The sequence below is a fragment of the Mirounga leonina genome, unplaced genomic scaffold (assembly GCF_011800145.1).
Source record: "Mirounga leonina isolate KUSES-001 unplaced genomic scaffold, KU_Mleo_1.0 Mir_129, whole genome shotgun sequence".
In the NCBI taxonomy this organism is placed as follows: Eukaryota; Metazoa; Chordata; class Mammalia; order Carnivora; family Phocidae; genus Mirounga; species Mirounga leonina.
In genome coordinates this window covers 73,631,547-73,692,252 of record NW_023270323.1, presented here as the reverse complement: position 1 = coordinate 73,692,252, position 60,706 = coordinate 73,631,547, and the positions used below count along the sequence as shown (strand labels likewise).

At 42.0% G+C, this 60,706-nt stretch overlaps 1 long non-coding RNA gene across 1 annotated transcript; it reads right to left on the bottom strand.

Moving 5' to 3' along the window:
* Window positions 1–11,292: 11,292 nt before the first annotated feature.
* On the bottom strand, window positions 11,293–32,146 carry LOC118010289. Its single transcript, XR_004679166.1, has 3 exons — window positions 31,902–32,146; window positions 27,894–28,010; window positions 11,293–13,325 (listed from the first exon to the last, which is right to left on the bottom strand). It is a non-coding gene; the product is annotated as an uncharacterized LOC118010289 (long non-coding RNA).
* Window positions 32,147–60,706: the final 28,560 nt, after the last annotated feature.

Below are 60,706 nucleotides of genomic sequence, written 5' to 3'. Positions count from 1 at the left end.
ATATATATATATATATATATATATATATATATATATATAATTTTTAAGTCACTTTAAAGCCCCACTTTGAAAAGCCTCAGCATTTAAATTTATATTAGCTTTAAAAGGAGTACTCCCCCCCAAATCCTATGAAGCTGTGTAAAATCATGTAGGAGGTTGTGCAGGTCAAATGGTAGTCTGAGATAAACCCTTGCCAATTACTGGTATCCTTAAGCTCCTACCAGCAGCTAAGCCCTGTGCAGATCATGGGTTCTTCAAAATAGGGAGCAGCTTTGATGTTCTAAGTTGGTATGATTACTTTTCCTTGAGAGTTCAAAGTGCTTCTGTTGCATAGTCTGAATCTCACTACTCATTTGCCAGATGCAAAGGGAGGCTGGTAGTGATTCCATTAGCATGCTGGGAGCCAAGGGCAGGTTAACTGATCTGCTTGGTTCCCTACTACAAGTCCTGAAAAGGAATGAGAACCTTAGGCCCCTAGCCCTGAGTCTCTGCTAGAAACTTCACTTGCAGGAAGCAACTCCAAGTAGGTCTGGCAAGTGATTAAGAATTTGAGGACTGGATTTTTAGTTTCACTCATTTTTTAAAAATTTCAGCCAATGTTCATTGATCACTGATTAGCGTTCTTGTGTTTTTAGATAAGTAAGAGAGTATTATTTGGCTCTTTTGTTCTTAGTTAGCTTTATGTCTCTGCCAAGACATTTGTCATTTCTCTTAAACAGCCTGCTCTGACCTCTTCTGGGCATGAGTTAAGTTTCCTAACCAGGCATTTATATACTACCATAACTCGGTTCTGCTGTAACAACACAGATATTGTATTGAAAATATCAGAGATTTTGCTTACCCATAGATTAGAAATGCTTTGAGTAAGGGGACCATGCTGGGAACCACAGAGAACTCTGTGTTGTCTCCCCAGGACCTTGCATGGTGTCTGAAACATGGTATATTCCCTCAAGGACTGCTGGATTAGGTCAGATGTGTTTCCCTATCAGAGCTGTCAGTGTCAGAATGGAGGCTCACAAGAGACACAGTCGTGGTCCACTCGAAGATGGGCTGCCATTCGTATATGTGTGGCCTAAGACCCTCTTACTCGGTGTCATCAGCTAGAAAATGAAAGGGTTTTAATAGATGATCTGTAAGCTGCTAATATAAGATACCAGAATCTTTGTTGAGCAACTAATATGTGTTCAACACTATGCCAGATACTGAGCAAGAAGTGGACCGCGAAGACACCACCATGGCCCTCTGGGAGCAGAAAATCTTATCTCAAGGGGAAACCAGACTGACCCCCACCACCCAGCTTTACCAAAACTCATTGGCATCAGTTAAGCTGCAAACTATGTTCTGCAGAAGACAGAGGCTGAGGGAATAAAATGGAAACAAAAGCAAATGAGCTATGACTTCAACCAATAATTAGTAATAATACTGGCTGGGATTCATCCAAGGCTTTTGAGCCAGGTACTTGGGCAAGATGAATTACAGAGTGTGTACATTTTGTCCTTGTACCAGGCCTCTTAGAAATTATGATTTCCTCATTTTTTTAAAGATTTTCTTTATTTATTTGAGAGAGAGAGCCCAAGCAGAGAAAGAGGGAGAAGGAAAAGCAGACTCCTCACTGAGCAGGGAGCCCGATGCAGAGCTTGATCCCAGGACCCTGGGATCATGACCTGAGCCGAAGGCAGACGCTTAACCATCTGAGCCACCCGGGCGCCCCTATGATTTCCTCATTTTACGAAAACAAAGGCACAGAAGTTTAAAGTCATGATAGGAGTGAGTGGGAGTAATTAGGGCACCAGGGGTGGAGGTGATTTATCCAAGGCAGCTACCCTTCCAGTAAAAACTAGACTCCTAGTCTAGTGCTCTCTGTAATTAAATGGTTTGCTTATGTTTGCTTTTGTTATTTCTGTTTGCTTTCTTTCCCCCAAATATGTCATGGACTAAGGAGTTTAGAAGAAGGGGAGAGAGAAAAAGAGAGAGTTTGCTTCTCCTGAAGATGTAGGATCCACAGTCCTTCTACCTGCCTGGGCTCAGTGTGATTTTATCTGTAACTCCTGCCTGTGGAGCTACCTATCCTGTAGAGTCTTTCCTCCCATAATGACAGTTTGAAACTTTCAGGTTAATAGCATGAATGTTAAGGAGTCCAGTGGGATTCTTTATAAGGAGAGGAAATTGGGATCAGGTTAAAAATCCAATTTTAATAAACTTTCCAAGTCCTGATTTAGATGGTACTGTAATGGCTCTTACTGCTGAATCACCTGAAAAGTCAGGTATATTTTTAAAAGGTTCTTGGTGTAGGGGGAACTTGATGGGTATTGTCTAATTGTACATTGTGCATTCCTGTCTTTATAGAAAAGATCATGTGTAAAACTGATGAGAAGAGATATGCAATGCTACCATCCAGGGAGCTGGCTGGGCAGAGGTGGGGGGCGGGCATAGGGTTTGAAAGATGATTTTCACTCCTTTGACCAAAACAAAGAGAGCATGATTACACTGTGTGGAAATGGTATCCTCAAATAACTCCAGCTAATTTGATTGCGCTCAGGTCTAGAATTGTTTCCATTTCTTTGGATTTGCTAATTAGCTAGAGCGGCAGGCTTGGGAGAGAGAGAATGAGGGTCATATCCAGAAAACATGTAGGATCAAGGTTCCTTCTGACTCACCTCACCCATCACGTGCCTCCCCCACCAGCCTAACTCCAAACTTTACCAAGGTCCTCAAAAACAATCCACCCATCTATGATTAAGGGATCATTTGATGTTTTTCTGAAAACAGGATGTTTATCCCCTTTATGACACCAGATTTAGTCTCTGCCTGTGTGGTTGCAGGGTTGAGTTATAACTTACTTTGACCTTTGCGGGACCTAGCCTCCAAAATTAATTAATTAATTAAAAATTAAAAATTAAGTTCCATGACTGCACTGGCATAAAGATGAATATGTTATTCCTATGTATTTCCATATTTGTTGAGGCCTGGAAGCTCTCAAAGAAATTAAAATAGGGCGCCTGGGTGGCTCAGTTGGTTGAGCGACTGCCTTCGGCTCAGGTCATGATCCTGGAGTCCCTGGATCGAGTCCCGCATCGGGCTCCCTGCTCGGCAAGGAGCTTGCTTCTCCCTCTGACCCTCCCCCCTCTCATGTGCTCTCTCTCTCTCATTCTCTCTCTCTGAAACAAATAAATAAAATCTTTAAAAAAAAAAACAAAAAACTCTGGAGCTGATGGGGCGCCTGGGTGGCTCAGTCGGTTAAGCGACTGCCTTCGGCTCAGGTCATGATCCTGGAGTCCCTGGATCGAGTCCCGCATCGGGCTCCCTGCTCGGCAGGGAGTCTGCTTCTCCCTCTGACCCTCCTCCCTCTCATGCTCTCTGTCTCTCATTCTCTCTGTCTCAAATAAATAAATAAAATCTTTTTTAAAAAAAGAAATTAAAACATTTTTGAGAGGCTCTGAAAGTACCCTGGGCTCCTGTGACTTCGAAGGAAGAAATGGGCTCTGTACAGAATGAAAGCCCAATTGATTCAGGGAAAATATACATGATGAACGCAGTTTCCCACACATATCTTACAGCCCATTTGTTGTGTCGGATAAACAACCCTAGACGACATAGTGCTTTTATTTCTGATCCCGTGTCAAATTTTGCCCCAAATCACACACATCAGTGCTTCAGAAATTGCAGTATTGCGGGCCTGAAGTGGTCCCCTTGTTCAAATCATTAGGACCTGCGAGTGCGGGAATGCCTTCAGGGCCCTGGGAAATTGTGGCACTCCCTTTGATTTTAGGTTTGTGGGGACCCAAGCTGACCAACGCTTTGATGGGCAGGTCTTGCTGATTTTCTCTTTTAGGCCTTATTCAAGGATGCTGGAACGTTCACCTCTCAAAATCATCATCATCATCATCATCATCATCATCATCATCATCATCATCATCTTTTCCTTTCTCTCCAGCTCGCCAGCCCCATCAGCTGAGTTGAAACCTCTACCGTGTGCTGGCTATGTCCATCCAGTATCGCGGCCCTGTAGTGGGTATATTTATGGAGAGGAATAAAATTTAATCCCTTACCTGAAGGTGCTTACAGACGTGCATGAACAGAAGAATTACAATTCAGTTGGACAATTCTCAGGAGCTCCTGGTTCTCTGAACACTAGGAAGATCCAAGGAACATTTGGACTGTGACTCTCCAACTCTCACATTCTCCCTGCGCTCAGCTTCTAGCAGCACACCTTTCTAACAGCTCTCTCTTCTGGGAGTAACCCCTGAAGTTCTCCAGGGTGACCCTATTGTCCCTGAAAACTGACAGTGTTGCCTTCTCTTTTCTAAGCTTTGTTTTGACTCCAGATTTAAAACAGAGGCAAAGCAAGCATCTCTTGAAAGATGCTGGAGTTCTCTTTCCCCAGATTTTTGGAATACTGTTCCTATAAAAAGGTTTAAATGACATTCATAAGAGCTAGCTATATATATATATATATATTCTTTTTTTCTCCTTTATGGTAGTAGTATTTTGTAGCATGCTTTGGAGCTCAGGCAACTTAACTCTTAAATTAAAAAAAAAACAAAAAAAAACACAACATTTCATATTTTAAATGATCAAGTTAGCATATCTCAATCTATTTGTAGGAATATTTGTTGTAAACTACTGTACAATTGGATAACTTGTAAAAAGTTAGGAAAATCCATCAAACAGTATGGGAAACAAGGAAAAGTGTGTAGAGGTAAATAAAAATCATGACATTTATTGATTAGCTTTATGCTAGGCGATTTGAATGCAGTCTCTTTTTATCCCTGTTTTCCGTATGAGTACAGAGAAGTTAAATAAAATCCTTCCTGAGGGTCACACAGCTAGCAATGCTGGATTTAGAACCAGGTCAGAATCAAGTCCTTCTATGCTTTCTTTCTGTCTCATGATATAATTTTCTCTTTCCTCTTTCCTTCCTGCATGTGTTCACTTTATACAACTAGAAAGAGGTCTCCAGTGTATTTTATATTTTATCTCTCAGTGAAGGAGCAGAGGTCTGGGTTCCTCTTCATGCCTTCAAAAGGTACTTACATTCTAGAAATGTAACTATCCATAGGGTATTTAAGTCCAATATTCATGATATTGTTATAATTGCATTTAGTAAACTAATCGACAAAATGAAATGCCAAGCTCACAAAGCTCAGTTCTCGGTATAATTGTTTTTTCTCTCCCCACATACGATCAGCCCTTAAAAATAAAAGCTGCTATGGAGATGCAACCTCCCAGCAAACTTTATCTCACCTTGGGGCCCTCGATTGCACGTGGTGCCTCAGATCTCAGCACTGCTGTCGCTGCTCATTCATTCCAGCGTCACCAAGTTCTTTAGCTCCTATTCGCTGCCAGCACTGGAGATCAGAAGTGAGCTGGACACAGTCCTCATGCAGTTGGAAACCAGAAAGGTGTCGGGGTATCCTGCGGCAGCTGTAATGCCCTTCCTAGCTCTTGTTCCTTGTGTACCCTCAGCCTACCTTTATGGATTTACCTCTTTCTGGAAGCTGCCATGTTTGGCAGGAAAACTCTGCCTACCTAGGGAGACAGATGGACTAACTTATTGGCAAACTTGGGGAGAAAAACTGTAGATGCTTCATCAGTTCTGCTCTTCTTCCTCTTGGGAGCAAGCTCCTTGCAGGGAACATCCAACTTGCGAGGCTTCACTGCTCCTCTGGGGTCCTCGCTGTGGGAGAGAGGTCAACTCTGGTCTGGGGGTGTCTCTTCCTCCCTGGGGAAGTGTGCCCTGTTCGTTCTGGAGTTGAACCAGTTGGGCCTCCTGGCTCTCACAGGATTACATTCTCCAACCTAGCTTCTATCTGTGAGACCAGACTTCCTCAGCTCTCACCTGTCTTAGTCTTTGTTGCATGGGCAGGGGAGAGGGGGGCCATTTTTGAGGCCAATTTAAAACCCCAAAACTGATTAACTCCCTTGATCCCTTTCTTTCCTGGTTGCTAACTCATTGACCCCTTGCCAACAATCAGAGCTCATTTTGTCCTGTCCTATTCTCTAATTGTTACCATGGCCGTGGTCTTTTCCTGGGGTGGTTGTAAATCTATTGTGTTCATAGTCTGTCTTTTCACCCTATTCAGGCTTAGAAAAAGAACACGAAGTGAACTCCCCCAGAACTGAGTAGATATCACAAATCCCAAGAGGGCAGGTTCCAGAATCAGATTGCTGGGGTGGTGCAGTGTTAGCTCTGTGATTTCACCCTAGCTCCTTAGCTTCCATTTCTTCCTGTATAAAGGGGGGAAATAATGACACCCTTCTCTTGTAAAGCACCTGGCGCATACTGCACACTGAAGACATGTGCACTGTTATTATAAAAGGGTATTAAATCAGGGGCACCTGGGTGGCTCAATCAGTTAAACATTCGCCTTCGGCTCAGGTCATGATCCGAGGGTCCTGGGATTGAGCCCTTGCATTAGGCTCCCTGCTCAGTGAGGAGCCTGCTTCTCCTTCTCCCTCTGCCTGCAGCTCTGCCTCTCTCTCTCTCCGTCAAATAAATAAATAAAATCTTTCAAAACAAGGGAATTAAATCAGATGGTCCTTGCTTTCTTAGCAAGAAACAGTGCAACAAAACCCATCTACTTTCCTAATAAGCACCTGAATGACCTCTGGAGTACAGACCCTTTAAGGGAACAGTTCTTCTTGTGAACAGACAACATCTGCCTAGAAGTCATTGTTGCTTGAAAAATCACAGAGGAGAAAAGAAGGCAAGTTCTGAAGAGTTGGGCTCAGACAAAGCTGAGTGTGAATCTCTGCCATTCCAGTCCATTTGCATATCCGCTCCGAGCTCATTTTTCCTTTAGAAAACAAACAGATGTGGGGCGCCTGGGTGGCTCAGTCAGTTAAGTGTCTGACTCTTGGTTTCAACTCAGGTCATGATCTCAGGGTTCTGGGATCCAGCCAAGCCTGGGCTCTGCACTCAGTGGGAAGTCAGCTTGAGGATTCTCTCTCTCCCTCTCCCCCTCCACCCCATCCCCCCTTGTGTTCTCTCACACACTCTTTCTCTCTCTCTCTCTCAAATAAATAAATAAATCTTTAAAAAAATAAAATAAAACAAACGAATGCAATGGTACTTATGCAGAATGCGGTACTTTGAGATTGAGGTAAGATGACACAGCTGCTATGTGGCACATAGCAGGTCAATATATATCGAGTGGCTGAATACGGAAAATACTCATTCTGTGCCTGATTTTAAATAGTGCCATTGACCAGAGTGTTGATGTTGCCTGAGCTGACTTACACTCACCTGAAAAGCAAGTGACGCTGAAGGAGCACAATGGAGCAAGAGGAAGAGGGCCCCACGGAAAATCAAGCAACTAGCTTCTCTCCTTTGGAATAATTGAGAATCCGAGCTGTTTCTTGTGGAGAGCACATCACTCTACCTTTGATTTGGCCAGTGTTAGTTTCCCTCACAGGTGGGATATGCCATTCATGCTGGGGCATGCAGGAAATTTTCCATGCTTTTTCATCCATCATGCATCCAAATGGAGGCAGAATAATGACCTCCAAAGATGTCTGTATCCTAATATCTAGAAGGTGAATATGTTACCTTGCATTGTGTTATGAGTTGACGGGTGTCCATGCCAAAATTCAAGTGGTAAAGTCCTAAGTCCCAGGACTTCAGAATGTGACTGCATTTCAAATTGGAGACTTTACAGAGGTAATTAAGTGAAAATGAGGTCACTAGTATGGGCCTAATCCAAGGACTGGTGTCTTTATAAGAAGAGGAAATTAGAGTGCAGACATGCACAGGGAAATAGCCATATGAAGTCACACGGAGAAGGAGGTCATCTACAAGCTAAGGAGAGAAGCCCTCGGGAAATCCACCCTACCCTCTGACTTTGATCGCAGACTTCTAAGTTCCAGAATAATGAGGACATACGTTTCTGTCGTTTAGGCTACCCAGTCTGTAGGACCATGTTAGGGTAGCCCTAGACAAATAATGTAGTCTCATAAAGTACTTGGTTGTTGCTCTGTAAGAGAATGTAGAACTCTGGGTCACTCCTACAAATAAGGACGTTGTCTCCCTAAAGTCATATTACCCCAATGCTCTGTTTCTGTTTCTTTTGCATATATGTTACTCTTTATTCCAAGTGCTAATTCTTAGTGCGTTTTTTTCAAGACATTTAAAAACAATCATATTTACCACATGTACATCAAATAATGCTAATATCTCAATGGAAGTGACAGCAAGTGGGTGTATTAATTATACACTGATGCATAACTAATTGCCCCCAAAGTTCATGCCTTAACACAACACACATTTATTATCTCATGGTGCCTGTGGGTCAAGAATCCAGTCACGGCTGACCTGGGTCCTCTGGCTCAGAGTAGCTCAGGTTCTAGGCAAGGTGTGTGTGTGTGTCAGTGCTGTTTTTACGTGGAGGCTCAGTGAGGGAGGATCACTCACTTATTCAGCTGTTGGCAGGATCTGGTTCCTTGCAGGCTGTTAGACTGAGGGCCAGTCCTCCCTGGCCATTCCAGGGACCTCCTTCAGTTCCTTGGCTACATGGCGTCTCCGTAGGGATGCTCATAACATAGCAGTCAGCTTCCTCCTACTGAACAACTGAGACAACATAAGAAGGCACTCGAAATGGAAGGCATTATCTTTCTATAACCTAATCTCAGAAGCGACATCCTGCCACATTTGTCATATTCTATTTGCTGGAAGAAAGTCAGTAAGTCCAGCCCACACTGAAGGGGTTGAATTCACCGGAAAGATAAACTTCAGGAGGCAGAGATCATGGAGCCCAGTCCATCCATGAGCAGGCAATCAGGGTCATGACAGAAGCATGGCCAACAATAACAGTCAGATGCCATCCATCGTGAGATAATCCAATTCCATAAATATAAAATGTAAAAAGGAAAAGAAAATCTTAAAGTCAATGAAATACAATGTGTTATTTCTTAAGATCCTGGGAACATCACTTTTAAGTCATGTTTGATAACACTTTTTTTCCTATAACTTCCACATGACCTTTCTAATTACATGTTATAATAGAGAATAAAGAAAGTAAAAAACACAGAATCAAATTTTGAGGCATCTATTGATTGGTAAGTCATCCCATCAGTCAAGAGATGGATACTGCTATGTCCTAGGAATGTGTACCAACCTTCAAAATGTTTGATGTGTTCAGAGAAAGAAGATCATTTTAACTTGACCATTAGGGACTTTCAGCTTCCAGCTGGCTGGTCAGGGAAGGAAAACCTCACAAAGAGGTGGGACCTGGGCAGGAGTCCCAGAATCAGGGGCTTGGTTTCAGCAGAGGAGTTTGAAATGGCAAAATTCTCTACTAAGTTTATTGCAAAAGTGAGGAGAAAAAGAAGCATTTGCAGACAGAGAGTGAGTCACTAGAGAGGACCGTGTTACATTTATACATCCACCTCTCTCTACTCAGGAGTTAAGCTACATTTTAAAGTACACTTTTCACTTGTTTTATCAAAAGTAATATTTGTTCATTATAGCTAATTTGGAAAATCACAGAAAACGAGAAAGGAGGAAAAAACAAACAAGACAATAATTCCACTAGCCACCCAAAGGCAATTCCTGGATTAAGACTGGGTAAATGATAAGGGAAATAAAAAATGAAATTGAAACTGCCAGTTTGTTGTACTTAGAGTTCTAAGTTTAACTTTATTAAACATAACATTTCTTGTACATTTAGATGCCCAGTTTCTTAGAAACAGGTGCAAGTAGGGGCAAGGAGTCTGATTTTAAAAATCCAATTACTGTATAATACTTCAGTATTTTCTTAGTGAAGGAAAAAAAAAAAATCTTGTCTGATTGTGCATGGAATTCTGAAGAAGGTCAAGTAGACCTGTAACCCAATTATTATTTGTTTTTTTTTGGCGGGGGAGGAGGAGGGACAGAGGAAGAGGGAGAAAGAGACTCTTAAGCAGGTTCCTTGCCTAGTGCAGAGCCTGAGGCAGGGCTCAATCTCACAACCCTGAGATCATGACCTGAGCTGAAATCAGGAGTCAGATGCTTAACTGACTGAGCCACCCAGGCACCCCTAACCTAATTCTTGAACCAGAAATAAAGAAGTGGTTCAAGGCACATGGAGAGGTTTTCTTTTACCACTCAGGTCAAGGCAAAGAACACTGAGGTCATTCCTCAAGACGCCAGTGCCTGTCCTCATCATTACTCTTTCTGTCCTCCCCAAGGTCATGACTCTCCTGACTTTTAAAACTGGGGACTAATTTTGCAAACTTTGGAACTTTATTTAAGTGCAATAATACAGTATTCTTCTGTGTTTCAATCTTTTATTCAATGATGTTTATGAGATTCATCCATGCTGTTTCATGGAGCTGAAATTCATTGTTACTGTTAAAAAGTATTATATTGTATGCGAATACTGAATGTTCTTAGTCATCCTACTGTCGATGGTATTTGGGTTGTTTCCTGTTAAGGATTTTTCAGATCATGCTTCTATGAACACTCTAGTGCCTGATTTTGTTGGTGCACATTGCTCTATACTTGGGAGTGGAATTGCTGTATCAAAGGACTTGCAAATGTAGGACTTGAGTGGTCAATATCAAACTGTTTTCCAGAGAGGCTGGGCCAACTCCTTCCCCACAGGAGTGTGTGAGTTTCCATTGCTCTGCTTCTTCTCAAGCACTTTGTGCCATCAGTCTATTTAATTGTAGGCACTCAGTCAAGTATGCAGTGGTGTGTCATTCTGGTTTTAATTTGGATTTTTGTGATGACCAGTGAGGTCAGTCACATTTTCCTGCATTTAAGGACTATTTGGATATCCCCTTTTATGAAGTGCCAATTCATATTTTTGCTCATTTTTTCCCCCTATTGGGTTATCTTTTTGTTATCAACTTATAGAAGATCTTTACATATTTGGGACAAGTTATTGGGCCTCAGTTTTCTCATCTAGAAAATGGGAAAGAAAAGAATATCTATCTCACGGGGCGCCTGGGTGGCTCAGTTGGTTAAGCGACTGCCTTCGGCTCAGGTCATGATCCTGGAGTCCTGGGATCGAGTCCCGCATCAGGCTCCCTGCTCGGCAGGGAGTCTGCTTCTCCCTCTGACCCTCCCCCCTCTCATGTACTCGCTCTCTCTCATTCTCTCTCTCTCAAATAAATAAATAAAATCTTTAAAAAAAAAAAAGAATATCTATCTCACATGATATTGTCACCAGGATTATATGAGTGAATCCACGTAAAAGTTTAGAACCATATGTGGCACTCAGCGTGTGTAATAAATGCTTTATTCTTATTAGCCGAGACCACTGCTAGCAGGTTGTGGACACAGAACTCCAAAGAGGCCTTCCTCTTTCTGTGAGAGTTGAAATAAAATAGAGTTACTTATGTCAAGGTGTTTACGATGGAGCCAGGAAATCATTAAGGAGGTGGGCCTTATGCATGTTCTCACTGGATAGAACCATGAACTTTTGAACTGGGCCAAATGGCAAGTAATCCAAGGACTCTGCACAAAAACTTGCAAGTTGCCACAGTAATAGCCTTTTCCTTAGTGAATGAAAGCCTTAGCAACCAATTACAGGTAGCCAAGATTAGTTTTCTGCCATCAACATCAATCCACATTCTTTGTAAACAATCTATACAAGCATTCCTTTTTGTCTTTAACAACCCTTGACTTTTGTTCCCTAGTGGACACGACTTGGGTTTCTACCCAAATCTCTGCTCCCCAAATTGCGATTCTGAGAAATCCAAATAAATGCTTTTGTCTTACTTCAGATCTGCCTCTTTTCTTGGTGGTCGCTTCTATTTATGTGACTTCATCTCGCATGGCCAGAAGGACTGGCACTGACCACCTTCACCCCTCATGGGGCCCACCCAGGACCCCAAAGGTAGCTTTAGAGGGAAACACTGCTATCATTTTATTACCATCACCACACTATTTTTAAAATATTAAAATTGTGCTTTTCCTTTGAGGAGAACAGGTTTTCAAGTTTTCAAATTGAAAATCACTGGAGAAGTATCTCACAGCCCTTACACATTGCAGTTGGCGTTTGGCATGTTAATTCCAGAGGTTTTAACAGAATGATTTTGCACCAGGAGGTTAAAAAAACAAAACCTTGCCGAACACAGAAATAAAATATATTAAAAATTAAAGGACGTGCAATGTGAGCAATGAAGTATTTTGGGCAACGTGCCCATTCCTGCCTCATCCAACTTCCCTTGGTTCACCAGCCACACTTAGGAAAAAAGGGACCATTTTTCTGTTCTCCCGTACTGGGAATTGTTTTGCTCCTGGTGGCCAAGGCAATAAGAATTCCTTACAAGCAAACAAATAAACACACTGTAATCAGCCTGCTTTGCTCCCTCCATCTGTGAAATTTTCACAGACAGATTAAATAAATAATTTTTTCAGGAGTGGAGCATGAGGAGGACCATAATTTAGGCCTTTACAACCCCAAATGACATGCAATCTTTCATTTATTATTCCTCATGGAGAATGGCTACTAATATCTTCTTTCTAGGTCCCTTAATTAAATTCAGCTTCTTATATGTTTCTCTTGATTCACTCCCTGTCGTCCCTGGATTAACCTACTTCTTCACAGTTGTAATTTCTCAACTGTTAAATTTCATTTACCTCATTTAAATTTCTGTAGATTTCGCTCCCCCAGTGGAAATTTTGTGTACTTTTTCACTCCTCTTCCCAGGCAAGGAAACCATCCCGCTCAGACCAGAGCGAACTAATTTATGAACACTTACGCTGATATGGATTAGACTGCATAAAAGTGTGAGCATAGAGAGGTTTTAGAAAGAGAGAGGGATTGGCCCAACACAGTCAAGAGTAAGTCCCCTCTTCCTTGAAGCCCTTCTAAATAGTTGCGTCTTCCACAAAATCTTGTCCTCTCGACACCCTCAGAATGACTCCTAGGGCGCTGTAGGAAACTGTGCTACTTTTGCTGATCATTTGCTTCCTTTTCCCTGTAGAGCATACATGCCTGTTGCAGTGTGGCTCACAGTGCCCCCTGTGGCAAGACTTGGCATTGACACGCTGTGGCCAGTGCCAGTGCGAGCAGCAGATTAGTCTACCTGGAGCGGAAGCTTGATCAAAGGCATCACAAATTTCCACTAGCACTTCTGTTCTTCTGTCCCAAGTCCCAGAATGAGAAGGTACACAGAACCACAGGAAGCAAGCTGTGGCCTCCTGCATATGACGTGACCAAGAAATACATGTCTGACGGCTGTGGGTTGTTGGTTACTTTCAGTCTTTCTTTGAAATGGTTTGTTTTCTTGTCTTCAAGGTACAGTTCTTGAAAACAGGGGATGAATTTTCTTTGTTGGGCATCTGCATAATTTGGTCCCTGGCAGTCAGTTGGAACTAAGAAGTGTTTGTTGAATGACTGAAAGACACAACGAAGACCTCCAGTGAGAAGCATCTGTCCTCTGCTATGGCAGCCGTGCCCACTGGGAAATGTTTCTCACTCTGAGCAGACATCTGATCCTCCAAGACTTCCACTATGGACATTGGTTCTATCCCTTGGGCTCATATAAGACCCTCCCCCCCAATATCTTGTCCATAAGACAGCCCTCTAGTGTTTTAAAACAACAATCTTATCCAGTTCAGGAGCTTGCCTTTGCAGATTAAATATTCCCAGTCCTCATTCTTTTTGTTATCTTCCATGGTTTCAACCTCTTTAACCTTTAACCAAAGGACTCTCCTTTGCAGGTACACTAGTTTGGCCATGTCCCTCCCAGAATGTGGGATCTGGAATTAGCATCAGCCTTCATGTGTGGGCCACAGAAGCACAAAGTGAGAAAGGGTCATCTCCTCTGGACGAATCCTCCATCTGGACTAATTACACTGAGTCTAACACAGCCTTCGCTATTCTTGGCAGCCACATCACACTGCTGACTCATACTGAGTCAACCAAATCCCTTAAGCTTTATTCACAAGCCTTTATTGCCAAAATTTGCCTCAACTCGTGCAGTAGGTTTAGGGGACCCCAATATAGCTCCTAGTACTTGTATTTGTTAAGTTCTCTGCCTCATTTCATCTGGTCCATGGTTCCTGTCTATTTGAGAAAAGGAAGGATTTATTCCCGGGGATGGAAATTCATCTACGAGCCAACAGGAAGGAGAAACAACCTTGTCCCATCAACTCTGCCCACCCAGTGAGATCTGCTGTCTGGTTCAGGAGCCTGTGCTTAACTGTATCACATATTATGGTGTCTTTGTTTAATTTCTCAAGGAGAACAGTAGAGTAGCATTGAGATCCAGTCCCAACTAGCAGATCTATTTATGTATGACAGAGGCTAAGATGGTTCCCATAATCTCCACCTCCTAGTATTCAAGCCTTTGCATAATTCCTTCTGCTTGAGTGTGATGTGTCCTCTAATTTGTTTCAAAACACTAGAATATGGCAAAGGTGATCGAATAGAGGTGATTGCGTGCACACAATTATGTTACATGAGATTATAATTGTCTTGCTAGGAGACTGTCTTGCTGGCTACAAAGAAGCCACACGTGTTGTGAGCTGCCCTTCAGGGAAAGTCACATGGCAAGGAAATGAGAGTAACCTCTAACTGATAGTCAGCAAGACACTCAGGTTCTCTCTCTTATGGCCTGTAGGAAACAGAATGCTTCCAACAATCACGTGGGGCCAGAAGAGGACTTTCTCCCCAGTTAAACCTTGAAGTGTGGCTGACGCCCTGGCCAACACCTTGATTGTAGCTTTAAGGTGAGACTCTGAAGCAGAGAACCAAGAGAAGCTGGGACTGAACTCTTGATCCCCAGAAACTGATAAAACAGATGTGTGTTGTTTTTAGCTGTTAAGTTTGTTGTAAACTGTTACTCAGTGACATGTAGCTAATATACCTTGCAATTAGGTGGTAGAAACCAAAATCAGGGGCGCCTGGGTGGCTCAGTTGGTTAAGCATCTGCCTTCAGCTCAGCCGGATCCCAGTGTCCTGGGATCGAGCCCCACATTGGGCTCCTTGCTCAGTGGGGAGCCTGCTTCTCCCTCTCCCACTGCCCCTCTCCAGCTTGTGCTCTCTCTTTCTCTCTCTCAAATAAATAAATAAAAATGATTAAAAAAAAGAAAGAAAACCAAATTCAGTTAGAAGCCAATGCACCATGAAACCCAGAAAACACAAGCCCATTGTCTCTTTTTGATGAGCTGGATTGACTTACAGAGACTTTCATGATTCCCATGTACTATTCCACTAGGATGTAAAAAGCCACCTTAATATCCAATCTCAGAAATAGAGGTGTTTTTTTTTTTTTTTTTTAGTATTTGCCCAGAATAACCTTCTGCTCATCTATCTCATTCAATGGTCCCGGCTCTCCTCTTCTTCTACCTTCTGGAACCTTTGGTTCTACACCCAGGTCTCAATATTTGTTTCCTGCTGTCCTGGTCTCCTAACTTTGATTCTGGTTTTGATCCCGCCTTTACTCTCATTGAGAGACATTTCCACCTTGGTTCTGTTATCTTCCAGGTCTGGCTCTCCCAGAGCCCCTGCCAAAGAGGAAGTATGCATTATTCTAGGCCCCTGACTGGTGAAATACCTCCAGCCAATAGTGTGGCCTTCAACACATAGTAGATATGATGACGGTGAGGTCAATAAGGTCACCTCAGGCCACTTTGTATTTCCACTGGGGCTTTATCCTCTTTGAGCTTGAGCCTTATCATCATCATCATCATCCTCATATTAAAATTCTGTCACTTCCATACATGTGCTAATGGCCCTGTGGTGAATGACCAGGGCAATGGTTTGTAGATCATAGGAAAGCACTAGCTTGAATCCTGCTTGTCATGTCTGATGGCTCACAGACTGAACGCTGGGGCCTGAGGGAAAAGCTGATGACTCAGCCTTTGTATTTGTACTGTCCACACTATTTTTACATGTGGCTGAGCTTGCCAGAGATGGAAAGGGCCCCTGGATTCCCTTAGTCTTAATGCATCTTCAATACTATGTTTGTAAATACAGAGAATCCAGGAGCCCGGGTCCCACTCACCCAGTCTAGTTCTTTAAAAGCAATGGATCTTTGAGCTTAGGCACATGGGTCCTCCTCATAGACTTGACCTTTCAGGTTCAGGCAATTTTCCTTAAAGTATTACTGCTGAGGCAAAATATATGCAATGAGCAACTTGAGTCACGCCACAAATGGGCCTAGAATTATAGAAAGGTCAGAAATGGGACTGAGTTAACTACTAATTCACACCCCTAAGTTCACCAACAGAAAAATAGAAATTCAGGAAGATGAAGTACCTGGATCAAACTCAGGCAGTTAATTAACAAGTGTCTAGACTTGATTTCAGACAAGGTAGCCATGGTGTTCTTTGAAAGGCCATAAAGGAAAGTCTGGAGGAGAAAGTCCATTACTTCCAATAGCTTGGAGCAGAGGTGAGTTAGAACATGGAAGCCTGGACCTGAGAGGGCAGGCACCAGATCCAAGGAAGACAATTCTCCATCTCTTTGTCTAGACGTTGAGGAGTCCAGATAACAAACAGGGAAGAGAATAGCATTTGTGAACTCAAGGATTCCAGGGTCTAAGAAGAGCGGGTATCATTGCAGGCATCATGTCCTTCCCCTAGGGGTTTCTGTGTGGACAGAGCAGTCCTCTTAGACAGAGTTTTGATATTATAAGACCGTTTATTTTCTTGTTTCTGTGCCTGAGCATTTAGTGAAGGGCTTATTGATTTTCATTATTGTTAATTCCAGCCTGGTCTCAGCTGTACAGTGGGGAGTTAATAGAAAGGTTTTTTTGTCTGGGCCAGAGTGTTTGAAAAAGATTACTACCCTCTGAAGCCAGCAGGATGGTGATAGCGGGAACCAGAGAAGGGTGCAAAGGAGAGGAGAATCTGAAAAATGAGGTCAGAGCCTCAGAATCAGCTGGCTCTTCCTCCCAGATATCCTCTTTCAAGCGTCAACAACTTGACTGGAGGGACTGGTTTTTATTTTTTTTCCTTACAATCCACTTAGGGCCTAGAATAAAGGATACCAGGGTCTCCATGACTTACCATCCACCCCTACGGTTCTCTCTCTGTATCCCGGTATCCCCGTAGCTTTTGACAGAACATAGAAGCCTACACTTGCAATCTGCCTTGTTTCAGAGTTCGCTGTAAGTGGGTCTGTCCATCCTACCAGATTTCACTCTTTTCAAGGCAAGGGAAGTATCTATTTTATTTCCCCCTCCTCTAGCCCCCACCCACAGTAGCTAAAATAATGACTTGAAGGTAGCAGATGATCAAGAAATATGTGTTTTGCTAAGAAGCAACAGCAGTATGTTGAGTTAGGCCTATAGTCTCTGAAGTCAAACAACCTGGACTTGAGTGCACTGAGTGCTCACCTTGTGACTTCCACCAGGATACGTGGCTTCTCTGTGACCCTATTTCTTAATCTGTAAAAGGCAATGTTTGTTGTATCTACTTGTTGGGTTAGTGTGAGTATTAAGAGAGTTATTTCATGAGAAGTGCTTAGAACATTGCATTGTCTGGCATTTACCCAAAGCCCTCCTGAAGTTAGATCCTTCAGATCCTGTGGTCCTAACTCTGTGCATGATGCTCTGTGTCCCACCAGAGTGTGGCATATGGCGGGGGAGAGTGGGGAGCTCTAGCCTGACTCTGTCAACACTCCCCAGCCCCCACCCTGGCACCACATTCAGCATAACCTTCCCTATATCTCAGCTACCCTCTCCCTAACATGCACGGATGTGTCTCAAGGCCATGGTAGTTTTGCCTCAGTTTCCTTGTTTTAACTCTGCCATGGGTCTCCCAAAGCTGTACTGTAGAAACATCACCTCTCTACAGATATCCATCTCCCTTTGATCTCCAACTTTGCTTTCATTTATTCCATAAAAGGTTAGGATTGGGACTGCATCTCTGAGTCTCCTTGTTGACCACACTGAGAATTTTAGGTTTCGTTTTCTGATATATCGTGGGGAAGGAGGTCTAGGTCTCTGGAGCCTCGGGGTTTATAACTGTAGAGAGGATCCCCTGTCCTGTTCTGAGGGGTTGTTGATTGGGAGGGGGTTTCCTCTGGAGGAATCGGTAAGTAATAATTTTGTGTTGAGCACCTGGGCACATTGTATTCTTTCTACGTCAGTAGTTCTCAAAATGCGGTCCAGGACCAGAAGCCTCAGCTGCACCTGAGCTTTTTTTAGACCTACCAATCCTCAGATATCAACCAAGACCTTCTGAATCAGAAACTCTGGGGGTGTGACCAGCAATGTGCATTGTTATAAGTCTCCAAGAGATGCTGGTACATGAAAAATCAAGAACACTTACTCTGGACTTCAAATCACCACTTTGTGGGATGAAACTACGGATGACCAGGGAAATCCCTGTGAGGTGTCTATTCCATACCTTCATCAGGTAAGAGATTTCACAGGATATTTCTCAAACTTCCATGATGACAAGTATCATGTGACAGAACTCGTTAAAAATCATTCTCAGTTTCCACCCTTGTCCCCCTGAATCAGAACTTCTGAAAGAAGAGCCTGGGAAGTTAATTTTTTGATCAGAATTGCAGATGAATCTTATCAGTGAAACTTAGGAAACTCTTCTTGAAGGTGGGAGAGGTGGCTGGTGTGGCCTATTTCTATCCACCATGTCAGAGATGAGTATTGAGGGGTTGAAAGCTGTCGGAAGAACAGATTATTATGAAATTATTCATTCTGTTTGGCCCAATGAAGTAGATGAAACACAGCTCCATGAGTCTACATAGGAGATGCATAAAAAGCCTTTCCAGGTGTCCTCATTTGTCCTTGTAACTGCTTCCAGACACATGTTGTCCCCTGACATTCCTTCCCTGGTCTCCAGAGTCTCTGAATGATGCAGAAGTGAGAGTGCCCTTGCTCCTGGTAAGTAGCCTACTTTCTGCTCCTTGCAGTCCGGAAGACTTCACCTGTGTTTGCCTTTTGTTCCTGCTGACACTCTTTTTACCTAATGCTCATTCATTCCTTAGGTCTCCATCCTCCTCCCCTAGCAACAGATAATTTGTCCTGTGCTGTTAGAATTCTTACCCATTAGTGGTTTTCTATTGCTCTAAAGACAAAGTCCAAAATCTTACATGTGGCCTGACCCTGCTTATTGGGCCTAAGCAGAGACTTCCTTACAAACAATGAAGACTGACTAATGTTAACATAGGCAAGGGATTATTGAAGGATTCTCAGCGTTCATAGAACAACAAGGAGAACCAGATGTGGAGATGGGTAATCACCAGGAAGCTCTAACCATCAAGGACTGCAGCAGAGATCAAACAGAGGCATGGGCTGGTCTGCTCAGACCACCATGGCAATGATGATTGACCTCTGTTCCCATATGATTGCATTGCTCTCTCAAGAGCAAAACCCCAGCATTGATTGTCCACTTGCTGGGCCCAATCCATGTGCTAAACCCCTGGTGACTCAACCAGGACTAGAAGAACTGTGGTTGCTTTTCCTTTTCTAGGGAGGGGCACGTGCTTCTCCCTAAGACTCTATCAATAGGGGTTTCCCAAGTGGGTGACTGCAGAGAGCAGGCAGGGGAGGTCAGTTGTCAGAGAAGCTACAAATGGTAAGTGTCTACTATGCCAGTGCTCCAGCTTTTGACAATGCAAATATTTGGAGAAAAAGAGAAGTTTATATAAGACTCAAAGACTTTCTTAAAATTAATGGCAGCAAACAGCCTTCTCTTCTTTCTTCTTGTCTTGGACCTTCCCTTCTCATTTATCTTGGAAGTGATGCTCTCTTTCTCAGTACTAGGGAAATTTTAGACCTTTGGAGGAAGAGATGGAAAAGTAATATTCCAAATCACGAGAAAAAGGAAATTAGAAGTTGTATTCATGGAAGTTGCTGAATTAAAACTGCCAAGGGTTATCATGTTTTGGGGTCAATTTGAGATCCTTCTCTTCATCCATAGCACACAAATATTCATTTAAAGTAGGTCCTTCCTGGGGCACCTGGGTGGCTCAGTCCTTAAGTGTCTGCCTTCGGTTCAGGTCATGATCCCAGGGTCCTGGGATCGAGCTCCGCATTGGGCTCCCTGCTCAGCAGGAAGCCTGCTTCTCCCTCTCCCACTTCCCCTGCTTGTGCTCCCTCTCTCACTGTGTCTCTCTCTGTCAAATAAATAAAATCTTCAAAAAAAAAGAAAAAAAAATAAAGTAGGTCCTTCCTTAGAGTTTGAAGGTCTTCATAACATAGGACTTAAAAATTACCTGATAGATTTTCCTCTGTGAGAAAATAACCTAAAATAATTGGGGGGAAGGTTTGTACAAAAAGATGTTCATTCAGCTTTATTTATAATAGCCTTCAAATTGGAAACAATCTAAATGGGATGAATATCTATATGGTATGTTCACTTTATGGTATGCTATGCTTACAAAGCATTTAAAATGTGTTTGTTAAAAAGTGAAGTGAAAAATCAGTGCATAAAATATACTCGCAAGTATATGGAAGAGATTTTAAAAAACAAAAAACGTACCAAGTAAGAAGACACAGGAGTTAGACACATAACATTATGACAGAGATTGCCTTTAGATGATAGGGTTATTGGTAATCAATTTAAAGCACATTTCTGTTTGTCACCTTTGTCAATTCTTTAATTCCCCCAAATTTTACTTGGAGCATGCATGTATTTATTTACACACAAATAAAACAAACTTTGTTTACAACAACAGTAAATGTGCTTCCATTTTGCATGTGGGATCTTTAGAGATAGCCCCCCTCTTGCTGAAGTCACCAGTAGCATTGATCCCAGTAACCAAATCTAATAGGCATGTCTGCCTTCGTTTTACTAAGCCTTCCAACAATAATTCACAGGGTTAATCAGTCTTTCTTGACACTCTGTCTACTATTTTCTTTTAATTTTTTGAAGCTTTTATTTATTTTAGAGAGAGAGCACTCAAACGGGGAAAAGGGCAGAGGGAAAGAATCCCAAGCCGACTCTGTGCTGAGTGCAGAGCCTGGTGGTGGTGGTGGCGGGGGGGCTCAATCCCATGACCCTGAGATATGACCTGAGAAGAAATCAAGAATTGGATGCTTAGCTTAACTGACTGAGCCATCCAGGCACCCCATCTAATATTTTCTGAAATACAATTCTCCCAGGAGCCTGCTTGCTTCCCCGTGCCATTCTTGACTTCTTTGCCTCTTCTTCAGTTTTTCTTGATTGTTCTTTCTCTTCTTCTGAAACTCTAAGTGTTAGAACTCCCTCCCATGAATGCCTTCTTTTGTTACTGAAGCAATCCTACCTGCTCTCTCTCCATTATGGCTCCTTGTTGGTTTATGGGTCCAGCCCTCCTTCTCTTGTGACTGCCAGTCTGTTTACTCAACATCTCCATTAAAATATCTCTCAGATACTTAAAACTTATGTCCAAAATTGAATTCTTTATCTTCTACTTTATGGCATAGAGACAGAATGAAGACCCATGTGTCCATTGATATACTCAACAACTGTGAAATGCCATTTTCCTATTTTTTTAATTTAACAATGAATGAAAATAGAAGTTTTAATATTTTCTTCGTGAATCTCAATGGCTCATCTTGGTTACCCACTAAAGTGTATATAACCCCTTTCACAACAAGTGTTTGGATTTCCCAAAATCATAAATACTTTTTTTCTTTGGCTAGTAGGATTCCAATTCTTTTAAAATTAACAATGAGGCAGAAATTCCAGGCCTCAAAGAGACTTGGACAATAAAATAAGGTCCTGGTTGAACACAGCCCACCTGCTTCCACATAATGGGGAGAAACATTAAAAAAAAAGTTTTTACTTCAACCAGTGACTACAATAAAGTATTCTGAGGGTAAAAAAATAATTGATTCTAATAAGGGACATAGATAATTATTTCTTTATTGGAGTAACTTCAATGAGGAAATCCCTCTATTCTTTATTGGCAAAATCAGTCAACGTGACAGCATAATTTTGGACAGATATTTGGCACAGGAACTCTGTGACATACCTATTCAAGTTCTAGCAGTACATCTAGAGATCTTTATTAATTTCATATTCCTTTGCTTCCAAAAGTAAAGGAAGATTTAATTACATGATCAGTGTTGGCCAGTTTTGGGGTTATAAAAGGGGATTTGAACCAAGATCTTTTAGACACTTGTTAGCTAAAATGTGATGTAGGCATCATTGATATCAGTGTCACCTGCAAGCTTATTAGAAATACAAATTCTCAGGCTCAAGCCCTGACTCACTGAGTCAAAATCTACATTTTTTTTTTAAATTTTATTTATTTATTTGAGAGAGAGAATGAGACAGAGAGAGAGAGCATGAGATGGGGGAGGATCAGAGGGAGAAGCAGACTCCCTGCTGAGCAGGGAGCCTGATGCGGGACTCTATCCCGGGTCTCCAGGAGCATGACCTGAGCCGAAGGCAGTCGCTTAACCAACTGAGCCACCCAGGCGCCCCAGAATCTGCATTTTTAACAAGATCCCTAAGTGATTCATTTGCACACTAAACTTTCTGAAGCATTGTTCTAGAACTATAAATATTTGGGTTTCTTAAAATCTAGCTTTCTGTTGCTATCAGTGATTTAAATTATGTTTATAATAATTGTGACTATTCAGCTTTTACTTAATAAAATTTAGTTAATAAAAATGTAAGCTTAGAAATATTTATTGAATTTGGGAATAAGAAAACAACTCATTTAAAATCGGACAAAAGGTTTGAATATACATTTCACTAAAGACAAGAGATGGTGGCAAGTAAGGTGATGATCATAAGTAAGCAAGATGCTCAACATCATCAGTCATAAGGAGAATGAGGATTAAATCCAGACAGAAATGCCACTCCACACTCTCTAGAATTGCTATAACTACAACAACAATAATAATACCTGACAATACTAAGTTTGGTGAGGTGGTAGATCAGTACTGTGATACATTGCAGGTGGGGATGCAAAATGATACCATCACTTTAGAAAATAGCTTCGCAATGTCTTATAAAGCTACACATGTACTCATCCCATGATTCAGCAATTCTGCTTCTATGTATTTACCCAAGGACCAAAACTTAGGTCACATAGAAACATGTATGTAAATATTTATGGCAGTTTCATTGATAATCACCAAAACCTGGGAACAACCCAAATGTCCTTTAACTGATGAATGGATGAACAAGCACTAGTCTACTCATACAATAGAATGCCCCAGGGCCACAAACAAGAGCAAATTACTGATACACACAACAACAGGGATGAAGCTCAAATACATTACACATAATGCAAATGAACCAAGCCAGATTTCCATTTATATGACATTGTGTAAAAGGCAAATCTATAGGGATGAAGAACTGAGGGTGGTCGCCAGGGTTACAGGGTAGGTGGAGTATTTGAATACAAACGGTTTGAATAGAAAGCAGTTGCTGTGTGTTAATGGAGCTGTCTGGTATCCTGATTGTGGTGGTGGTTACACTGGCCTATGTCCGGTCTCATAAAACCGTACATAAAAAAGAATACTGTGATGTATGCTTATTAAAAATAAATTTACAAAAGTCACATATTGTTTGCAAGGCACGCTTTTCACTTTTCAGCCATGCCAAAGAGACACCCCACAAGCTCAATATGAGATTGCTGTCACGGGACGGCACCCTGCGGCAGCAAGTCTGCAGCCCTTCACCCTTCACCACCCTTCCGCCACACTGCTGAGGAGGCATGCAGACCGCTCGCTTTATTTGTTTCCAGCCTCCCCTTTCCTGAGCTGTGATCTCCTCTTGTAAAGAAGGCAGGACCTGGAACGCACAGGAGGGAAATGGGAGCATAGTGATTTGCATACTCTAATTAAACTGCTGTATCACGAGCTTTCTTTCTTTGGTTATACTGGAATGGAAACAAAGGTGTGCCTCTCCTTCCGAGTTTGGAGTGTCATCCTTGGGAACCGGCATGAATAAAATAGACCAGGAAGGCTTGCGTGCCTTACAACCTTAAAGCAGCTGTCTGTTGCACAACTTAAGGGCAGAGCACCTGGCATCACAGTCCTTCGTGGACTGGCCTTTATCTCAGGTAAGTGGGGCCTATCCGGTTGGATCTCTTCTTGACAGGTGTGCAGGCAAAGATGAGAGCCTGGCCCATGGGTGAATGATTGCTTCTCATCCATGGAATTCACTTTCATATTTGAAATGCCGCATAATCTGGGGGTGGATAGAGCACTGAATTGGAAATCCAGGATACGCAGACTTCGTGGGGACCTCGCTGCCCATATTCAGGTGAGCAACTTAACACTTTAATGCCTGAAATAACTCACGAGGGGCAATTCGTCATAAAAATGCAGACAATTTACACATGGTTTAAGTTTATAAAGTGCTTTCACACAGTTTAATCCTTTTAATCTTTAGGTTCAGATGGGGAAAGAATGGCTGAGTGCCATTCAGTGTTTGGTTTTATAGGACGGGAGATGTCTCAGCTCTATATTCACTCTCTTAAGATCTTTCACTTAATGAAGCAGATTTGATCCCAGACTTAGCTCATTCCCAAATCACAGAATTTGAGATCTGCCTTTTTCTTTTTCTTTTCTTTTCTCTTCTCTCTCTCTTGTTTGTTTGTTTGTTAGAAAAAAAAAATACATTATAGGGGCTCAGTCATTAAGCGTCTGCCTTCAGCTCAGGTCATGATCCCAGGGTCCTGGGATCAAGCCCCGCTCCCTCTCCCACTCCCCCTCTTGTGTTCCCTCTCTCACTGTCTCTCTCTCTGTTAAATAAAAAATAAAATCTTAAAAAAAAAAATACATTATAGATGAGTTAAGCAAGGTCCAGAGATGAGAGTGGGTAAAGGTCATTCAACCTGTAAATTGCATCCTTAGAAAATTAGGCCACAGGCTTGGGAAATACAATGCTAGGGGACCCAGTACTATATGGATGGTGTTCATAACATCTGTGTAAGACGCTGAATTACATTGTATCTATACTAACAGTTGAGAAAGAATAAATAGAGGCAATTTATGAGGTGCTTTGAATTCTTTAGGGCCAATAATGTCATTGCAAATGGTGGTTAATGGAACATAAAGAGAAAATAAAAATAAAAGAAGACACAATTTCAGTTGGGGTGGTGGGTTAAAATTCAAGTTAGGCATACTGAAGTGGAAGTAAATTGAAATAACTTATTAATCCTAAAGTTAAATTAGAGATGTAATTGTATAGTCAATTCATAACCTTGACTGTAAATAGGTTTTTTCCCTTCTGTCCCTACAGTGGTCTAGCAGTGGCGTCTTCCCGTGGCCCGGAACTCACGTGGAAAGCATGGTAAGGATACTGAACAGCCACATCTCATTCTACAATCCTAGGTAGTTCTTGAACTAAAGAGAATCAAGACTCTTTGGAGACCATCAGGGAGAGGCGAATTTACCCCTACCCCTGTTGGTTCTTTTGGCTGGTCTAATAATTAAATTAGCATAAGACAGATTAACAGGAGAAAATCAAATTTAATTCATACTTATGGGAGGTCATAGAAATATGAGACCCAAAGAAGTGACCAAAGCAGGCAGTTTTTATACTTTTTAGACAAAGATACAATAAATCTGTAGAACTAACAAGACAAGACACTTAGGCTTGGGTACTAATTAGTACTAATTAGTGAAGAAACTAAGCAGAGTTTATTTATGCAGTGTCTGGGCCCTGAATTCCCTGTTTCTGGTGATAAGGATGTCTCTCTACCTCCTGGTGCAGGGAGGGGACCCTTAACATGAGAGATTTATTCCTGCTTTCCCGGGGACAGAGAGGAGAGTCAGAATGTCCTTCCTGCACCGGTTGTTTCTCAAGTAACTTGAGTCAAAGTAATCAATATGCCACTTTGGCATATTTTGGGGAAGCTTGCCCTGAGCCCCATCAAGATCAATTTCCTGCTCTTATAAGAACACCAGTCATGGGGCAGCTGGGTGGCTCAGTCGTTAAGCATCTGCCTTCAGCTCAGGTCATGATCCCAGGGTCCTGGGATCGAGCCCCGCATCGGGCTCCCTGCTCAGCGGGAGGCCTGCTTCTCCCTCTCCCACTGCCACTCCCCCTGCTTGTGTTCCCTCTCTTGCTGTCTCTCTGTCAAACAAATAAATAAAATCTTAAAAAAAAGTTAAAAAAAAAAGAACACCAGTCATTTGGATTAGGGTCCACCTTAATGACCTCACTTAAATTTAGTTACACCTTTGAAGATCCTATCTCCAAATACAGTTGTATTATACGGTCCTGGGGGGTTGGGACTTCCAATTATGAATTCAGAGAAGGATACAATTCAGCCTATAACATATTCTATATCACAGATGTAATGAAGGAAAAGTGCAAAGACATCAGGTTGCAGGAAAAGACATGTCTGGGGACATTCTTCTTGACATAATAAGTCACTCATGATTCTAAGAGGAACCCAGGTAAGAAATAGCTGCTAGGGTTTGAATCACCTTGAAGTCCCAACTGTGTCCTTTGTTCAGGTCAATAATCAACTCACAGATAACTCTACAAGTTCCGTAGGTCTACTGTAATCATTTTGTTTGGTAGGGGACTGTAACTTGGAAAGATGCATTAAAATATATTAAGGTACATAAATAAATAAGAAATTAGCTAAATCTATAGAATTACTAATTTTCTCATAGGTTGAGTGTAAATATAAATGTTTTATAATTATTGTGATAATTTGTGAATATCATGCTTATTTTAAGGTGTCTGAAGCACTTAGGGGAATGTGGCACATTAAAGCTTATGCTTTTATTGAGACAGGAATTTGACTAAGATTTGTAATTAACTTTTAACTGTCTAAGAGGATTAGTAAAGTTTACATTTTGATTTATTAGTTGTGTAAGCTTAAATGTTTAGAGAAATTTCACTTAATATACTTATAGGTATAATTACATTGAACACTAAAGAAAATGCTGGTAATGTATTTGATTTTCTACATACACAGAAACCGCTTCAGAGGTAATTCTCCTAGCAGGAGTCCAGAGGTGGTTTGGAGCTGGAAATAGGCGTGATGTCAACAGTCCTTGGCACAGAGGGATGTGTGGTGTGAACTCATGGCCCTCACGCTCAGCCTTCCCCTTCCCACCTCCCAGGACTCCTGGCTGTTAATTCCAGTGTAAAAAAAGAGGTTGAGTTTCACTCAAATACATATTTCACTAACTTTACTCCTTTGATTCTGCCTCATTAGGAAATACTGTGGCTATCCCTATACTTCTTAAAGGGGTGGGGATTGGGGAAGATAATTTGCCACCAAAGTGGTTTGAATCAAAATTGTTCCTACAATCACTCACTGACCTTCAATAGCCGCATTTGTGCTCCAGGTTTTCCCACACCCTTAACTTTGTTCATGTCACTACCTCCTCTTCTAGTACTTTCTCCATCCATCTTTACTCAGAGGTGACCCAAAGCTTGGGTTCACCCTACAAGAAGACATTAATAGTATACCCAGGAAATTTCTCTGGCCCAGAGTCTGCTGTTGATGAGAAAATTGATTCAATAAATTTAATTCATTAAAAGTGTCCATGATTCAAAATATTACTAGAGTACCCCATTACTATTTGCATTTCAAAATAGGGCTATAAAGAAAGCACATGCTTAATCTGAAAGAGTTATCTGAATACTGGACATGAGTTCAAATCAGCTTTTTAAAATATATCCATGTGCCCATGATTATGCTATGTACCATGTTCCTAGTTTTAGTCATGGCATCACTATTTATGGGAAACTTAACCACATAGAAATTAATGCCAGTAGCTATCATGTTTTGAGTACCTCCATAAGTGCTCTTTGGTACTTTGTGTACATCAATACATGAAATACTCCCTCTACCCAGTGTTCCATGTCTTATTTTCCTGAATATGACAAATAGAGAGTTAAAAATGTCAAGGTAGTTCTCATAGTAATATCTGGGTAGAGTTGAAATTCAAATTTTGGTCTTATAAGCTATAAATCTATTCACTATAAATCTAGGTCACTTTTTACAATGATTCACTGTTGTTTTACCCCTTGAATCTAGGTTTCCCTTTGGTGAAATAATCATAATGATACCTACCAGGAGATCCCTGCACATCCAATTACATTGATATGAAGAAAAGGCATTCCTCTTTCCATGGTGAATTGCAGGGTGGCTGGGCATTTTCAAACTTCCAGGCTACTATGTCCCCAAAACCTGGTTTTACATATATTTGTGTTAATAATTATATTTACATTGGTATTTATACATCTATAAATACTAGAGGTAAGCTTGGCCTGTCTCTCAATTTGGGCCAGAGTGTGGATGGACAGTGAGGTGGGCACCCATTTACCCTTCCACTTGGCTCAGTATCAGGGTCTAGGTTTGCCATTGCTCAGAGTAGGGTTGACAGATTAACAAATACAAATATAGAGTTTCCATTACATTTAAAACAGGTAAACAATATTTTTTAAGTAAAATTATGTCTCATGTAATATTTGTAGGGAACATTGGGGCATACTTATAAAAAAATGTTATTTATTTGAAATTCAAATGTAAGTGGGCATCTTCTATTCTATCTAGCAACTCTGGTCATAAGCCCTGAGTTAGAATTGGCAGATCTCACCACAGATAGGCTCTTCCTAACAGGGAACTGACACATCAGATATGAACAGGCCAGTAGACAGAGGGCCAGGCTGACCCTCAGTGCCTGCCCCAAAGACAAAGAAAAGGAAAAGACAGGTACCAGTTACAAAGGACAAGATTAAACATCTCCAGTGTTTATAAAGGAGTTGGCCCTCTAACAAAAAGGATAGTTTCTTTTCCTATCTGATACTGACCTGATTTTCTTCTTTTATTTAGAAAAACAGACAATTTTGCTTTTCTGCTCAACTCAAATTTGGGAAACTTCTAGGTTGCTATCAGCTCAACTCCTTATTATTATTTTTTTTCTTGTTGTGGGGTCACATGCATTCATAGTACACTAAAATATGCAAAAACGAAAAAATATACCTTTCTATTTCTATTTCTTATTTAGTCTTTCTACTCCAGTGGGTCCTGGAAGAGAATCTAAATTTAGTCCAATCTGGAAAGCTAAGTCCTATCTAATAATTGAAGTGATCTTTTTGGAATAACACATTTCTTTAGTGTTAAATGTTTTCAGCATTAAATAGTCTTTCAGATTATTTTCCCCATACCCCTATTTTTCACCAAGATGTGGAAGAGGGGCTCATAGATCCATGAGTCTGCACTGGTAAGAGCCAATGACCAGTCTGGGGCGCTCCCTGAACGGAAGACTGCCCAGGGGTCAGCATGTGAACCTCATGCCTGGAGTTCCAAATCTTGGCTTTTCTACTGAGAGACAAGCGTCCTTTCACACTGCAACCTCTTTCAGGGAATGACTCGCAGCATCTGCTGGACCATCTGTGCTCTCAGTAATGTTCCATTCCCTCCTCGTGTCGGTGGGGAACTTCTGGATACTGTCACTAGCTCCTTGGAGTCAGCTGTCTAGCCTTCTCCCTCCACTTCTGTTCAGCCTCACCCACCTCTGCTCATGCAGTGTGCCATGGAGAGTGTTTCTCCTGGGGGATGGCCGCTTTCTGAAGCTCTTCCTGGAGAACCATGTCACTGGTTCCTCATTATGTTCTGAGTTCCCCCAAACCTTCCTGAATGTGTTCCAAGCCCTCACTCTTGCTGGGGCCAAATGAAGACCACTCCATCTTAGTTGCTCGGTCTACTTCTGCCGCTGATCAATTCCCCCAAATTTGCTGGGGTCCAAAGAGGCACATTTTAACCTTCACTATACCATGCCCTGAGTTCTGTCTACCTCAGTAATTAGAAAGTAGGTCCCACTTGGCTCTCAATCTCCATGAAACCTACTCAGAACAGTATGTTTCTTTGTAACAAAGCCTGACTATAGAGATCCAGCACCAGAACTCAAGTCAATTGATGGTTTCTGTTCAAGGCAGGATTCTGGGGTGATAAACCTCATGGTCTATTCTTGGAGGTGGAAACCTGCAAAGGGCATTATTTGGGACCAACTAACAATTCATTATTCCTCTTATGCTCCTCCCACGGTTCTCTGAAAGATGAAAGACCTTGTTCTACAGCCTTCCTCTGGCTGCTCCATGCTCCCACATCCTTGCTTTCCTTCCCCAAATACCTCTTTCCTGGTGCCTTTGTCTTTGCTAGTCCTTCTCTCTTGGGCGATCTTCCTTTCCCTTCACTCTTGTGCCTTTCCCCCCTTCAGATCTCTGCTCCCCTTGCCTCCTCCCAGAAGACAGCCCTGACCACCGTCTATAATTATCTGAGATTTCTTTCTTTATCCTTAGGTCTCATCCATTTCCCTTCATCTGTAATGTAACTTGCATCGTGACAGGAACATTTCCATTTGGTTCATTTTTGCATCTTCAGTGCTTATCACATAGTAGGTAATCGTAAATACTCGTTGACAAAGATGAGATTTATCCCATGTATCTACACCCCCATCCGCAAATGATAGGTCAGCTAGAACGGTAGTTTTGGCCAAGCTGCCACAAAGGGACCCGTGTTATATACTGGCATCGTCCTCAGTCACTTACATTCTTTCGAATTTTTGAAGCATGCTGATACATGTCACAAACAGAGACACCGGGGCTCGGAGGAGTTAATTTTTGCCTGAGGTCACTCAGATTGAATGTTAATAAGTGGCAGAGCTGAGGACAGACCCAGATACGTCAAACCTTAAAGTTTTCCATCATATTATACTGCCTTTCAAATAACAAAAATCGTGCTTTAGTTTTACAATGTGCTTTGAGGTACTTTGGGACGTATGAGACGAATTAAGATAACTCTTGATCTGGTGTCGGGATACATAGATCTGAAACCAGGGTGGCTCAGCCTTGGAACTATTAACATTTTAGTGCAGACACATCTTTGCTAAAGGGGCTGTTCTACACATCATGGGGTGTTTAGCAGCGTCCCTGACCCTCTACCCACTGGATGCCAATACTGTAATTCCTCTGTGGTGACGGCCCCCGATGTCTGAACATGGCCCAAGAGGCAAAAAGACCCCTGATTGTGAACCAGGGCTTTCCCCCGATGCCCACCCTTTATGTGATCTTGATCAGTTCATTGACTTTCTCTGAGCTCCGTGACCTGCTCTGTTCAGCAGGAATTGCAAGTTGGCCCGGGCACCACAAACCTTATCAGTAGCTCTATGAAATTAAAGGGTGTTACACTTATTGAGGGCTTATTATATGCAAAATATCATGCTAAAATATATATTTTCTTGTTCAGCCCGGCGCACAACACTTTGACTCTGCCTCTGGAGAAATTACGTAAAGTGACAAGTGTTCATCATTTTCAAGCCGCTCAAGCTGCCCTGCTGGGGGCACAGAAAGACAACCAGCTTCCAGGGGAGGGAATCGAGCCTCCCCCGCAACTTTCAAAAACCACAGGAGAGAGCGAGTCCCCAAGCTGCACAAAGTTCCTTTGAGAAGGCAAACGTGGGTTTATTTTAGCTCCTTCCGGAGAGGGAACGGTGGGCTGGGAGACGCTGCCCGAGGGCACGGCCACCAGGGTGTTATGTGGGCCATCTAAAGGTCCTGGGGCAGGAGGGGGAGGCCGGGTGGCACTGAATCAGCAGCTCCTCTGTTCTCCATGTTTAGAAAGTAGAAAGTGAGGCTCTGAGGAGTAAGGCAACATGCTTGCTTCACAGATTCAGCAGGTGTAAGAAAGGAGAGTCAAACCCGGGTTAATTCCAAAACAGGTGATTTGGACAAAAAAAAAAAAAAAGGAAGTAAGATGTTTGGGTCAACTCATCTCTGGTTCATGAGGAAAATTAGACAGGTCATTCCATTTGTTTGTTTCGTTAATATTATCAACTTGCAATATAACAAAGAACAATGTGTTTATCTTCTGCTCAGCTGGGCAGTCAGAGCAGAAAAGTAACGAGGAATATTAGTACAGATCCTGAGCTGTGAACATTGAGTAGATATTCCTTAATTTCTTTTGTGAGTACAAAAATGAACTTTCTATCTTAACAGAAAGGAAACAACCCTTAGACATCATCAAAGAGACCCCGATATAACCGCTTCTTTAAAAACAAAAAGATAATGTTTTACTCACATGACAGAGGAAGGCAATGCCAGCTCTATCAAATCAGGATAATTTCAGAGCATCAACACTTCAAGCTTTTAGTTTTTAACTGCTTTTTATGGTTCTCAGTAATTTCACTGTTGTTACTGTTTTATAAATAAATAAAATTGGTGCTCTCTGCAGGGATCGAACAGGAAAAAGTGGTAAGTTTTGGTAACAGAGAGAGAGAAAGGCAAAGAGAGAGGGGAAGAGACAGACAGAGTGATAGAGAGAGAGAGGAAGAGAGAGACAGAGACAGAGACAGACACAGAGAGACAAAGGGAAGGAGGGAGAGAGAAACAGAGAGAGGAAGAGAGAGGCAGAGACAGAGAGAGGGAGGGGACAGGGAGAGAGACAGAGAGAGAGAAGGAGAGAGAGAGGGAGAGGGAGAGATCACTGGGAAGGAAGGAAAGAATAAACAGTATGAAAACCACCCCAAGAAGTTTAAGTGAGGAGGCTATCAGACATGGTCTCTACGGGAGGAGGAAGCATGTTTAAGTGGGTGAGGATTGCCTGATGTCCCTTCTTGGTCCCGGAGCTGCTGATTCAGTGCAGCCACCACCCGGCCTCCCCCTCCTGTCCCAGCGCCTTTAGATGGCCCACATAACACCCTGGTGGCCGTGCCCTCGGGCAGCGTCTCCCAGCCCACCGTTCCCTCTCCGGAAGGAGCTAAAATAAACCCACGTTTGCCTTCTCAAAGGAACTTTGTGCAGCTTGGGGACTCGCTCTCTCCTGTGGTTTTTGAAAGTTGCGGGGGAGGCTCGATTCCCTCCCCTGGAAGCTGGTTGTCTTTCTGTGCCCCCAGCAGGGCAGCTTGAGCGGCTTGAAAATGATGAACACTTGTCACTTTATGTTAGAAAGAAAGTGTTCCCATCTGTGGTTTCAGTTACACCTCAGGTTCAGTCTTTTAGTGAGTGAGGACAGGGCTAAATGCTGCTAGTCATTATCGACCTGCAAGAACATTCAGCAACCAAGAGAGGTGGTGGTGAGCAACTGTGCCCAGAGCAGTTTCTGGAGGGGAAGGTGATATTACTGATATTACTCCCTCCCTCCTGGAGGGACAGACGCGTGCGCTAGGCTGTGTACGACCTCCCGAGTCAGGGAACTCAGATCCCATAAAGCACATGGGGTGTGTGTGGGGAGAACAGCAGGGGGCATGCCAGAAATGTCAGCTTTCAGGGATTTTTAGAAACATTTATTATTATCATTATTATTATTAATTATTATTTTTCTCCCCTCTTGGGCCAAATCATTGGGTCTTTCCACTCACTGTGATTGGTTTAGGCAGATCCAGCAATTTTGTGCCCTAGAGTAGAAAACAGAATGAGGGTGCCTGGGTGGCTCAGTTGGTTAAGCGACTGCCTTCGGCTCAGGTCATGATCCTGGAGTCCCGGGATCGAGTCCCGCATCGGGCTCCCTGCTTGGCAGGGAATCTGCTTCTCCCTCTGACCCTCCCCCCTCTCATGTGCTCTTTGTCTCTCTCATTCTCTCTGTCTCAAATAAATAAATAAAATCTTAAAAAAAAAAAAAAAAAGAAAACAGAATGAGACCCAGGATAAGTGCTTCCCTGAGGCTCTATCACTAATTAGCTTTGTGATTTTCGGCAAATGATTCCCTTTCTCGGCCTGAATTTGTTTATGAAGGTGTTTAAACTGATCAATAATCTCCAAACCTTTTTTTTTTTTTTTTTTCTTTTCTTCCCCCAGCTGCGAGATGTATTTTTCAAATGGAATGTGTCCGGGAACTCCAGCGTACGGAACAAGAACAAACCCCAGCTCCAGTTGGCATGAGTGTCTGAGCAAAGGGCAGAGAAATGAGCCAGCTGGGCTTCCTGCCTCGAGGAGGCCTCCTCTGCCCCTGGGGGGCAGGCCCAAGGCTCCTTGCCAGGTTCCTGGGGCGTCACCAAAAGGAATGTGAAAATCCCAGAGTATTTAAAAAAATTTTTTTTATTGTTATGTTAATCCCCATACATTACATCATTAGATTTAGATGTAGTGTTTCATGATTCATTGTTTGTGCATAACACCCAGTGCTCCATGCAGAATCCCAGAGTATTTTATCCACAAGATTCTTTAACATTGTGTACGTCTACTCTGTAAATGAAATGAGATCATGCCAGGGAAAGCACGGGGTAAAACCGAAAGCACATTGTGTCATTCCCGAGCTGATTCTGACTTTTTGGATGGAGCTGGAGGGCACTTGTTTCTTGCCTACAAAGGCGTGTGGGCCGCTGGCTTTGTCTGGCATTGGCAAGAACGAAACCCAAGGTACAGCTTCGGGAAGGTGGCTTTGTTCTCTTCTGTGAACACAAGAGCCTAAAAAAGTGTTGAGCAACTCAGGGAAAAAAAAAAAAAAAAGGAGAGAAAGAGAGAGATCTGAATGGCTTTTCTTAATAAAGCATTTCCTCTCATCGAAAAGCAAAACACAGGAGCCAGGGAGAGCAGGAGCCCCTGTTTCTGTGCTTAGTTACCACACTGATCTCACCACCAGGGCCACTCACTGCTGGGTCAGGGGAGGACAAGCTTGCTAGCACTTACCCGCTTGATCTGGAGGCCTGGAAGAATGACAGGGAGGCTAATCTCCTAGGAAAGCTGATCCCACTGGGCTCCTTGCCTTCGCAGGTGGGGATTCACTCATTCACCCATTCATCTATTCATTCATTCATTCATTCATGCAGTCAGGACTAGCACAGCCTGCACACAATAGAGAACACTTGTGTATCCTTTTTCCAGATTCCCCAATAGTGGATTCCCGATGTGCCAGGTTTTTAGGCCACAGGAATGAGCAAGATTTCCCAGGTTCTTCCATCTCTGAAAATCTATTAAGACAGCAGTCAGATACCCTCTGGGAAGCCTGCCTTAACCTCCTGGTCTGGAGTAGGTGCCCCTCCTGCAAGCCCCCAGCAGCCGTGCTTACCCGTGTCAGCCACGTCTCTCCACTGCTACAGAAATTCTGGAGGTGGGGAGCCTGGGTCTCTGTTTTGCACAGCTCTGGACCCAGAGGGCTTAGCAGAACACCTAGCACATAGTAGGTGTCCAATAAATACTGGGTAGAAGAATTTAACAGTACTTGCCACCGCACACTATGGGATCTAGTTACGTATCTACCTTCCTTCTCTACCTTCTCGATGGGCTGTGAGCTGGAGGTTCTTCCTGCCTGACATCACATGAACTGTCCCCCTGATGCAGTGACAAGAAATAAACCCGACCTGAATTCAAATCCAGGACCCTGGCAAGTCCTGCAGTGAGTAGCCTGTTTCAATTTGCTCATGTCTAAACATGAAAATAAAGACATAATTTCTACATCCAGAACCACTAAAAATTAGTTTAGAAGGAATGCCAGTGACCTGCCTAGGACAATCCATAGCAAATGATGGGCACATAGCGATTGCTTGCTATTAATAGAAAGTTCAATTTGTTTAAACTTCTAAAGCTCATTGAATTGCTGGAAATATAGTCTTTTCCTCTCCATATACTTTTTCCAGATTTAGCAATTTTTAACATTTTGTTACATTTGTTGTATCAACTCATCTGTCTCATTCTCTCTCCCTCCCCCCATATATATATATATACACACACATCTGCATATATTGTTTTTCTGAGCCATTTGAAAATAGGTTACATACATTCTACCCTTTTACTCCAAATATCTCAGTGTGTACTTCCTAAGAATAAGAAAATTCTCTTAACCATAATTTTGTTACATTTCGAAAATGTAACATTGCTACAACATCCCAATATCCCATATTTGTCAGTTGTCCCAATAATGTCCTTAAAGCCCTTCCTCTTCCAGTACAGGATCTGGTCCATCTAGTGGTCACATTTGCTTTGTCTCCTTCAATTGGGAAGGTTCCTTAGTCCATCTCATTTTCACAAATGGACATTTTGAAAGAATCCGGGCCAGTGTGGGTTTGTCTGCTGTTTCCCTGTGATTAGATGCATGTTATGCCTCCCGACAGCAATACTCATATGTGATGGTCTTTCCTTCTCAACACGTCACACCCAGAGGCATGTGATAGCCATCTGCTCCTCGTTGCTAACATTAATTTTGATCACACAAAATGTCATCTACTTTATCTACTGCACAGTTACTGTTTTTCCCCTTTCAACTAATAATCAATCTGTGGGGAGACCTTTGAGACCAGGGAAGTGTTCTCCTCCTCATCACATTTTCTCCTGGATTGGGCTTCATTGATAATTCTTGCCCAAGGGATCCTTGCTAGGATGGTTGCCCCTGGCGACTGCATTAACCCCACTGCTCTGTCCATTTGTCTCATAGGCTTCCTCCTATAAGGAGGAGCTCTGAGTAGGCAAGGCAATGGACCTAAGGAAACCCATTGTCAGAAGGAAATGGGAGCCTGGTGTGCTGGTGAGAGGTCAGGCTGGAGACAGCTTTGTACGTTAACCACAGAGAAGCCCTAAGAAAGACTGGGAACAAAGAGAGAACTAAGTCCAGGGAAACGGGACATTTAGCAGAGGAAGTGGAAAGAGGATTCAGTTGCTGGAGGCTCAGTGGTGCTTGGAGAGCCTGAGCACCAGCTGCAGGCAAAGGCAGGCTCCTATCCCACTCGGGCCATGTTCTAAACAGTTGACTGAGAAAAGTCTTTCTTCCTTTGGGTCTGTTTGTTCTCTTATAAAACTGTGACCATCATGCTGATCTCATAGCTTTTCCCCTTGTTTTAGACAGACACTGGATGTAAAATGCCAAGCACACCACTTAACATCATGTAAGTGCTCATTAAATGCTCCCCCTTCTCTTCTTCCTTTCTCTTTGTGTTGTTCAGATATTGCCATGGAAACATCCCTCTCTGCTTTCACCGAGGTCCCTTTAAAAATTTTGCAATTACTCTAAAAGATTGATTTTTTTTTTCCATCTGAAATGAGAAATTCTAAAGGTAATAATATACTACCTTTTCTGCTAAAAGTAAATTAAATGTAGGGTCAAAGCTGATTCTGAACTCAACTAGAGAGTGTCAGGGATGCTTCTGTTTCAAAATTGTTTTCATTATTTTTGTTAAATTAAATATAACTAATTAATTATTTTGCATAATGATAATATTGCCATTTTATCATTATCACTAAAATACAATAATAATTGCTACTTTTAAAGCTAGATATGTATTTGGCCTTTTCTAGATGTTTTACAATCAATACTTCTACTCCTCCCAACTGCCGTGCTGTGTCAGTATTCTCCCCATTTTACAGATGAAGACTTTGAGGCTCAGAGTATCTGTGAGAATGGTCAAAGCCAGGCAGTATGTGTACTATCTTCAGAACACGTATACTTTACACTCCAAATTCTTTCTGGACAATGGTTTCAATGTGCTGAAAATTCCATGGTCCTCATGTGCTTCTTCTGAACTTGGCTCAGCACAGCATTGAATCAATCGTGTAATTGAGGCAGAGACTGTTATTGCTCACCAACTATTTCATGCATCCCCCCCCTCATTCCCCACTCTCCTTGCAGTTCAGTGGAAGCCACATGAGTCCTCTTGGCCAAAGAATCAGAAGCAGAATGACACATGTTACTTCCAGGCTGGGGCAATTACAAGCTGGTACACTCCCTTCCTCTCTCACTGTGCTGAAGTGACCTTAGAAATGACATGTGAAGACTGTCTAAACAGGATGGAGGTTCCTCAAAAAATTAAAGGTAGAATTACTTGAAAACCCTGCAATTGCATAGCTAGGTATGTACCCAAAGGATACAAAAATACTGATTCAAAGGGACACATGCACCCCATTGTTTATAGCAGCAATGTCCACAATAGTCAAATTATGGAAAGAGCCCAAATGTCCATCGACTGATGAATGGATAAAGAAGTTGTAGTGTATATACACAATGGAATATTACTCAGCCATCAACAAGAATGACATCTTGCCATTTGCAAGGATGTGGATGGAGCTAGAGTGCATTATGCTAAGTGAACTAAGTCAGTCAGAGAAAGACAAATACCATATGATTTCACTCATATGTGGAATTTAAGAAGCAAAACCGATGAACGTAGGGGGGAGAAAAGAGACAGGGCAAACCATAAAACAGACCCTTAACAACAGAGAACAAACTCAGGGTTGATTGAGGGAGGTGGACAGCGGGATGGGTTGGCTGTTATATGTAATCCATTCCTGAAATTAATCTTACACTCTATGTTAATGAACTGAAATTTCAATAAATACTTGAAATTAAAAAATGACATGTGAAGGCAGCTGTATTGTAATATGAAGAGAACTTGGATCACTGAGTCACTGGATGGAGAAGCATCTGGACAAACCACATTAGACTCTGTGTGTGGAAGCAATTAACTTCTGTTCTGTGAAGCCTCCGTGACCGTAATGATTGGTTGTTATCACAGCACAACCTAACCTACCCTGACTGATACAAGAGTGAATCCTTTCCAGTGACCAGTTATCTTGGGAGGTGTAAACACCTCATTATTTGGGGTGCCAAGGAAGCTAGGTGATCCACTTACCATTGTCAACATGAAAACTGAATGGCATGGCCTCTATAATTGTGTTTAGGCAAATCTAGCTTGTCGTGTTCTTTTGAAAAGGGAAGGATGAAAAGAAAAATTTCTTCATTGAGATTTAGATTAAGTTGAATAAACAAATCTTCTCCTTCAACTCAGAAAGATTGAGGAACAATAATCTGCAGGAAGAGGCTGGTGTACACTGGGGAGGGCATGTTTTAAATAATGCTCCCACAGAAAAGCTTCTGCAAACATCAGAATCTAAAAGAAAGGAATCACAGCTAATGAGATACAGCCTGATTAGAGAAAATCATTTTTAAACCACTCTGGGTTTTCACTTATGCCCCGGAAGGCTAGGCTTTGTCTGAATCTTATTAATAAGAGAGCAATGCAGAGATAACCAGGATTGATAAGGAATAAATACAATCTGGCTTGATTCAGATGCAAACATCACATGTTTCCAAAGATGATTATGAGTGAGTTTCAAGTGTATGGAATTCTTTTATAAAATAAGTTTTCATTGGGCTATAAAAATATTTTACAATTTCCCTAGATTAGAAATGGCAAAAAAAAAAAAAGGTTAATTGTAAGTCAACTGAAGACTACTTAGGCACTTAAACATATAATTTCTTGAGCTTCAAACTTTAATAGTTCTAACTGCAAAACAGCTGACTATTATCACTCATGCCTTTACTCTTCCAACATTGTTTTTTGTTTCTTTGGTTTGATTTAAAATCTTATCTTAAAAGTTTAAACAGAATCCTAAGTGTTTACTAAGTCCCCCCATTTAAACAAATGAGTGGGTCTATGTATACAAGTCGAGAGATTGCTGGGTTCTAGAAAGTCTCTCTCAAAGCCTGGAACATGAACGAACTGAAGTTTTCTACAACCTCTTATGCTGTCTCCCCTGCTTCTCTGCTCTCTTCCCACCCCACTGCCCTCCCTCCCTCCAGGCTGGATGACCCAGCCATTAGTCATCTGTCAGAATCTTACTCATTCTTCACAATCCAGTTCAAACTGTGCTTGCTGTGGGTTGTCTTTCCAATGGCCATGGTCTCTTCCTCATTTGATGTCCTATCACATTCTTTAGGAAACTCAACCATCATTTCACAAAGTTTGCATTTGTATTGTCTTGTGAATTGTCTTTTTTTTTTTTTTTTAATGTTTCTAAGCTTTCTCTCTTATTGCACATTTCCAGAGGTTAAGGAGTCTTACCCAGTGCCTAGTTGGGGGCTAGCAGTGGGAGGATGTTCCAAGACCCCCATGTCCTGCCTACACTCAAGATCTATATTCAGCTCTGCTTCCAACAGGAAGTTACTCTTTTCCCAAAGAGGAGGAGGGATGAACATGTACTTCAGCCCAGCATCAAGATCAGCATTGAAAGCCCACGGCCAGCTGTGGGGTCTTGGCATTGCATGAGATAGGGCCATTCTGGGCTAGGATTGCAGAAAATGAATCCTAGTTGGGGGCTAAAGGTGTACTATAGAAAAATAAAATCTTCTTTATTAATATTTAAAGTTAACTCTGCCATGTATTAAAGAAAGATTGAGGATTTTCTGCAATTACTAAGAGAGTCCAAGAGACTATACTCATTAGGGGACAAGCCATTCCTGTTTTGCCTTCCAGGGCACCTTTCAGAACTTGTTTCAAGACTCTGAGGTCTCCTGTCCTCTCCACGGTCCAAGCCATTTTACATTATTTCCCAGTTCCCTGCAACCATTCTGTCCTTTATCAAGATAAGTTATTTGCCAGGAAGTTCGTTCATTAGCTTATTTAGGAGAACTTCACACATCTTCTTAAATATCACCTCTTGTGAGAAGCAAAGCATGATCTCCTCTAATTTTTCTTTCCCACCCCAAACTAAGTTATTGGCTTCTATCATACATATCCCAGACTTTCACCATTCTATCACTTACCTGCCGTAATTTCTTACTTGATTATCCCTCTTCCCTGATAGAGTGTCAGCTGTCTGAAGGCAAGAGTCAAGCCTATCTTGTTAGCTGCTGAATCCCACTTGCCTGGCACAGTGCCTTGACAAAGCAGGCACTCCAAAAATATTTGTCAATTAAAACATCCACAGTCCTAAAACTTAGGCTGTGGAAGGAGAGAAACGCAGGCAAGCTGAACCGGAGTCTCGTATTTCAGTTACATCTGATTAAAATTGCTCACATTACTGAGGAAGGAATTGACATGAACATTAGAAATCTACTATGCAGTATTTATAATACAATGTATTTATTAGGAATATAGTAAGCTATGTTAGAGTTCTCATTTTGTTGGTAAATTATAGTCATTTTCCCTTCTGTGGGATATATGATCTTAAAGTTTTTTTGTTTGTTTGTTTGTTTGTTTGTTTATTAAGGAAGCTGAACAAATAGATGGTGTGGCTCTCACCTGATTATTGCTGTCAGACCTTGTCCCCAGAATGGAGGCTACCATTTAGGTGCCTACCTTTCCTAAGGCGGCCATGACTAAGAATCGTTAATATTATTAACACAAACTCATAGTTGTTGAGTACTTATTGTGTTCCAGGCACTGTGCTAGGTTAGTTACATCAGTTATTGGAGATCACAGACCCCCTATGAGGTCAACACTATTATTACCCAAATTCATTCACTTGTACATCATACATTTCCTGGGTTCCTGCCACATACGAGACATTGAAACAGGCATCAGGGATACAATAAGGGAAAAAAGTGTGAAATTTTGCCCTCCTGGAACTTACATCCTAGTGTCGGGAAGGAGAGAAATAAGACAAAAATCAATTATGTTAGACATTAAGAGTGTTACAATTAAGTACAGCAGGTGAAGGGAAAAAGGTGTACTAGCGTATGTGATTTTTTATACAGAGCCCAAGGACAGCATCGCCCATAAGGTACAGGGGAGCAAAAACGTGGAGATAAGAGAGAAAGCCATTCAAATATCTGGGGGAAGAATATTCCAGGCAAAGGGGATAGCATGTACAAAATCCTACCTAGGAGTATGTTGGAGTATTTGGGGGTCAGCAATGAAGTTGATGTGGTTAAAATAAAACTGAGTAAACCAGGGGGAGACTGTGGAGGAGGGGCCAGGCAACATGGGGACTTAGAGGTTATTTTGAGGATCCAGGCTTTATTCTGGGTGACTGGACTTGTTGGCGGACTTTGGGATAAAAATGACATAATCTGGTTTGCATTTTTAAAAGGGTACTCTGCATGGAGCACTGGGTGTTATACAAAAACAATGGATCGTGGATCACCACATCAAAAACTAATGATGTATTGTATGGTGACTAACATACCATAATAAAATAAATAAATAAATAAATAAATAAATAAATAAATAAATAAATAAATAAATAAATAAATAAAAGGGTACTCTGGCTGCCGTGTTGAGAATGGATTAAATGGGTCAAGGGTAGAAGTAGGAAGTCAAAACAGAAGGTATTGCAATAATCCAGAGAAGAGGACATGATGGCTCAAAACAGTGTTGTCCTCGTGCAGGTGATGAGAAATGGTCAGGTTCATTGTGCATTTTTAGGTGGAACCCGCAGGATTTGCTGATGGATTGGATGTGGGCTCTGAGAGAATGAGAGAAATCAAGAATGACATCAAAGTGTTTGTCCTTAGCAACTATAAATATAGAATTCTTATTTAGCAAGACAGGAAAGATTGAAGAAGAGACAGACTTAGGAGAAAATATCAAGGGTTTGGATTTGGACACATTAAGTCTTAGGCTCCTATTGGATAACCAGCAGAGACGTTAAAAAGGTATTGGATGTATCTGGAGTTCAGAAGACTGCTCAGGGCTGGAGTCACAAATTTGAGAGTCTTCAAATGAAGAGATGGCACCAAACATCCAGACACTCAGGGGGCTCATCTAGGGAATGAGTGTAGAAAGAATAGTAATTCAGGCCTGAGACCTGGGGCAGCCCCACAAGAAGGGATCATGTCCACTTAGGGAACAGAAAGATGCTCAAGCAGAGCAAAAGACTTCTTGTGTATTTGCCTGTGAATGATAAAGAGGAAGGAAGAAGGACTGGGCAAAAAAAGTCTTCAGACCACAAAGCAGATCTGATACCTCAGAACGGGAAGAGTCAGGAGGAAGCAGGGTTGGTTAAGTGAGCCTCAGACCACGCAGCTTTGACAAAGTCTTGGCAAACCCAATGGGGAGACCCAATGCAAAGCTTGCCTTTTTAACAGAGTCCCACGTTGGACAAATAGGGCCAGGCCCCATTATTCCCACCATGGTCTGTCATTGACTAGGGGCTTCTGGGAAGAGAGTGTAGCCTGAGCTTAAATTCTGCAGTGAACCCCAATGGGACTGCAGCTAAAGACTAATATCTAAGGACACGACTCTCAGTTGCAGATCAGGTTCTTTCTTGAAGAAGGTTTGAGCAGCACAATTCCATGGTCACCATAGATATTGGTTTACCCATGAAAGCTCAGAAGCACAGATAGATTAGGGAACTAGACCAACATCACACAGCGAGTGAGTTTGAACCCCAGCATCCTGACTGCAAATCTTAGTGCTTAACTATGATGTGAGATGGCCACCCCCCAATATGCATACTCGAAAGTGTCAAGTAGTGAATGAAATTTTATTTGGCATGATACCTAGAATTCCCTTAAAGAACTACTACAGTTGGTTTGAAGGAGCCTCATGGAGCAGGGGGTGTGGCCATTCAAAGTCTACTCCTCTTGGGCTCTGGAATGTTCTTGGAGTGTCTCCTTCTCCTCCTACTTCCTCACCCAACTCACCAGACTCAGCCACACAAGCCCCACACTGTTGATCCCTGGGGCCAAACCTATAAAAGATTCGGAGATAACTCAAAAATGCTCCCCCCTTCACGAAGCTTTCTCTGGTTCTCCAAGCAGAAGCAAACTTTGACACTTCGAAATTTTTTCTTTTAATATTTTATTTATATATCTGAGAGAGAGACAGAGATTGCGAGAGAGAGGGCATTAGCGGGGAGGGGAGGGAGAAGCAGGCTTCCCGCTGAGCAGGGAGCCCGATGCGGGGCTCCATCCCAGGACCCCGGGATCACGACCTGAGCCGAAGGCAGATACTTAACGACTGAGTCACCCAGGCACCCCTACACTTTGAAATTTTGAGTGTTTCATTCTCATTGTCATCCATGACTTACTGTTTTTTTGTTAAATAGCTGTGCCCTATCTCCCCATTCTGCACCAGCCCTGTCTCTCCATTCTACACTACCCCAGTCCTGGGATGGTAGCTTGAGGGATCCCAACTATAAGGCATGAGCCAGCACAGGCCCTGATCTGCTGCCCAGCAGCCACGGGATTTTCCAGTCTATGCAGCCTTCTCAGTCCTCTGTGCCTGTATCGTAAGCTGCTCATCATCTTGCAATTGCTGCCTTTTCTCCAAGATTCAGATTAAGAGCTCCCTTCTTCAGAAAAATTTTCCTCCTCTACCTCCTGCCAGTCTCATCTACATGCCTCTTCTCTGGGTTCCTACTCACATCACATTAACATCTTTCAAAAGTTTCTGACAATTACCTAGAGCAAGAAATGGATTTTACAGCCCGACTTGGTACACAAACCTGCACACACACAGCCTCCCTCACAACTGGAACACAATTGTTTCACCAGATCCTTACATCTTTACTGCTGTGCAAGGCACACTGATACATTCTGGCCTATTTTTTCCTCTTTCTCTTCTTTTTTTAAAATGCTGTCTGCAGCCCACTAAATTGATTTAATGACTTGCCAATGGGTCTCAGCATACAGCATGAAAAACACTGCCCTCTATGGACCTTCATTAATACACTCTGCTCACAATACTGACATCATTAGTATACTTGTCTGTTCTCCCCAGCAGGCAGTAAACTCTGAGGGTAGGGATCATATCTTATTCTCATTTTTTCTTCTATTTTAGCACCAGTAAATGTCTGAGGAATGAATAAGTGAGTGTGTGCATGCTCTGAAGTCTTGACAACCAACTACCTTCAGTTTGAAAACATAACAGAGTTCTTGGGACATTGAAATGTTTACCTTAGACTTTCCAGAAGCTTCTCCCTTGCCTCATGGCTGTGAATCCCCATTGTGTCCTGGATGTCAATGTTATTGTCAGCCCAGTTGCCTCCTTGTTCTGGAAAGTACTCTTTTTCCACTTCATTTGTGTTGTTGGCCCAGGAGCTGCCATGATCTTACAGAGCTACTTCTCTGGCCTTAGGGGATGGCTCAAGGGTGGGCACGCAACACAGGGAGAGCCGATTTCTAAAGCTGTGACCAGAATGAGTATTAATTAATCCCTCTCCAGAGGTTGGAAGACATGTTTCCTGCCAAGTGGAGCAAACCAGTACATAGCTAGAGTGGGGACGATGCAGAGCACTTAGGAACAAAGATGGGTAGAGATTGAGAGAGAGTGTGTGCATCCAGGCAGCATTCTTGACCTTCAGGTTCCAGTTTTCTTAAAGACCAACAGATCCTATTTTTCTTCCATTAGGTTATTTAGGCTTCTGTTCAAATGCTCCAATAAGCGTCCACCAAGTTCCTCTTTCTTTTGTATCAATTTGATGTAGGTTTCTGTCACTGGGAAGCAAAAGTCCCGAATCGTACATATGACTTGTCAAAGAGTCCCAGACAAGCATGTGGTCAGATGCGCAGTGACTTGTGGTGATGACCAAGGCTCTGTTCTAGACGCACCATAACCTCAACGCTATCAGGAAGAGGCCGTGGAATGACTGGTGTAGGAATGCAAATGCTGCAGTTTAAACCAAGACACATATCAAGGTTGTATCAGAAAGGGCAGAAAGGGTTTATTCTTCCTACTCATACACCAGGAGCGCTTGGGGAAATCATTCCACTTAATGGGTTCTGGCATTTGGCTTCTCAAGAACCCATTTTCATCTATAAAATGAACACAGTCCTAAGTTTTGTTGTGAAGATTAAATGAAATGATGAGTGTGAAGGATGTAGCCGTTTCTGACATGAAGTAATTACTCACTAGAGCTCTTTTGATACATCTTTTTTCCTATAAAAACCATGACATAGTCTTCTAATTTTAAAATTATCCTTCTTTTGAAAAGTTAATATCTTTTTTGTTCATTTCCTTTGTTTCTTAAATTCCACATATAAGTGAAATCATATGGTATTTGTCTTTCTCTGACTGACTTATTTCGCTAAGCATAATAATAATACTTTCTAGCTCTAGCCATGTTGTTGCAAATGGCAACATCTCATTCTTATTTATGACTGAGTAATATTTCATTGTGTATATATATATATATATATACCTCTTCTTTATCCATTCATCTATGATGGACACTTGGAGTTGGGTAGGGGGAGGGTAAAATAGGTAAGGGGGATTAAGAGTACACTTTTTGATGAGCACTGAGTAATGTATAGATTTGTACACTTGAAACTAATATAACACTGTGTGTTAATTATTCTTCAATTAAAAAAATAATGTTTTTGATAAAGCAGAGATTCTTTCCAGTTAGCTTTCTAGTGTTTTCTCATTTGCTGATTTGCTCAATCTCCCAATGATCTGAATGTTTGGTTTGGGTAATAAATTGTGGCGATGACACCGCATCAAATGAAGATGATTTCATTTTTAGAGCAGTCCTAGAAATGACTTGTTCACCGTCCACCAGGGCACTAGATGACAAACATTTCCCTGGATAAAGCATCTACTGCGGTCTACCATTACTGACTCAACAAAATTGTTCATCCCTTCTTCCCAGACAGATAATGAAGCAGCTTGTCTTGTCAGGGCCTGATGCTTGATTGTCAGGGAAAATTGAGTTTCTGAACCTGCCATATTTTGTTGTGGCCGGAATGTCACTACGGGACACAGCAGACTGTAGCAGCCAGATTTGGCTTCTCACCTCAGCGTATTTGTCTAGGACTCAGGACTCTATTTGCGAGGCCTGGGGCAGCCTCTGTTGCCCACGCCTGCCAGGCTGAGGCTGCTTCAGGGTTGGGATAGTGCCCTGCATTCTGGATATGCCTGGTGGCATAGAGTCCTGTCTGTGCTCTGACCCAGAAAAAGGCAGTGGGTGGAACACAGGGCAATGATGGTAATTCCACACCTTCTCCAGTGTCCACCTAATTCCTACACATGGAAAAACAGTGCATAGAATGGAAAGTAGTCAGAAAACTGCAAAGAAATTATACATAGTCTAGACCTTGGTTCTCAATGGGCAGAGGTAGGGCTGAGGTGGCTTTGGGACATGAGAATGATCAACATCACCTGCAAGCCTTCTGTCATATTATCCAAGGCCCTTATAGAAGAGTATCAGAATAATTGGGTTGCCAGGGAAATGTGGGCATGGGGGCTGGGGCGGGACAACTCTGAGACTGTTCTACTTGGAATTTTAAAAAATCTTCCAGATTATTTTAATATACCTCTATCATTACCACTCTCAGAAAGATAATCCTTTCTCCAGCCCATTTTCTCACTAGAAACCTCCTCTACCATGCTGGCCCCGGGATTCAATGACGCTGTTATTACATCATATAGAAGAGAAAACTGGATGATGTTCAAGTTGATCCTGAAATTTAGTGCTTCTGATCTCTTAATCAGATTTCTTTTTAATATTGTCCCAACATCTCAAACTCAGAACCCTTCAAACCCACACCCCACACACACACATATTCTCCCTGTGACCCAGAGGGGATTCTGCACATCCCTTACAATCAATGCCGCTACCGTGGAGTGATTCCACAGATGGCTCTGAACTCATTTTGTTCATTCATCTCCTGATACTCTGTAGGGTCTGAAATCAAGACTCAAAGAAAGAAAATGGTGTCTTCAAGATGAACAAGGCTGCTAGTGTAAGAAGGCTAGCACTCAGGTTGATGTAACTGTTGTGCATTTGTCTGATCACATTCATTACTAGTATCAGATATTTATTTACTTGAGAGAGAGAGAAAGCTCACAAGCAACGGGGAAGAGCAGGGAGAGAGAGGGAGAAGCAGACTCCTCGCTGAGCAGGGACCCTGATTCAGGACTCGATCCCAGGGTCCTAGGATCATGACCTGAGCCAAAGGCAAACGCTTAACCAACCGAGCCACCCAAGCACTGTCAGATACTTTTTAAAAAAGATTTTATTTAGGGGTGCCTGGGTGGCTCAGTCGTCAAGCGTCTGCCTTCGGCTCAGGTCATGATCCCAGGGTCCTGGGATCGAGCCCCACATCGGGATCCCTGCTCGGCGGGAAGCCTGCTTCTCCCTCTCCCGCTCCCCCTGCTTGTGTTCCCTCTCTCGCTGTCAAATAAATAAATAAAATCTTTAAAAAAATAAAAAATAAAAAGATTTTATTTATTTGAGAGAGAGAGAAAATGCAAGTGGGGGGAGGGGCAGAGGGGGAGGGAGAGGGACAAGCAGACTGCGTGCTGAGTTTGGAGCCCAACGTGGGGCTCCATCTCACGACCCTGAGACCATGGCCTGAGCCGAAATCAAGAGTCAGACGCTTAACTGACTGAGCCTCCCAGGCGCCGCTATCAGATGCTTTCGTGTGATGTGATCCGTACTAACAGACAAATAACATGCCAACTTGTTATATATAAGTCACCTCCACCTTATTGTTATCCAAACCTCATGCATGTCCAGGATGAGCAAAGGAACGTACCTCTTTTCAAGGATCCAACGTACGAATACAGAAGATGAAGTAAGTATACTATGGCAAAGTTACTCAGGAAAGTATTTGGCTATTCTAATGTCATTTATGCAGGATTTGAAAAAAAAGAACAGTGCCCCTCCAAAGCCAACATTGATAGGCAGATACTGTGCACTTTTTGCCTTATGCTCATTCTCTTCTGGTAACAGGATCTCTGTTTTCCTTGTGGAGAATTATTCCATTCCCATCCACGTCATCCCAGCAGTCTGAAGGTAGAGATTGTGACCAAGACTGGTGTATTGGTTGTCTTGGTGCAACTGTAATAGATTATCTCAAACTAGTAGTTTATAGTTCAGGAAGTCCAAAGTCTAAAATGGTTCTTACGAGGCTAAAATCAGGGTGTCAGCAGGCAGGGCCAATTCCTTTTGGAGGCCCTAGGAGGAGAGTATAATCATTATTACTTCCAGCTTGTCCAACATGCCTGCATCCCTCGACTTGTTCCACTTGAATCTCTGAATCCATTGCCACATGGCCTGACCTCTGACCCTCCTGCCTCCCTCTTATAAGGACCTATGTGATTACACTGGGCTCACTCACATAGTCCAGGATAATCTTTCTATCTCAAGATCCTTAACTTAATCACATCTGCAAAGTCTCTCTTGCCACGTAAGGTATCAAATTCATAGGTTCCTGGGATTCAGGCATGGACATTTTTGGGGGGACTATTGATTAGCCAGCCTACCACAACTAACCAATCAAAACACCAAATTTTCCCAGCAACAGTCACAGCGTTGGGTGAGCAAAGGGGCGCAGGTTGGTCCAATCAGGGGGAATCCTGGGACATGGGCAGGTGCTAATATGAAGAGGCTTTCTCTGCTGGCCTTGGAATTAGGGGGTGGGGGTTGGGCTCACACCTGGTCCACTGCAGCTATCCTGCTACCCCTGGGGAAGAGCTTGTCTCTGAGCAAGAGGCACCACATTGATTGAGATGCTGGCCGGGTCTACATCTGGGCTTTCCATTTTGAAAGTAAATGTGCTTCCATTTGCTGAAGTTGGTTGAAATTTTTCTTTTTGTCATTTGCAGTGGGAGAAAAAAAAAAGTCCTCCTAATTATTAAAATTAATAATTTTATTGATATCTTACTTTCTACCTAGTACTCTGCTAAGAGTTTTACATAGATCATTCTCACTTTGCCTTCACACAGCCCCATAAGGTGGTACTTGTTTATCTGTGAAGGCTTGAGGCTTAAAAAAGTCAAGTGCCCACCTCAGGGACACAGATATGGCAGTCTGCTTTCAGAGGTTTAACCACTGTGCTAAAAATTACGGTGTGATGTTGAAGGAAAAGGCTGGGTAAAATGGCAGGGTCTTTATAATGAAATTATAACAATGTAAACAAATTATGTGAAGCAACCACAACAAGAAAAGGAGGTATTTCTTGGGGGCACTAGGATTCCTTTGTGTGTGTGTGTGTGTGTGTGTATTCTATATTTAAAAAAATTATAATTAGAATTTCTCATTTTTTAATTGGAAAATTGTTTTTATTTGACCAGAGATGACCCATTCCCTGCAAAACTTTGTTTGAGTGTCAGTTTTGTGGAGAAAGAATGGCATATAAGATTGGGAACCTATGATGCTAATTGTGCATTGACTCTCCTTCCTGGGGCTGGGGCTAGAGGTGCACATGTATGCATCACCCACGGTGCTCCTGACACTAATAGGAAATTTACTTTTTTTTTTTTTTTTTTTCTGGCAGAGCACTGGATGACTAGGTCTCTCGAAGACGTAACTATAATAGGGTTTGTTTTTTTTTTTAAGATTTTATTTATTTATTTGAGAGAGAGAGCATAAGAGTGGGGAGAGTCAGAGGGAGAAGCAGACTCCCTGCTAAGCAGGGAGCCTGATGTGGGACTCGATCCCGGGACTCCAGGATCATGACCTGAGCCGAAGGCAGTCGCTTAACCAACTGAGCCACCCAGGCGCCCCTATAATAGGGTTTTGGAATGAACTTGTTTTCTAGCAAATATAAAACTCAAATGTGTGTATATGTGTGTATACATCTACTTACAACATGTGGGTCTATACATAATTCTATCATGAGAACTCTCTCAACTTGCCATTTAGATACTACTTTGGCAAATGAATTCCTCTTTGGTTTCTCCATCTCATAATGTCTTTAACTTGAGGTGACATGAACTTGACATTTTGGGAGCAGATACTGTGTATGAGGCATATTGTCAGGTCATTTGATCACATCATCTCATTTAAAAAACTCTGTGAGATGGGAAAACACTTTATTTTTTTACTTTTTATTTTATTTTTTTATTTTTTTTAAAGATTTTATTTATTTATTCATGAGAGAGAGAGAGAGAGGCAGAGGGAGAAGCAGACTTCCCACAGAGCGGGGAGCCTGATGCGGGACTCGATCCCAGGACTCCGGGACCATGACCTGAGCCGAAGGCAGACGCTTAACCATCTGAGCCACCCAGGCGCCCAACACTTTATTTTTTTAGACGAGGAACCTGCAGCTAGGAGGTCACACAATTTGCTCAAGGTCACACAGCAAGTAAGGGTAAGAGGTGGGACTCAGACTGGATCTGTCTACCTCCAAAGAACATACACTCTTCACTCTATGGTCTGCATGTCTGAAATCCTGGAGGTTTTCACGAAGCACCCCATGGCTTAGTGTACAACTGTCAGCTTTCTTGGGCACCGGGGGGCTCAGTCGTTAGGCGTCTGCCTTCGGCTCAGGTCATGATCCAGGGTCCTGGGATTGAGCCCTGCATCGTGCTCCCTGCTCAGCGGAAGCCTGCTTCTCCCTCTCCCATTCCCCCTGCTTGTGTTCCCTCTCTCACTATGTCTCTCTGTCAAATAAATAAAATCTTGAAAAAAAAAAAAACATACGACAAAACAATTGTAAGCTGTCTCGGGGCGCCTGGGTGGCTCAGTCGTTAAGCGTCTGCCTTTGGCTCAGGTCGTGATCCCAGGGTCCTGGGATCGAGCCCCGCATCGCTGCTCGCTGCTCCGCTTCGAGAAGCCTGCTTCTCCCTCTCCCACTCCCCCTGCTTGTGTTCCCTCTCTTGCTGTGTCTCTCTCTGTCACATAAATAAATAAACTCCTGAAAAAAAAAAAAAAAAACATATGACAAAATAAATGTAAGCTGTCTTGTGTCATCCTTACTCTCATTTATGCTTGTTATGACCATACAGCTTTGTATTTATACAGAACCTCATACTGAGAAGTAAGAATTAGGGGTCCATGTGGACTTCAGAATTAGTTCTGGGTTTAGGTCCTGGCCCTACTAAATCCTAGCCATGCGAGGTTGGGCAAGTTATGTAACCTGGGCAAACTCTGGTTTGCTCATTTGAAAATGGAGAAAATACAGGGTATTTTCTGGCTGGCTCAGTCAGGAGAACATTTTGTTCTACCGGTTGTGAGTTTGAGCCCCGAATTGGGTATTGAGATTACTAAAAATAAATAAATAAACGTTTCAAAAATTTAAAAAAAAAAGAGAAAAGGGAAAATACAGGCACACCTCAGAGATACTGCAGGCTCAGTTCCAGACCACTGCAATAAAACAAAAATCACAATAAAGCAAGTACAATGATTTTTTTTTTTTTTAGTTTCCCAGAGCATGTAAAAGTTATGTTTATGCTACACTGTAGTCTATTAAGTGTGCAATAACATTATGGGTTAAAAACAATGCACAGACCTTAATTAAAAAATACTTTCTTGCTACGAAGTGCTAACCATCATCTGAGATTTCAGTGAGTCATAATCATTTCATTAGTGGAGGGTCTTGCCTCCATGTTGACGGCTGCTGACTGATCAGGGTGGTGGTTGCTAGAGTGGAGCGGGGGAGGTCTGGCAATTTCTAAAAATAAGACAACAATGAAGTTTGCTGTATCAATTGACTGTTCCTTTCACAGATGCTTTCTATGTGATGCTGTTTGGTAACATTTTAGCCCCAGTGAAACTGCTTTCAAAAGTGGAGTCAATCCTGCCAAACCCTGCAGTTGTTTTATCAACTACGTTTATGTGCTATTCAAAACCCTTTGTTGTCTTTTCAACAAAATTCACAACATCTTCACGAGGAGTAGATTCCGTCTCAAGAAACCAATCACATTGTTTTGCTCATCCATAAGAAACAATTCCTGATCAGGGCACCTGGGTGGCTCAGTGGGTTAAGTGTCTGGCTCTTGATTTTGGCTCAGGTCATGATGTTGGGGTCGTGGGATTGGCCCCTGCATCAGGTTCTGTGCTCAGCGTGGAGTCTGCTTGTCCCTCTCCTTCTGCTCCTCCCCCTGCATCCCTGTGCTTGCTCTCAAATAAATAAATAAATAAATAAATAAATAAATAAATAAATAAATAAAATCTCAAAAAGAAAAAAAAAAGCAGCAACTCCTGGTCTATTTAAGTTTTATCATGGGATTGCAGCAATTAAGGATCCATTTCTAATTCTAGTTCTCTTGCTATTTCTACCACATCTGCATTTACTTCCTCCACTCAAGTCCAAAGCCTCTCAATCCTAACCCTCATTCCTGAGGGTTAGGATCAACTTCTTCCAAACTCCTGTTCATGTCAAAATTTGGCCTCTCCTCATGAATCATGAGCGTTCTCAATGGCATGTAGAATGCTGAATCCTTTCCTGAAGGTTTGCAGCTCACTTTGCACAGATCCATCAGAGGAATCACTATCCGTGCACGTATAGCCTCACAAAATGTATTTCTTAAATAATAACCCTTGAAAGTCAAAATGACTCCTTGATCCATGGGCTGCAGAATGGATTCTTTGTCGGCAGGCATGAAAACAACCTTAATTGATGGTACATCTGCATGAGCTCTTTGTTCACCAGGTACAGTGTCGATGAGCAATAATATTTTATTTTTTATTTTTTTAAATTTAATTTAATTTTATTATGTTATGTTAGTCACCATCCAATACATCTTTAGTTTTTGATATAGTGATCCATGATTCATTGTTTTCGTATAACACCCCGTGCTCCATGCAGTACGTGCCCTCCTCAATGCCCATCACCGGGTTAACCCATCCCCCTCTAAAACCCTCAGTTTTTCAATAATATTTAAAAGGAATCTTTTTTCTGAGCTATAGGTTTCAACAATGGGCTTAACATATTTATCAAACCATTGTAAACAGATGAGCTTTTGCTCAGGCTTTGTGGTTCTATTACTAGAGCTCAAGCAAAGCAGATTAAGCATAATTTTTCAGGACCCTAGGATTTTTGGAATGGTAAATGAGCATTAGCTCAACTTAAAGTCATCAGCTGCGCTAGCCCCTAACAAGAGAGCCAGCCTCTCTTTTGACGCTTTGAAGCCAGGGATTGACTTCTCTCTAGCTATGAACATCTTGAGTAGCATCTTCTTCTAATAGAAGGCCATTCTGTCTACGTTGAACATCTTCTGTCTAGCGTAGCCACCTTCACTACTGATCTTAGCTAGATCTTCTGGATAATTTACAGCAGCTCTACATCAGCAACCTGATACTTCACCTTGTACTTTGATGCTATGGAAACGGCTTCTTTCCTTAAACCTCATGAACCAATCTCTACTAACTTCTGACTTTCCTTCTGCAGCTTCCTCACCTCCCACAGCCTTCACAGAAGTGAAGAGAGTTAGGCCATTGCTCTGGGGTAGGCTTTGGCTTAAAAGAATGTTGTGGCTGGTTTGATCTTCTCTCTAGACCATTAAAGCTTTTTCCCAATCAGCAATAAGGCTGTCTTGCTTTCTTATTTGTATGTTCACTGGAGTAGCACTTTTAATTTCCTTCAAGAACTTTTCCTTTGCATTCCCAACTCTGCTTGTTGTTTGGTGCAAGAAGCCTAGCTTTTAGCTTTTCTCGACTTTGGGCATGTTTTCTCCCTAGGCTTAATCATTTCTAGCTTTTGATTTAAAGTGGGAGAGGTGAGACTCTTCCCTTCACTTGAATACTTACTGCCCCGCTTTAAGGCTACTGATTAGCCTAATTTCAATATTGTTGTGTTCTCAGGGAATAGGGATGCCCGAGGAGATGGGGAGAGACAAAGGCTAGTCAGTATAGCAGTCAAGAATGCACATTTGTCAATTAATTTCCCTGTCTTATATGGGTGTGATGTGTGGCACCTTTATAAAATTACAATAGTAATATCAAAGATCGCTGATCATAGATCATCATAAAAATATAATAATAATGAAAGAGCTCAAAATATGGCAAGCATTACCAAAATGTGACACAGAGACATGAAGTAAGAAATGATGTTGGGAAAATGGTGCCAGTAGGCTTGCTCAGAACCGAGTTGCCACAAACCTTCAATTTGTAAAAAAAGCACAGTATCTGTGAAGCATAATAAAATGAGGTATGCCTGTGATTGCCTCCTTGTAAGGTTGCTGTGAGCAGTCATAAAGAGATGCATCCAAAGTTTGTCTCACTGGAAGCTGGGTAAGTTCTTGCTTTTTTTTTTTCTTTTTTCCTTTTTTCTTATCCTTTCAGAATAGTTCCGTGAACATGGCCTGATGTAGTAGTTAAATTAAATTAGATTTTAAAACCTTCTTTTCTAGTCCCTGATTTCATCCCTCTCTCACAAAGAATCACACACAAGACAAGGAATAGCTGGTATTCTGATGAAAATACTCCATCTTTCTGGCAAAGACAGAATTCATGCCATTGATCAGAACTGTGTGGCAGGTTTCATTTTTATAGCCTGGTGAGTGGCACATTTTGCTTCTCGTGTTTGCTTTTATCTTGAGGTCAAAGAAATGATGCAATACATTATCGCAAGTGCCTGCCCTTCATTTCCTGAACATCTGTGTTCAGAGCATATGTCTGCAGAGACAAGTGGATTCATCTTGCTGGTGTCTGGTCTCTTATGTGCTAGCTCCTTTGAAGCATGGTGCATTTATTTTCACTATTTCTGCCAAATAATGACAAGTTTAAGGGGAAATAAGAAAAAGAAAGTCTTTGTTTTCCATCTGGAAAGAATTCTGAGATGTTTACTAGCCACCTTCTCCCTTCTCCCTCCTAAGGCTTAAATATGTTCAAGAACCACCAGACCTGAAGTGAAGTTATTACTACTGGCTTATCTTGAGCAGATTTTGGCTTGTAGATAAATACCCATGTGGGTTGAATTTCTTCCATAATTGGCTTAAAATATAAGAGTATAATTAGTGAGTCTTGAAGTTGAATGAATTTACAAGCCTGAAAACTCTTAAGATAAGCCAACTGCCTGTGGCAATACCCCATCCTAACGAGAGGCTTTTCAGGGATTTTCTGAAAAAGGATACTCATCAGTCAGTACCCCAACATGGTTGTTGTTAGAAGCTCTCTTTAGCCCATCATCCAGGTAAGAAGCCTAACATCTAGGAGATATCCTTGATACCTCCTTCTTTCTCTACCCAGCGTCAAGTCCTGTGAGTTTTACACATTTCCGTTATCTGCCAATTAGGCATCCAATCACCTTCTATTATGTGCTGTTCTACCCTCTATCCACTCTGCAGCCAACTGTGAGTTTTTCCACACAGAAATACTACCACATAGTGATCTACTCACTATCGCACCCCCATTATGCAGCACCATGCCTGGCACCTGCTAGATACTCAATAATGAATCATGGCATGCTGACGAGTGGCTGACAAAGCGAACCATGGCATTTCAGGCAAATTTCACCTTCATTTTCCTTACCTGAGATGACTATTGAGATATATATATATATACTATTCATGTGGACTGAGGAACCAAATACATATGATCTAGATTCATGTCCAAAGTACCAAAGACCAGCAAGCCTACTTAATTCGATAAAAATTTTATTTTCCAATAGAATAAATCTGTCTTAGAAATTTTTTATAAAGAAAAAGAACCTTCCTCTAGTCTTAAAATAATCTTCATTCTGGTGGGCCAATATGATACCTGGCAATGAGTAAACTCAGGACGTGAAGATCATGTTAGGATGAGTGTCTCAAACTCTGTGACACTAAAAGGTACAGGGCTGTGTGCTGGGGAACACGACATGCTAGGCTCAGGGAGAAACTTGGCACTTCCGCCCATGCAACACTTTAAATTGAATGATGAGGGAAGTGGGGAAACATAATGTTTATGCTTTCCAAAGTTTATGTTATATCCACCAAATCCTTGTTTTAATTCTATGCCATTTCTTGTTGAATTTATTTTATGTGCCTTGTTTACATCTTGATAATAAAAGAAAATCATTCACTCCTACACACTGGATCAATTTCCTACAGCAATTGCTCTAATTTGACTTTTGTTTTACAGACATGTAATTCTGTTAAGTTTCATTTCCTTAGTGAGTTTTTGAGGGAGTTTGGGCATTTGTTTTATGCGATTTCAGCATCATGCTTTATTTACGTCTTTAAATTGAAATATCTTTAAATTGAAACATCTTCAGTCTTGCCTTGTTCCCCCATATTGTGCATGGATATACATGGGAGCTGTGCTTGGGATCCACTTAAATGTTCTTCTTGAAACCTAGTGAGTTTCTAGTCCAATATTACAGGGTTGGTCCAAAAATGGATTATGATTACAGGACTCAGGTTTTTTTGTTTTGTTTTTTTTTTCCTGAAATTTTTCAATGGCTTTTTTTTTTTTTAATTTTCTTGAAAATTATGCCTTCATCTTATGACCAATCTTTCTCAGGTCCTGTGGCACAGGGGGGTTCTTCAGCATCACCCCCAAGTTCTAGAATTTTCTCAGTGGTACTTTATCCATTAACAGTTGTTAGATGTTCTTGTGAGGGGGAATGAAGTTAGCAGCAACATATGTCACCATCTTGGTGATACCACTCCTCCCACCCTGTTTCCAAGTATTCTTCATGCTCCAATTAATCCTTCCCCCCTGAGATCGTTCTTTCCAATATCCTAATTTAATCTGGACTCTTTGCTCCCTAAAAATGGTTTCCTAACACCTATTCTCTGGATTGGGTTAAATTCATTACTTTCTGGAAGCCAGGTCTTCCTCTTGGTTTCTACTTTCATTTTCACTGGTGTATATCCTCAAATAACTTCCTAAAAGTGGGTGTGAGGGTTATAAACTTTATTCATTATCTATCCAGACAGTTGGCTGCATATAAACTTCTGGATTGGCAAAGTATTTTTTCCTTCATAACTTTGAAATTCTTTTTTTTTTTTTTTGGCCTCCAGTGTTCCTGATGCTCTGGCCTTTATTCCTGGGTGGAGAAACTAATTTTCTCTCTGTGAGATTTTAGGCCCATTGTTTAGTTAATAGTGTCCTGAAATTTCTCTAAGTGTAGAATACATTACTGTTGACAAGAGTTACAGTGTTGTACAGTGTATCTCTGGAGCTTGTTCATCTTGTTCATCTGAGACTTTATGTCTGTTGACTAGCGACTTCCTATTTCCCCTTCTCTCCAGCCCCTGACAACCACCATTTTACTCTTAGATTCTATGAATTTGTATATTTTACATATAATTTTACTCCTGTAACTGGAATCATGCAGTATTTGTCTTTCTGTGACTGGTTTTATTCACTGAACTAATGTCTTCATGGTTATCTACATTATTGCATACTGTAAAATTTCCTTCCATGAAGGCTGGGTAGTATTCCATTGGATGTATATACTACATTTCTTAATCCATTTATCTATAAACACACATTTAGGTTGTTTCTAGATCTTGTCCATTGTGAATAGTGATGCAATGAACATAGGAGTGCTAATATCTCTACAAGATCCTGCTTTTGGGCGCCTGGGTGGCTCAGTCAGTTAAGCATCTGCCTTCAGCTCAGGTCATGATCCCAGGGTCCTGAGATCGAGCCCCACATCAGGCTCCCTGCTTGGCGGGAGTCTGCTTCTCCCTCTCTTCCCTGCCTGTGCTCTCTCTTGCTATCTCTGTCACTATTTGTCTGTCTCTCTCTCAAATAAATAAAAGCTTTTTTTTTTTTAAAGATTTTATTTATTTATTTGACAGAGAGAGGCAGTGAGAGAGGGAACACAAGCAGGGGGAGTGGGAGAGGGAGAAGCAGGCTTCCCGCGGAGCAGGGAGCCTGATGTGGGGCTCGATCCCAGGACCCTGAGATCATGACCTGAGCCGAAGGCAGACGCTTAACGACTGAGCCACCCAGGCACCCCTCAAATAAATAAAATTAAAAAAAAAAAGATCCCGATTTTCATACTTTTGAATAAACACCCGATGTGTGATTGCTGGACAATATGATAGTTTTGTTGTTGTTGTTGTTGTTGTTGTTGTTGTTGTTGTTATTGTTGTTTTTAAAGCGAGTAGAAACCACAGTGGAATTTCTAGCACAAGGTGGCCTATGATCAATGATCTGGTGAATGCTTTAGATCTTTTTTTTTTTAAAGATTTACTTATTTATTTGACAGAGAGAGAGAGAAAGAAAGAGAGAGCACAAGCAGGGGGAGCAGCAGGCAGAGGGAGAGGGAGAAGCAGACTCCCAGTGGATCAGGAAGCCTGATGGGGGACTCGATCCCAGGACTCCCGGATCATGACCCAAGCTCAAGACAGGTGCTTAACCAACAGCCACCCAGGTGCCCCAATAGTTCTATTCTTAATTCTTTGAGGAACCTTCTTCATACTATTTTCCATAAAGACAGCAGGATTTGCATTCCCATCAACAATGTGCAGGGTCCCAATTTCACCATATCTTCACCAACACTTCTCCTTTTGTTTTTTTGTTTTAAATACTAGCCACTCTAACAGGTGTGAGATGATTATCTCATAGCAGTTTTGATTTGCATTGCCCTGGTGAGGAGTGACACTGAACATTGTTTTTTGTTTGCTTGTTAGCTTTTTTTACTTACCTGTTGGCTATATCTATGTATTCTTTGGGAAAATGTCTATTTGAGTCCCTAAATAGTCTTTTTTAAAGATCAGGTTATAGGGTTTTGTTTGTTTGTTTTTGTTTGTTGTTTTACTATTGAGTTGTAAGTAGTCCTTATATATTCTGGATGTTAACTCCTCATCAGATATCTGTGTTATGGTCAACTGTTGATGTCTCTTCCCCTAAATTCACATGTTGAAATCCTAATGTCCAATGTAATAGTATTAGGAAGTGAGAACTTTGGGAGATGCTTAGGATATGAAGGTGGACCCCTCATTAATGGGATTAATACTGTCAAAAAAAGAGACTCCACAGAGCTTCCTGGCTCTTCCACCAAGTGAAGATACAAGAAGAAATCTGCAACGAGGGACACCTGGGTGGCTCAGTCAGTTAAGCGTCTGCCTTTGGCTCAGGTCATGATCCCAGGGTCCTAGGATCGAGACCAGCATTGGGCTCCTTGCTCAGTGGGGACCCTGCTTCTCCCTCTGTTTGCTGCTCCCCTTGCTTGTGCTCTTGCTTTCTCTCCTCTCTCTGACAAACAAATAAAATCTTAAAAACAAACAAGCAAAAAAATGAAATCTGCAACTAGCAAAGGGGCCTCATCTGATCCCAGATTTCCAGCCTCTAAAACTATGAGAAATAAATTTCTGTTGTTTAAAAGCTACTCTGGGGACACGTGGTTGTCTCAGTCAGTTAAGCATCAGATTCTTTTTTTATTTTCCAGTACCATTTTTTATTTTATTTTATTAATTTTTTTATTCTTATGTTAATCCCCATACATTACATCATTAGTTTTAGATGAAGTGTTCCATGATTCATTGTTTGTGCATAACACCCAGTGCTCCATGCAGAATGTGCCCTCCTCAATACCCACCACCAGGCTAACCCATCCTCCCACCCCCCTCCCCTCTAGAACCCTCCGTTTGTTTTTCAGAGTCCATCGTCTCTCATGGTTCGTCTGCCCCTCCGATTTCCCCCACTTCATTCTTCCCCTCCCGCTACCTTCTACTTCTTCTTTTTTCTTAACATATATTGCATTATTTGTTTCAGAGGTACAGATTTGAGATTCAACAGTCTTGCACAATTCACAGCGCTTACCAGAGCACATACCCTCCCCAGTGTCTATCACCCAGTCACCCCATCCCTCCCACCCCACCCCCCACTCCAACAACACTCAGTTTCCTGCAATTAAGAATTCCTCATATCAGTGAGATCATATGATACACGTCTTTCTCTGTTTGACTTATTTCACTCAACATAATACCCTCCAGTTCCATCCACGTCGTTGCAAATGGCAAGATCTCATTCCTTTTGATGGCTGCATAATATTCCATTGTATATATATACCACTTCTTCTTTATCCATTCATCTGTCGATGGACATCTTGGCTCTTTCCACAGTTTGGCTATTGTGGACATTGCTGCTATAAACATTGGGGTGCACGTACCCCTTCGGATCCCTACTTTTGTATCTTTGGGGTAAATACCCAGTAGTGCAATTGCTGGATCATATGGTAGCTCTATTTTCAACTTTTTGAGGAACCTCCATATAGTTTTCCAGAGTGGCTGCACCAGCTTGCATTCCCACCAACAGTGTAGGAGGGTTCCCCTTTCTCCGCATCCCCGCCAACATTTGTCGTTTCCTGACTTGTTAATTTTAGCCATTCTGACTGGTGTGAGGTGGTATCTCATTGAGGTTTTGATTTGGATTTCCCTGATGCTGAGCGATATTGAGCACTTTTTCATGTGTCTGTTGGCCATTTGGATGCCTTCTTTGGAAAAATGTCTGTTCATGTCTTCTGCCCATTTCTTGATTAGATTCTTTGTTCTTTGGGTGTTGAGTTTGATGAGTTCTTTATAGATTTTGGATACTAGCCCTTTATCTGATATGTCATTTGCAAACATCTTCTCCCATTCTGTCGGTTGTCTTTTGGTTTTGTTGACTGTTTCCTTTGCTTTGCAAAAC